General features: G+C 35.6%; 3 protein-coding genes across 4 annotated transcripts; all 3 read left to right on the top strand.

Moving 5' to 3' along the window:
* The first annotated feature begins 6,580 nt into the window (after window positions 1-6,580).
* On the top strand, window positions 6,581-12,693 carry LOC132616559 (transcription factor bHLH18-like). The gene is made up of 3 exons (XM_060331057.1): window positions 6,581-6,985; window positions 7,712-8,101; window positions 12,580-12,693. The coding sequence occupies exons 1-3, from the start codon at window positions 6,581-6,583 to the stop codon at window positions 12,691-12,693; spliced, it is 909 nt and encodes a 302-aa protein (XP_060187040.1).
* Window positions 12,694-21,181: 8,488 nt separating this feature from the next.
* On the top strand, window positions 21,182-24,375 carry LOC132644671 (transcription factor bHLH18-like). 2 transcript variants are annotated; one of them, XM_060361271.1, is made up of 4 exons: window positions 21,182-21,364; window positions 21,670-22,089; window positions 22,992-23,306; window positions 24,100-24,375. In XM_060361271.1, the coding sequence occupies exons 2-4, from the start codon at window positions 21,673-21,675 to the stop codon at window positions 24,172-24,174; spliced, it is 807 nt and encodes a 268-aa protein (XP_060217254.1). In that variant the 5' UTR covers window positions 21,182-21,364; window positions 21,670-21,672; the 3' UTR covers window positions 24,175-24,375. The 2 variants fall into 2 exon arrangements, with proteins under 2 accessions (XP_060217254.1, XP_060217258.1); XM_060361275.1 differs by lacking the exon at window positions 21,182-21,364 and having other exon boundaries at window positions 21,375-22,089.
* Window positions 24,376-25,470: 1,095 nt separating this feature from the next.
* On the top strand, window positions 25,471-60,297 carry LOC132616558 (uncharacterized). The gene is made up of 8 exons (XM_060331056.1): window positions 25,471-25,474; window positions 29,713-29,765; window positions 30,121-30,221; window positions 48,936-48,940; window positions 58,590-58,800; window positions 59,564-59,630; window positions 59,911-60,018; window positions 60,172-60,297. Exons 1-8 carry the CDS (start codon window positions 25,471-25,473, stop codon window positions 60,193-60,195), a joined length of 573 nt encoding a protein of 190 aa, XP_060187039.1. The 3' UTR covers window positions 60,196-60,297.
* The last annotated feature ends 790 nt before the right edge of the window (window positions 60,298-61,087 follow it).

Here is a 61,087-nt window from a genome sequence, read left to right as displayed (position 1 = left end):
CTTATAATATGGTAAGAAGGGAAGTTACAAACTGTAGCTTCTAATGGATGAGATTTAATTCAACTTGCAAAGACCAAATTTGTACTACAAGATAACGAATCAATTTCGATGGACTGCGAGTTTGGTCAACTTTCAATTTAGAAAGTAATGTCATTAAATTATCAATGGATGTACTTAAATTAGATGCAACTATGCAAGAACGCCATTTAAAATACTTGAAATATTGCAAAGATCAGATTCTCGAATTAGAAGAATGCAAATTTTGTATATCCTTTAATTTTTTCTAATGTTTAAAGTATAAAAAATTAATACGAAAATAGAAATAATTGCTGCGATGAACAAAATATAATTAAGGTTTGAGATTGAGTGTCTATCCTATATGTTGGTTAAGATTGTTTTCAACATGTTTTGAAGGCTTTACGTTTTACATACTAAAAGTGAAAAGATTATTATTGTTAACATAGTTCAACTTATTATAACATGTCATGCAGTTACTAATTTTATCAGGTCATGAATTAACGCTTATATTAGAGAATTATTAATGATTATCTTATAATATATTTTACATTGTCGGTATATGAAATTTAACCTCTTTTTGGAAAAATAATAAAAAGAACTTCATTTGGAATACAAGGAGGTTTACAGGAAATGAAGGGAAAAAAGAAAGAAGAATAATTGCTTAGCTCTTAACATCAACAAAGATATCAAAATTTTCAAGTCAAAAGAAGTTGGTACTCTTAATTAGAAGGATAATCAATGGACAAATGAAACGATAATCCACTAATTACATATAAATAAAGGTAGTTGTACAAAAACAACTTAATCATGTCTCAGTATGTTTATATCATTGTCATTCTCCGATTGCTGAAAAAAATGTAAATTAACTTCAAGTTCAAGGGGAAAAAAGAAGAAAAAGTTAAAATCAAACCAATGAAAATAGGAAACAATTGTCTGCCATGAAATCTCAAATATGATAGATTAGCGGGAAAAAACTAATAGTAGGCAACATACCACTTCCCCAACTTCTAAAATAGTGGTGCAAGAATGAATGTGCCATTTTGCATCTTCTGTGCATCGTTATCGTCCCTGATCAATATGAGATCTGTATTATTTGTTCTTTATCTTCATGTTTTAAATAAAGTATTTTCTAAGAAAAAGCATTAATGGATAAGTTACAATTGACAGAGTAAGTAATGAGAGTTAATTCTCAAAATGAAGGACAAAAAGTCGAGTAAGTAATGACAGTTGAAACTCAAAAAGAAGGTAAAACCTCATCGATTCATCCGATGTTGACTCAAACTGGAGTCTATAGGCACTCTTTTCTCCCCCATAAATAAGGATTATATATGAATGTAGGCATTCCGCACAAAGAGCGAACTAACATGAAGCAGAAGCAAAGCCGGAAGTGATGAAGAGAACCAATGAAAGAAGAAACGAAGAGGCAAATTGAACACAACTAATCATCAAAAAATCAGTTTGGGTAAAAGGAAAGTAAAATAGTTAGTGTTATTATTTACCGAAGGAAAATTAAGCACTAATGATTACCCAAAATATTATTGCAGTACAATCCCGCAAATGGGAGACAGTATTCGAATCAAAGCCAAATAAATTTACATCGATACTTATCTAAGTAAATGCATTGCACTTCACAAAGCCAAGTCCCGCAACATACAATCTGAGATCTGGAAAGACGGAGAAAATTCTGAACGATTATTCCTGACAGGTCAACCATACATGTCGTGTATAATAGCAGATCCTAAAGCATGATAAACATGAAAGACCATCAATGAAGAGTAAACATGCACATTATTACTTTATGTTTCATGAAAGATGAGAGTATGCCAATATTCATTAACGTGCCTTTATCTAATAGTAGTAAGTATTATCTAATACGTAAGTGTATTTTACAATTGAGTTACGTTATAGAAATATATAGGGTGTGTTCGGCATGGAGGAAAACATTTTCCAGAAAATGTTTTTCAATTTTCTCATGTTCGTTTGGTCAAAAATTTTGAAAAACATTGAGCACCCCACCCCACCCCGCACTCCTACCCCCGTCACCCCCTCCCCCCCCCCCCCCATAATATTTTTGAATTTTTTTTTTGACATTTCTTTTGATTTTTTGCACCCCCAACCCCCCACCCCACCCCGCACCCTATCCCCACCACAAAAAATATTTTTTTTGAATTTTTTTTTGACATTTGTTTTGATTTTTTGCACACCAACCCCCCCCCCCCCTCCCCCCTCAAAAAAAGAAAAGAAAAAAAAGTTGATAATTATAAAAATTAAATGTTTGCGTGGTTAAAAATTAAAATTTTTGAAAGGGGTGATGGGGTATTTTGGGTGGAGCGTGTCTGGGGGTGTAGAAACCCGCAAAAGACAATAAAAAATGTTGGGGTTGAGGTTGGGGAGGGAGTTGTTAGTGTGGAATGGGTTCCACACAAGGGGGAGGGGGTGATGGGCGATGTGATCTTGTAGAAAATTTAGAAAAAAAATTAAAAACTTCAAAGGTGGATGGGGGTAGGGTGCGGGGGGAAGGGGTGTATGGGTTAAAGGAGTGGTTGGGAGTGGGAATGCAAAAAATAAAAAAAATAAAAATGGAGGGAGGGGGTGAGGGTAGGGGTGGGTGAGCGGGAGTGGGGTGTGGGTGGGGTGGGAGGTATGGGGTTGAATTGGAATTGGTGAGGGTTGGGGTGGGAGTGCAAAAAACAAAAAAAAATAAAAAGAAATTTTTTTTTGGAGGGAGTGGGGGTATGGAGTTGGTGAGGCTTGCCTGAGTATTTTTTGAAAAATATTTTTATCAGTTAAAGGAACATGAAAAAATAAATAAGAAATTCACTTATACATTTTCCAGGAAGTACCGAACACACCCGTAATGTAATTTACCCATTGTAAAATAGAGGTAAAACAGAAAAAAGTCAGAAATCGAGAAAAATACCAAAAGCCTATACTTTTCCTCCTCCGACCACGGGCTTCTGTCCGGTGGCATAGCTTTATTCGAGTAGAACACTTCAGCCGAAGTGTTTTAGCCAGGATATTTTTTTAACTGGATCTAAGTACAATCATTGTCAAGAATAACAGACAAACATACCGATGAATGAAAATGGCTAAAAGTCGGCGTAAGATTAGACTTTGAAACAAAGAAAGGACTGAAATTGACAGAAGGAGAAACACGGAAGAACCGCTGAAGCCCAAGGGCACGACACTAACCAAACAAATTTGAAAGGAAGAAAGAGATATTTACCTTGGTGAGTACCTATAACGAAAGAGAAGATGAGAAACGTCTGGGAAAAAGAGGAAGAAGCGTCCTTTTAATTTGCAGGGAATAGAGGCTACAGTTGAATACCCTATTTTCCTTAATTAATGACGTTTTAAAATTGTTTTAATTAGGGAAAAAGCCAAAAAAAAATTGATAAAAAAGATAAATGCAAATGCTAGCTTTTGAGGCATGCCACATTAGCGGACTTACGTCCTGCTTTATATAGATATAGATAGATAGATAGACTAGAAAATTTACCAGCGCTTCGCGAGGCCATAGATTATCTCATTACACTTGCAATTAATTTTTCTTTCTAATATTTGAACATTAATATTTTTTTTTTAAAAAAATATCGTAAAAAAATTTAAAATGTTGAGAATATTTTTCCTTGATATATTTTTGTGTACATTAACAGTATGAATTCTTCGACTTCCCGGCATAATATACACTGAATGCCTTCAGCAAAATGAAATTAAATGTTCATAATGCTTAACATAAAACAAAAACAAATAATTATATAATGTAAGGCATATATAAAAAAAATATAAAACAAATTTAATAACGAATCATTGTTGTAGTTATACAACGGGGTCTCTTCGAACAGTAAATATCCCTGCTTTGACGATTAGTCGTTCAAGGCAGGGAAAGGGATCACCGATTAGTCGTCAAATGCACTGATCAATGCGGTACAATTAAATTATAAAATAATAATCAAGACATTAAATATGCATATAAGCTTTTCTATCTCTCTTTTGAATTTGTAATTAACTTCTCTTTATTAAAAAGATTTTATCAAACAAAATGCGTAAAAGAGCATACAAGTTTTCTAAATAAAAAAATGTAAGTTGGGTTAAAGTAACACAAAGCTTATTCACGGAGAAGCCAACTACATATGTTGCAAGACCTATTTTATAGCTAATTGTTGGTAATGTGTGCAGCAATGATTATTAGTTTAGACATTAGCTAAGAACTACATGGAACAAATTATTTAATAAATATTTGAAGGAAAAAACTTTTAAATAAGAGAAATAATACTGCAAGAAAATGTTAAAGTTGAATTTGTTGATTCAAAATTTCAAATCTAGTCAAATATTCAACAATTTTGGAATTTTTTTACTATGGACCTCATTAGTATCATGTTAATGATCACCTTTAAGAATTTAAACCCAGTCGAATAACACCACCAAAAGAGAAAAACGAATCCAAAATAGAAAAGAAAAAAATTAGATAAGCTATATATATGATTAGATGATAGCGTGTATTCTTAAATTTATGATTGAACTCTACAGATTGCGTGAATCATCATCATCACATCTTATTCGCATATTTTCCACAGACACGATTATTATCACGTATTCTTATTTGCATAAATAATGTATCAATCACTACCATACAACTTTGATTTTTTGGATTTTTCAACTCTGTAATTTTTATCATGAGATTTTTAGATTATTGAACAAACAAATTCAAACGGAGCTTAAACAAAACAGAGCTACTAAAAATAACAAAATAATAATAAGGAAGCATACTAGTGGAATAGAAACCAGAACCAATATGACAAATATAAAGTTGTTAAAATAGGTGATGGTTATGTTATGGTTTAAATATTATTTTTTTATGTAAATGAAGCGATTCAATTTGCTTTTCCTTAATTCAATATGGTTTTTTTCTTTAGCAAAATTTCAGCCAAATAAAAAAAGTAAAGAACTTTTATCGTACTTTCTTGTCCATGCCAATTACAATTGTCAGTTTTCCTTCTTGAGTCTCCTTGCAAAATTGTCATTCTTTTGCAAAATCATGAAAATAATTATATAGTACTTTCTTTACGTTTGTTAGCTTCTCTTATCATTTCATTGCTATAAATAATTTAAAAATTTTGAAGAGCGAAAATTAATAATTGAGTGACACCATACATGCACAGTAGATGAAATTGTAGAAGATGCATAACTATATGCCCAAAAGTAGAAGCCAGGTTACTGTTAAACTTCAAAGCGTAAATTAGTGATAATAAGTAGGGTAAATAGAAAGGAATAAACTCTATGTTGATATCTAAGTAATGCACAACATAAAGAAACAACGGCAAAGTAATGGGCAGTTGAAACAGATAAATTTTGGCAGTTTACCATTGATTTTTAATACAGAAATGTGTGGGCATAGGAATAGGTGTGAGTTAATTCAGCAATTACCAAGGAGAGAGAAAAGTTGAATTTTACACTTTAAAAGGAAACGTCTTAGGAGAGAGGGAAGTTAGGTTTTTTTTTGTTTTGTTTTTTTTTTAAACGTTTCAGTAACAATGAAGGAGAGAGAACGTAAAATTTTGAGACCACTATTTGTAAAAGGCAACGTTTTGAAACATTGGAGACAACTATTTTGAGAGGTTATGTCTAATCATTATTTTTGTTAATTAATTTAAACAATTTTAAAATGAGATAAAAAGCAAAACTTTGAGAATAAAGATAAATAAATTTGCTGGTTTTAAAGGCATGCCACATCCGCGAGCTTATGCCTAGCTTTATATATTTATATAGATTCTCAAGAGTTTCTAGTTGAGACTGTGCATATGCAGGTAATTAATACAATATTTGTAATGCAACACAGCCATTTTCTTTGATATACTGAGTTAGGCCATCCCTGCTCAGGTGTTAGTCTAAGTGTTGGTATGAAAAGCCAGATGCTACTGGGAACTTTAAATAAATAAAAAAAAGAGTTTCTAGTTGTTCATGTCAGCATCATCATCAGTCTTCCATTAATTTATAATATGGGAATGGGAAATGTCAACAAAAATGATGCAACCAGTTTATTTCAACTCAAGATAGGTACACTGATGTTGGTATCCATGTAAAATTTATATTGTCTCCGTCCAAATTTTTGCATTGCTTAACCGGATACGTATCGGAATTTAAGGGGAAAAAAAATTAGACATTCGTATGACTATATATCATTTTATTAAGGGTAGAGTAAAAAAAAATTAGAGTTAAATTATTTTTAAATATAAAAAAATATCATTTTTGAGATCGATTAAAAAAAGTGTGTCACATAAACAAACAAACCAATAAAAAAAATGTCCTTGTCTTTCATCCCTCAACTCTCTCATCCAATCAGCAATATTCAGCATGTAGAGCAAGGAAATATTTCCTTGAACTTATAGTTGTTAAATTAATACCTCCACGCCTCCCATAAGAAAGACTACTGGTCACACGTGACTCACTTAGTCCATATAAGAAGAAGACCATTTATTAACATCTTTAATTGGAAAAAAGATTGTATAGCTCAAAAATTCAAAGTGTTCCTTTTCTTTTGACAATCTTGTGTAAACTAGCCATGGAAAATGCAAGGTTCAATAATAACATAGATGGTGAAGAAGCACCATTTGAATTTAAGAATTTACTCTCTGAAATGTTCACATCTTTCCCTAATCAAAATCCAAGCAGTTCTTCATTACTGGAAATTCCCAAAAGTACTGCTTTGTCTTCTCCTTCTTCTACTTCAACTAATTCTTCTTCTTCATCACAGAATATTATTTCTTTTGGAAGTCTAGACTCTAATTTTCTAGAGGATGAAGATTATGACAAAACCAGCAGCATATATTCATCAATATCAGTGACTAAGAGGATATGTAGAACTCCTTTGCAATCTCAAGATCATCTTTTGGCTGAAAGGAAAGGCAGAGAAAGGTTTTCCCAACTTTTTGCTGTCTTGGCCAAAACTATACCTGGCCTCAAGAAGGTAAATTTCTAATTTCAAATTTCTCTTTATAAATTGCTACAAGGTTTAAATAAAGTATTTCTATATGTGGTACTTCTTCAATGTATTTATTGGAATATATGTAAATTTATACTAAATAGATATCACATGAATCATAAAGCGAGAACTTATAGATTAATATTCTTGTAGCGGAAGATTGGAACTGATTGAACCACGGCTGGAATCACTTGTCAGCAGTAGTTCTAACATCATATTAGACAAACCCCTCTACCATGAGAAGAGAGCCTAGAAAATACTGAATTCTATCTTTGATAATAGATTTAATCATACATTGGCCGTAGGTGTAGTACTTATCTAGGAAAAAATAGGTTAAAAACAATTACTAAAATTGTTGTGTTTCATTTTAGAGCACCCCTATATATGAATGGACTGTAATTTCACTTGAATTTGGTGTCCATTGATATTGTTATGATGGTAATCAAATTGTGAATAATCATGGACTTCTGATAGTGTATATATCTTAGAACTCGTGATGATTTATGTTATTTCATGTTCTTAATTAGTATTAATATAAAATCTATGTTTTGATATTTGGGAAGTTGCTCCAAGCTTATAATTTTTGAGAAAATTATTGGAGAGATGAGCTGTTTCCTTTATTTTTCACTGCTTTGCCTCTTCTTTAATTTTCTTCAATGACATAATAATGAACACAAAAGTAACAACAAATTAAATTTATTGTTTGATCAGTTGGACAAAGCTTCAATTCTTGAAGATGCTATCAAGTACATAGGAGAACTTCAAGAACGTGTTAGGGGTTTAGAGGAAGGTGCAGCTGGGACAAACAGAAACAGAAATTCAATTGGCACAGCACAAAAACAATATTCTTTGGCAACTACATCACATGATGACAACTCTTTTCTCACTAAGAATGTTGATGAATCCAAACCTGGGATTAATGATATAAAGGTTCAAATTATGGACAAGAACGTACTCATAGGAATCCATTGCAGCAAGCAAATGAGGAGTAGCTTCTCAATAATTGCTGGAATAATGGAGAAGCTACATCTTACTATTCACCACATTAGAGTTACCCCAACCAGTCATACTTCTCTTCATTATATCTCCATTCTTGCCGAGGTAATTTCTAATTCTTTAACTTATTTTTGAAGCTAGATTATTTTTGAGTTCTTCAAACTGACAAGGTGAGCTTGTCATTATTTTGTGGTTACGCAAGGGAAGAAAATGGTTTTCTATTTACATTTTTTATTTCTAATAAAACTTCAAAGTTTTCATTTTTCTCAATTTTTCTTTTTATTTTTTGGGGGTCAAAGAGAAACTAGTTATTTCTTTTGTTTCAATTTATGTGGCACTTTCGCTTACCAAGAGTCAAGTTGACTAATTTTTTAAGTGAAATTGGATTATATCAACGTACCTCAATATTTTAAAATTAAATATAAATTCAAATACTATATGAAAAATACTATTATAAGTTGCAACTATTCTCATATCAATATGATGAAAAAAATTATCTTAAAATGTTGGTCAATGCTAATTTACATAGTTTGAATCTACATAAATTGGGACAGAGGGAGTAAATATATGTCACGACCCGGCTAGGGCCGCGACGGGTACCCGGGGCTAACCACCGTGCACCCCTTATTTCCTCGCTTATCCTAGTCATTTTACACTTCTTTATCAATTATAATCCCACTTAAAACAAAATCATCTTTAATGGAAAGCACAATTAATTTCTGTATGCATACGCCCTTTAGGCTATCAAAGTAATATATATATACATATACCATAGTAGTCTTGTGAGACCATCTAACCCACACTACGTATCTACGAGCCTCTACTGGAGAACTAGACATATACATATATACACAAAAGCATAGCCCGACTGGCACCTCCGAAATAGTGGAGTGCTCCTGTAAATCTGCTGATAGCTCCTAGAGGTCTACGCCGTCTCCCCGTCTACCTGTGAGCATGAACACATCGTCCAAAGAAAACGGACGTCAGTACGAATATTGTACTGAGTATGTAAGACAGGAATGAAATAAACACGATAAAGAGTCATAAGTCATAAGGTGAGAGTCAAACCTGCGCGACCCCTAAGGATGTATACATCTCATACATATATCATATATCATACATACACACTCGTCGTACACGTATCATCATAGCATATACATCAACATGTCCTATAATTCATCACCATAGTACTGCATCTGCTCAGACATGTCAAACATAGTCATGATGCAACACAACCACATACTCGGCCATATAGGCTCGATACCAGTCGTACTCGGCCCTCTCGGGGCTCGATAACATGCGTACTCGGCCCTTCCGGCTCGATCATATGCGTACTCGGCCCTTTCAGGGCTCGATACTATGCCCAACTGATCAGTGGGATGCAATGCATACATACATACATACATACATATACATGAATATACATGAATGAAATCAACGTCATCTTACATTCACCCTAACACATACATATACATCTCATAGTACCGTATCTGTTTATACCTCTCTATCCATTATCTGTATTCGGCCACGTAGTGGCTCAACAATATCACATACATGTCTTCCATACCCGGCCATGACAAGGCTCGGTATATTTCTTATCATTACATACATATCTTCCGTATTCGGCCACGTAGTGGCTCGACCATATCACATACATCATGATAAGGATCATTTTATTTCATCATCATCACTTTCATCACATACATCTTATAAGCCTATCGTAACCTTTCAGTAATGCACACATTTAAATTTAAAGACAATTTATGAAAATCACATCATAGTTGTAGCATGGGCTTCGTACGAATATCGTAGGATAGACTTCATAATCTCTAGGTTTGAGCTCAACATTACCACTATCGTTTATATAGCATATCTCTTACCTTTTGTCTCATATGAAATCCTCTATAAACATAGACTCGCAACTTTGCGGAACATTAGTCATAAGACGTGCATTAAGGCTTGTGGACAATCTATAACAGTGTCGAGGTGACATAAGGTCGAGAACCCCCGAGTCCATTATGGAGCATTCATAAGCATTATGCCTCACCTTGAAGGAACTAGCATATAAGGTGAGTGTAGTCAATGAACAATATCAATGGATCGTAATATGGATCATTAGCCTTGTAGAACCATGATATTATAGGCCTTAGTATCTTTAGACGTAGACTCATCATCGTCATTACTACATTCGTAACATACCTTTTATCTTATCCCATATGGCTATTCATGAACATAGGCTCTTAGTTTTCCGGAAAATAGGAAAGTCACGGAGAGGTAAGGGGAATACTATCATAGGAATCATATAAGGATCATTAACTTCGTAGGAATATCATATCATGAGCTTTATGACTTCTAGACTTAGATTCATCATCAACCTCGTTATGCTCGTAACGTGTCTCTTTTCTTTATCTTGTGATGCTCTTTATAATCGTAGACTCATCATAGTTTTTGATAGTAGGAAAATCATGAAGAAAGAAGGAATATCATATCATGGGATGCATGCCTTAGAAAGAAGGGACTAGCCGTACATACCTTTGTCGTTTACTATCCTTATCGCTTGCTTGTCCTTCTTCAATGCCACGTCGTCACCTTCACGATTAATTCATATTATATTAGCCAAGCAATCATAAGAACGTACTTCTTGAAGCTAGGGAAAATTGGGCAGTGTTTCCTTCGTTTATACTGCTCTCCGCCATGTTCCATATCAACTTCCCACATTCATAATGACACTCACAAGATCGTATCAATAATCTTCATCCAGCTACATTTGGCAAAATCTAACATTTTCCCCAATTTCTTCATATTTATGATTATGGCTCATCACCGCGTTTTCGCATATCTAATACTTATTTCGTGGTCTAAATATCATTTATAACGTGTTTGTAATCTCAACATATCCATTTTCATGATTTCATTCAACTACCCTCCAATTGTGACACTATTCATCCATTCAAGAACCATTTCTCATGCTTTTCTACAATTCAAGTATACTAGCTTTCCAATACCTTAAATAATATGTTAAAGTCATGAAATTTACCTCAAATGATAGTGGAACAAGCTTGGAGTAGAATTCCCCCTTTTGCACCAAAACCCTTCTTCACCTTCCTTGGGATTTCTTGAAAGAGATGAACTTTCAATCAAGTTTTATACACCTTGTTCCATGAATTTTGTGTTGTTGATCTTGATTTCCCTTTGGTTTTTCTTGTGGATGAAAAGTGGAGAGAGTATTCTAGAGTTTCTTGATAAAAAATGGTGAAAAAATGAGTTAGAAACGAAATTGGGTATATATATAATGGTCCAGAAGATTCTGGACTGACACAACATGCGGCACACTTTGCGGGACGCAAAGCATGCTTTGCTAAATGCATGTTGTGTCGCAAACCATGCAGGGAAACCAAAAACTTCACTGGCACACTTTGCGGTGGAACTGCGGAGCCACATGTCGTACTTGCGGGCCGCATGTTGCGCCGCAAAGTGCGCCAGAATGTGACTTTGCCCGAACAGTCTGTCGTAAAATGGCCATAACCTTTGTTCCCGATATGATGTGAGGGCCCACGACCTATGGTTGGAAAGCTATTTCAATTATCTACAACTTTTATTTCTAGAGATTTTTCCAAATTCCAAACATATAATGGAGTTTTGGCCTCTCCAAATCAGATCATCCGGAAATGTTTCCTTAAATCGCCCTTTTGGGATGGCTTATGCCCATATTTGGCTTATGGTTCCTTCTTGAAACTTACTTAACACTTCATTACCAATATAAGGGAAATTATAACTCTTCTCCAAATTGTCATTAAGACATCATTAATTCGACACTCGAAATTCTTGCCCGACGCACCACATATACCTTGCTTTCCTTAACAACTTTCGTCTCCTTCCTCAAATGTCAATCTCATTTAGAATCATTAAACATTACTTATTACTTATCAAAACATTGTATCTATCATGCCCTTCGTTAGTCAATTCACTGTGCATGAACGAAAAAAATTTCCGATGTGTAACAATATAGGTGCTCTAGTGAAACCCTAATGTCACAGTAATGGGCCAAAACTTTACAGGTACTAGTAGATATACTGTCTATACTAAAGTAGTTCCTGTAAATATGTTAAAAGTAAAAGGAGAAGGAACTAGTACATTAAAAAAAGCTACGAGTATTAAAATTAATCTTCTTGAATCCTCCTTTAGCTTCTTGAATCCTTCTTAAAAAAAAAAAAAAAAACTACGAGCATTAAAAAATCAATTTCTTAGACTATGCCTAATCATCGGATTCTCCAACTGACGCATCAACAACCTGCAGTCATGTAGAATAACAGCATCAGTAGGATTTTCATATTTTAATAAATTGAAAATCTCTGTGGAATCCATCTCAATTTCTAGAGGGACAAGTTGTTTTTGAAGGGTCAGTGTTTAATTTGTAAAATCCTTTTTTTTGTGGAGGATGCCATTTGATTGTCATCCTAGTGAACCCGGAAACTCATAAGACGTGTAAATGGTATATAAGTTATCATTAATACTCAAATGTCTTTGCTAATGTCTTGTCAAGCATCAAATGAATCTTCTAATACTCACGCTCATTGTTGCAGATAGATCAGAATGTTGATACTAAAGTGCAGGATGTTGAAACGGCATTCGAGTTAGCTCTTCTAAGTACAGCAAATATGACAGACCAGGCAGACGAAGTTAGAAGAACCCTTTGATAGAATTCATGCTTTGTACTATCAATATGGACAACTTCTTCAAAAATATTCTCTTTTTGAGCCAAGAATCGTTGATCTATTGACATATTATTTAGCAATAAAACTCATTTGAGCCATTATTTGTTCATCGAGCTTTTGAGACCAATATTATTTGCAAGAATTAATTAATACATGTTAAAGGAAAATATTTTATCGATAGAGTATTAATACATGCCTTTTATACTGCTTTAAGTTGCTTGTTCTTGTCGCTAGTACTATTTGATTGCTTCTTTTACTATGTTAGTTATCATATTCTCTTGTTGCTATTACTGCTTATGTCGGGGTCTATCAGAAACAACCTCTCTACCCGTCAAAAGGTTGAGATAAGGTCTGCGTACACTCTACCCTCCCAGACCCCACCTGGTGGGATTATACCGGGCATGTTGTTGTTGTTGTAGACTCTATGAATCTTGATAATATCTCTTGTTCTTTCTTGTTTTCTCTTATTATGAAAATAGCTAGTAACACCCCTATTTATGATAGTAAGAAACCTACTTTAACTCAAAACAAGAAAACATATTACTACACTAATTTGACTATAAATCCTAACTGGACATGGATTAAAATATCAAATCCAAACCAATTTTAGTTACAATTTTGAATTATTATTTCCAACACGTAACGTTCCAAGTTCAACTGTCAAGGTATTATTCGTTTCAGCCTCCTTTGAGTCATGTCAAGACTTTTGGATCTCACATTTTATGTTCCTTTGGAAAAGAAGCGGAAGTCTGCGGAACTAGAATTTTGAATTTATGAGTTCTAGATTCTAGAAACAAAAAGTTAATGAATTTTGATCAATTATTTGGTACATATTAAGTGAATTTTTAATACAAATACACGATTTGCGCTCAAACTACTATGTTCTGCTGATATCCATAAGCGGAATGCTCCGCCCTTGCCTTGGGCTTTAACCCAAAAAACGTCTCTATAGTTTAATCCTAGACTCGTTATATGGTCTTTAATTTTCCTCAATTTATTAAGGCAAGCTTCACACATAACTTCCTTTCGAGTTCAACTGCCAACTAAGTGTGAGCATGCAGTTAAAACACACTCGAAGGATTGAGCTAGATAAGATTTGAAATTTGTGTTTGGTTAGCAAATGGTTTTTGCTTTTGCTTTTATGTTTCCCTGAACCAGAACTCAGGTGCAAAATGCATAAATTAAACAAAGTTACGGTAATAGAATCCAAACATATAAAGGAATAGATTCACCTAGCTAAAACAATCTAAAGCCTCATCCTTTTTTTTTCCATTGAAGAAACACAATCTAGTTTACATCCCTTCAGAATCTCCGTCTTTGTTGTCTAGTTTCACCAAGCACAATGAATATTATATTAATTTAATCTACTGCATTTTTCGAAACTGTATCGGGCATGTTTCTTCTATTTATCCACGTGCTCAATGAATTGCTCTAGTGGGCCGCAACCTCAATGATATTGTTTACCAATTACAAAAATATACTACTCCCTCTCTTTCAATTTATTTGAACTTATTTTCTTTTTAATTCGTGCCAAAATGAATGATCTCTTTCCTAATTTAAAAAAAAATTCACTTTATGAATGATTTACAGCCATACAAATTTTCAAGGCTTATTTTGAACCACAAGTTTCAAAAGTCTTCCCTCTTTCTTAAATGTCGTGCCCAGTCAAATGGGTTCATATAAATTGAAACGGAGGGAGTATTAGTTACTAAATAATTTCTCGGAAAAAGCATTATATTACTCCCTTCATCCCAAAAGTTAATTTACTATTTCATACTTATTTTACCCTTATTATTAACTATTGGGTTGGAAAGTTCTAGAAATTTTTATTGGTTGCAAAACTTTTAAAAGTATATATTTTATTGATTTCAATCGTTAGATTACTAAGCAATAATTAGGAATGATATAGTAGTAAAATTGTCATTCTATTTTTGACTCATTAATAAGTGTGATATGTCAATATATGACAAATAAAAATGGACGGAGGAGTATTACGTAGTGTATTACTATTAAATAACCCTAGAACAAAACTTGGTTTCATGGAGATCCACATTAGTCAAAACGGACAGAACTAACAATAACAGATAAGTTAATCCCTACTTATGGCTTTTTGTCAGACCCGCATTATGTTGTGCCCAACAGACTAGTTTGAATTGTCTAATTATGAAAAGGTTGGAGAGAAAGTCATATGTATTTCAGAAGAATGAAAAAAGCAATTAAGATTAGAATTCTTTTCTTTTCAGTTTTTAATTATGTTGTTCTAAACTGAGTATTTAAAAGACAAAATTATGTTTTTCTAAACTTTTTCAAGTCCACCGACCAGACAAATATTTGATCTTCAAGATGCAACGACGACTTAGGTAACCTTTGATTTCCTTTAAAATGTGATATCAAGTTCTTGAGCTTTGTCGTCTTCTTCTTCTTCTTTCCAATTTGGATGATTATGACAATGAATAAGAGAAACTATAGCTTCAATATTTTGAACAAGTTCTACGAAGCTTCTAACTCTAAGAGCCCGTTTGGATTGACTTATAAGTTGCTTATAAACTGTTTTCAGCTTTTTTGAGCGTTTGGTTGGCCAGCTTAAAGTCATTTTGTGCTTAAAATAAGCTCAAAAAAATAATTGGACTCATTTGACTTAGCTTATCTAAAACAGCTTATAAGCTGAAAACAGCTTATAAGCCAAAAAAAAAAAAAAAGTTAGATTACCTCAACTTATTATTTTTAGCTTATAAGCTGTTTGCAGCTTATAGACATAAGCCCATTCAAACAGGCTCTAAATAATCATTGAGTAGTATAATGAACTCAATGCGTGTCAAATCAAAGATGGGGACCGAATTTATAATTTATGCAAGGACATTTTAAAGGATTTCCTTACACTGCCTTCTCGAATGTTTATTAATATGTCATATGTGCTCAAGCAGATATAGAATCCTTAATTTAAGATTCTCTCATTGTCCTTATTATGTTAATTGTAAATTTAATTTCAGACGAATCTTTATAAAGATATTTAATTACCTACTCAACCTTACCAATAAACACATCAACCTCATGATTATTATTTTAAAAAGAAAGGACATTTTACGTTGCAAAAGTACGAACAACTAAGACTTCAAATAAGAAACAGAATAAATAAATAAATGACACTTGGAGCTATTGATTTAGTATGTTACATTATCTGAGATAAGAAAAGATATGATCTTATTATTACGATTATATATAAGAGGGAATAGGCAAGTTTTGTCATCATCACATTTCAAATACAAAAAAAATTGGTTGGTTGATGATTACATGTGACTGCTACTGCCCTTTCCTTACCTATCTCACTTTTAACCCTCAATTCCTTTTCTTCAGTCTATTCACGTGGGGCTTGTATTTTTTTGGTGAATTTTTGTTAGCCCCTTTCTCCCTCTAATTTACATTGTACGGTATTTTTAACTTTTATATGTAGTCCAGAATAAATAGTTTTACATGATCAACAAGAATTAATAGCTATTTTTTTAATTCTTTCAAATTTATTAAAGATAATTTAGTGAAAACGCTTCCTACCCTCTAGGCGTAAGTAAATTTTTAAGGGGTGTGTCCGAGCTAAAAACACCATATTATATGAATCTGAGGGAGTGTTAGATTACCCTTGAAAATATTTCATTATTATTTTGGTAAAATTTAGGTAACTGTGGAGCCATATTTTCACTTCAAATGGGAGTATTTATTAGATATTACTAATTACTCTCTCTTCATTTCAATTTATGTGACATTTTTCATCAAGAGTTAATTTGACTAAACTTTGAAGCTAAATTAAATTATATTAACTTAATATTTTGAATTAAAATTAAGATATTTAAATATACAGAAAGTACTGCTCTCTAACTCACAGGGCTATTTTTGTCATTTACTAGCCCTTTATTTTCTACCTTGAAGGAGATACACGTGATATCCAAATTTTACATTGTGAATCCCTCTTTTATTAATTTGCCTCTTGTCTTAATAGAAACAAATCATTTCAAAATTTAGGGCACTTTATTTAAAGGAGAAAAACTTATGGAATGGAGTCATCTTTTGCAAAGAACGCTTTACTACTAAAGTGGGATTTCTCGGGGCGAAATCCGGATTAGTCGGTCCTCACCGTGGAAAAAAATAAAGAACAGTTTATGAATGAGTTAATCTTCCTTTTAAAAAAAAAAAAATTAAGGAAGGTAAATTATTCCTTTTTGTTTGCATAAGCAACATGAAAAGGGAACTTAGAGTAGTTTGCATTCCTCTATAAGAAAAGAAAAGGAAAAAGGGAAAATATTTTCTCCTTCTAGATTATCATTCCTTTTACACACCCGAAAGACAGAAAGAGCATTTTCAAGTGTGAATGAACTTGAAAATTTTGACGTGTGAAGGGGTATAAGTTAAAAATTAGTACCTGCGCATGACTCACGAGCATTTAATGTGAATAAGCTAAGGGTTCTGGAAGACGTTTAATTGGAGGAAATGTGAATAAGCTAAGGGTTCTGGAAGTATCATTTTATTTACAGAAAAGGCTTAAATATGCCAATGAACTATCGAAAATGATTCATTTATGTCACTCGTCAATAGTTTGGCTCATTTATGCAATAGCCGTTGCCAAAATGGCTCATCCATGCCATTTTTCATCGGGTTTTAGTTTAATTTAGGATTTAATTTGTGTTGGCTTAATCAAACGATGTGGACCTCTAATTGGAGGTCACGTGTCATATCTGGTATTGTAAAATTGGTGTTAATGAAAAACGGCATGAATGAGCCATTTTGGTAACTACGATAGCATAAATGAGTCAAACTATTGAGGCGATGGCATAAATGAGCCAAACTATCGACGAGTGACATAAATGAGTCATTTCCGATAGTTCGATGACATATTTGAGCCTTTTCTGTTTTATTTATCACACTAGATGGCCTATGCCCGAGCTGCGCACGGGCCCAACACTTCGAATTATAGTGTATCTATGTATATGTAGTTGTGTTTAGATAATGATAATATATATATATATATATATATATATATATATATATATATACATACATACTATGTTTAAAATACGATTAATATAACATTGTAGTTTGTGCTCCGTATCTAGAACTTTATTTTATTCGTGTTTGCTACGAAAATTTATTAATACTTTTTAAAAGAGAAGACTTGTTTAAAAGGAAACTATTTTCCTCTCTTTGAGATAAAATAATAGCAATATTTAAGCATCAGTTGATACTTTCAATTTTAATTTGATTAATTTAAAGGTGTAAAATACTTATTATTTTTTATCAAATTTTGATTTAGATAATTCAAATTCAAATTATTAAATTATTTTACATGTTTAAAACGAAACAAAGTAGAAACTGATTTTCTAAATTGATTTTCTATTTAAATGAAGAAATACTATTTTTTAATTTTTGGTAAATATTCTCGGTTTAGCTCATTTTACTTGTCATGTTGTCATTTGGATGATTTTTAAGAAAACGTCGATTAGAATTATAATTTGACTAATTTACCTTATTCATTATTTGATCTCCATTTGATATATTTTTTTTTACGATTTGTTTTTTAACATTGTTTGTTTTATTAATATGGGATTCACATTTTTTTTTAATATTGCTTGATTCTGTTAATATGGGGTCCACTTTTTTTTTTCCCGTGAGTTTGGATGTGGTGAGTTCCACTTTTTTTTCTTTTTTTTTTATTGCTCGGTGTTATTTAGTGTTGTCCCTTTTTTTTAAGGGACAACGGATGACGAAGCATGGGTCTAAACCCATGCTTTATATAGTTTTTTTTTTTTTTTTTATATTGCTTGGTGTTTTTTAAGTATGGAGCCCACCCTTTTGGACATTATTAGTTTGCACTATTTTTATTCATATAATATATATATATATATATATATATATATATATATATATATATATATATATATATATATATATATATCAAAACACGATTAATATAACATTGTAATTTGTGCTCCGTATCTAAAACTTTATTATATTAGTGTTTGCTAAGAATACAAAGTCTGCACTTTTTTTTTGACATTGTTTATTTTTTTAATATGGGATTCACTTTTTTTTTTTTTTATATTGCTTTATTTTGTAAATATTGGATATTATGTTCAAAACACGATTAATATAACATTGTAGTTTGTGCTCCGTATTTAAAACTTTATTATATTAGTGTTTGCTACGAATACGCATGGTGTTTAATATGGGGCCCACAATTATTTTCACATTTATTAGAGTAAGGAAAAAATGAAAAACTAATTAAATTCTATCTTATTTTAATATATAATTATTTTAAGTATGTTACTGTACAATAATTTCATTTGCTCCCACTAATCGGTTGATATGCATGTGGCAATGAGTCTATCATTATTGATTTAATTGTTTGATTTTCTAAGCATTTGTTTATTAACATTGTTTGTTTTATTAATATGGGATTCACTTTTTTTTTAATATTGCTTGATTCTGTTAATATGGAGTTCGCTTTTTTTCTTCCTTTTTTTTTATTGCTTGGTGCTATTTAGTATGGGGCCCACCCTTTTTTTTTTTGGACAACGGGCGATGAAGCATGGGTCTAAACCCATGCTTTATATAATTTTTTTTTTTTATATTTCTTGGTGTTGTTTAGTATGGGGCCCACCCTTTTGGACATTATTAGTTTGTACTATTTTTATGCATATAATATATATATATATATACATACTATGTTCAAAACTTTATTATATTAGTGTTTGCTAAGAATACAAAGTCTGCACTTTTTTTTTTTACATTTTTTTTTTTAATATGGGATTCATTTTTTTTTATATATTTCTTGATTTTGTCAATATGAGATAGTATGTTCAAAACACGATTAATATAACATTGTAATTTGTGCTCCGTATTTAAAACTTTATTATATTAGTTGCTACGAATATGCACGGTGTTTAATATGGGGCCCACAATTTTTTTTTAACATTGTTTGTTTTTTTAATATGGGATTCACTTTTTTTTAATATTGCTTGATTTTGTTAATATGGAGTTCACTTTTTTTTCCCATGAGTTTGGATGTGGTGGGTTCCTCTTTTTTTCTTTTTTTTTTTTTAATACTGGATGGTGTTTAATATGGGGTCCACAATTGTTTTTAATATTAGTTGTTTAATATATATGGGGCCCACAATATTTTTTTTACAATATTTTTTTATGGGCCTGTTTAATATGAGACCCAATTTTTTTATTTTGTTTTTATATATATTATGTTCAAAACACGATTGATATAACATTGTAATTTGTGCTCCGTATCTAAAACTTTATTATATTAGTATTTGCTAAGAATACAAAGTGTGCATTTTTTTTTTACATTGTTTATTTTTTTAATATAGGATTCATTTTTTTTTTTTTATATATATTGCTTGATTTTGTCAATATGGGATACTATGTTCAAAACACGATTAATATAATATTGTAGTTTGTGCTCCGTATTTAAAACTTTATTATATTAGTGTTTGCTACCAATACGCATGGTGTTTAATATGGGGCCCATATTTTTTTTTAACATTGTTTGTTTTTTAAATATGGGATTCATTTTTTTTCAATAATTCTTGATTTTGTTAATATGGGTTCCACTTTTTATGGGGTCCACTTTTTTTTTCCCGTGAGTTTGGATGTGGTGGGTTCCACTTTTTTTAATACTGGATGGTGTTTAATATGGGTCTCACAATTTTTTTTTTACAAATTGTTTTTTTTTATGGGCCTATTTAATATGGGGCCCAAAATTTTTTATTTTTTATGGGCCTATTTAATATGGGGCCCAATTTTTTTTTTAATGGGGGGTCCACAACGGTCGACGAAAAAGGAGCACCAACCGGTGCTTCTAATATAGTAGTAAAATATGGGATATTATGTTCAAAACACGATTAATATAACATTGTAGTTTGTGCTCCATATTTAAAACATTATTATATTAGTGTTTGCTACGAATACGCATGGTGCTTAATATGGGGCCCACATTTTATTTTTTTAACATTGTTTGTTTTTTAAATATGGGATTCACTTTTTTTTTTTCAATATTGCTTGATTTTGTTAATACGGGGTCCACTTTTTATGTGTTTCACTTTTTTTCCCGTGAGTTTGGATGTGATGGGTTCCACTTTTTTTTTTTTTTTTTTTTTAATACTGGATGGTGTTTAATATGAGGCTCAATTTTTTTTTATGGGCATGTTTAATATGAGGCCCAATTTTTTTTTATAGGCTTGTTTAATATGAGCCCATTTTTTTTTTTTTTTATGGGGGGACATTGGGGGTGGGGGGGTCCACAACGAACGACGAAAGGAGCACCAACCGGTGCTTCTAATATAGTAGAAATTAAGTATTGAACTAGTGAGGTTGAAAAGATGACAGCTTTTCACACGTGGCTGGGGTGTATTACTTTATAGTATACTTGGAAAAAGTAATCAATACTCGTTCAAGTTTTTTTTTTTTTTTTTGGGGTGGTTGGGGGAGTGGGGGACGAGGGGAAAGGAGGTTGGGTGGTGAGCTATTCAATGGAGACCTAATCCTTCTTTTGGGTTGCCTTTCTTGAGAAGTATACGTGTTCAATTCTTGAACATTTTTGTTTCTTGTCTTTAATTTATCGTGGAAGGCAATTAGAACTCAAAAATCTTCTTTTCAAGTAAGTTAATTTCCTGCTCTCTTCTTACAATATTGTACCGATCTGTACTTTCATTTGCAACTTGTTGAACCTTAATTTCTTCTGTTAATGTTAATCTCCTGAAAAATTAGAACACCATTTTAGACCCCAAAAATCTAGAAGAGAAAATTAATCCTTGGTTTCAAAGCATTATAAAGAGATACTCCATTAACTCTTTATGGTTAGGATAACTCAATAAAAACCTTGCCCAATATAGGCATTAATACTTGTCCTAATTAACAAGCTTTCTATTTTCTGGTCTTTATATCCTTTTGTTTCTGTCTTAGGGCATGGAATATACTGGTAATTTTAACTACGAAGATGACTTATTCTTCGACCTTAAGCCGAATGTTTCTCAAGATATATATTCATCAACTCCATCAGCTTACACCAATATTGAAGAGAATGCTCAAAAAGCTCTTTCTTCTCCCTTACTTTCCTCTAATTCTTCCTCTTCTGGATTTCTCATTTCGTTTTCGTCATCACCGATTAATCCTCAAGAAGAAGAAGAAGATATTCTAATGATAAGCTCTCATTTGGAAGAAAATGCATGTCAAGAATCATTAGGGGAAAAAAATAATAATAATATTATGTACAAGAGAAGTTCTGTACAAGCTCAAGAACATGTCATTGCGGAGAGGAAACGAAGACAAAAAATGGGCGAGCTTTTCATATCTTTGTCAAAGATTGTCCCTGGTCTAAAGAAGGTAAACATCCCTACTCAAAACTTTTTCTTTTCTATCTTCCATCTTCCTAAGCTTCAACAGAGCGACATGGACACCGAATATTCATATAACCGGTCCAATATGCTTGAATTAAGTTGAGGAGTAGTACTTTGCTATAATTTTTTTCATTAGTCGGTTTTAAGAAGAATGATTTTTTTCTGAATTTGGAAACAGTCTAAGTTAAACTTCTCAATTTACTCTTAATAATAAACGATACCCACACAAATATTATGACATGTAAAATCACACAAGTCTCAAAAGTCTTATACCACACAAATGTTATGGCATATTTAAGAACACAATTCCAAAAATCTTTATTTCTTTCTTAAACTCTACACTCACCCAAATAGGTTCATAAATTAGAACAGATGGAGTAATAGTTATTATTTCCATTGTTCTCCTGAAAAAAACACAGAGTAAAATAAAAAGGGAGCGAAAATAGTGAAAAGGCTACATTTTCTTAACTTGTACTTGGTACTTTTCTAGACTTTAATTTACAAACGGCAAGGTTTATAAAATTAACAAGAATATCGGTTTCTTGTAAAGTGAACTAAGTAGATCTTGTAAAACTTTCAATAAATGTTTGGGTTCTTAAAATACAGGTGGGTGTTTAGTGTTAATTAGTTTAGAAGTGAACTAATTAGTAGGTCATGCATTTTTTATTTATTTTTTACCTTTGTTCTTTAATTTACATGTTGTGAATTTGTGATGCTATTTATATTTGATTCGATCCCTTATAATAAATTGTTACTTAAAAGGCTTCAATATATATAGATCCTTTGATACACAAAACTAAATATTTGCGACTTGTTTCTTGGAGAATATCATAATTATTACATTAGACAAGATATATGATTGTATTTTTTCTGTTTGGTTATTTATAGTTAGACAAGTCTTCTATCCTTGGAGATACTATACAGTACATGAAAGAACTTCAAGAACAGGTAAAACTACTTGAAGAGGCAAAGAAAAACACCTGCGAAAATAATGATTCCTCTACCTCCAAGGACCAAGTTGAAGGATCAAAGATTAAGGCAAGGATTTTGGACAAAAGTGTACTTATTAACATCCATTGCAGCAAACAAGATGGAATGGTGGGAAGAGTGTTATTCCAAATGGAGCAATTGCATCTTTCAGTCCCTGACATTAGGATCATGCCTTTTGGTCGGACCAACCTTGAAATATCAATTCTTGCTGAGGTACTTTAATTTATTGACACTCTTAATCTTCAGCTAGGCATAAATTAGCTTAATTAGTTCGTACCTGCCATTGAACAACTGTGCTTAGGTTTTTGAGATCTCAACTTATCACTTGATACTTTATTAGACATCACACACAAACTAGATCTAGAGATATAAAACCAAAATGCATGAATTAATTTCAAGAGTGGTCATCAAACTTTTAATTTATTCCAAAAGTCACAATTTTTCTTTGTAACAGAAAAATAACTCAACTATGCTTCTATATACTATATCACAAAGAAAAATGGCCAAAACGACTTTGTAATTCATTGAACGAAAGTACACAAGTAATTAAGTTCTCGCTTCATCAACTCACTTTACATATTATCTGTGTGACACTACTTAAGATAAAATAAAAACATCATTTTCTGACCCACTTAATTATAAAAGACCCATGGTGTATCATAGGTGAAAACATCGGGTTAGCTTGGATTGGGAAATGAGTTTTCTTTTGTGTTATATATGGCATCACGTAGATATACGTAAGCTGAGCGGCTGACGCAACTATACTTATATGATGATTTTATGCATGTGACAACCTAATCGAATTTAGCATGTTTTGGCCTTTCTTATTTTATGTGATATATAAGCTTTGTTGAGTTATTTTTTGTTACGAATAATAACTTTTATCACTTTGGTACAATATAATAAAAGTTGAATGATCATCATTCGTAATATCTCGAATTAATGAGAGAAGGTATGCTTTATTGCAAAACAATTATGTTCATACGTTTGTTCGCACTTCTTGCAGATGGAAAATGGATGTTGTATAACTGTGGAGGATATTGTAAAGGACCTCCAAATCAACCTTCTGGAGCAAGTTTAGCATGAATGATCTCTCCTCCTGATCTTCTCTAGGTTACCTTTTCCCTTGTTGCCCCTAGACCTCGTAAATAATAAAAAGATACGTTTTTCATTACCTATGTGTATAATTAATTGAGAGCTCTTTTCGAGATTGTGATACTTACCTCTCTTTCAGTATGCATTTTTCTTTGTTGAAATTATATAGGAAAAAGGGTCAAATATACTCTTCTGCTTAAGTTTATTAGCTAACTTTTCCCTCCATTAGCCAAAGTAGTCAAATATCCTTCCGTTAGCTAAAGTATACATATATACCTCTTAATGGATGGAAATCCCCAAATCAACCAAAATTAACTCATTTATCTAAAATTATCAATGCCCCATAAGTTAGACCCGACCCGACCCAAAAAACAATTTCCTCCTGACCCTAAAAAAATAAATTAATTTTTGTAGCTCTTTTTTTTAAAAAAATAAAATAAAAATGCAAGTGATCGTATTTTCTTAAATTTAAGCAATATTTGCTATGTTATTTAAGAAGAAGAATACTATCGTAGTGTTATGTGTTGTTTAATTTTAGCTTTACTTATTTTTCTTAATTTCTAAGCACAAATTTGCAGCGCATATATATATATATATATATATATATATATATATATATATATATATATTTTTTTTTTTTAAACTAAAAAAAAAAAAAAACTATTTATCAGTAAAACTATTTTCTCTGTCGAAGCTAATTTCATCATCACGTTGAATGTTTTTTAGTTGCAGATAATTTATCAGTTTTAATTGTCGTTTCATTTTTGTAGAATCAATACATCACACCAGTAGTCATAACCACAAACATACTCAATTAATCGCACTATTACTCGATAATATTTTCTTCTTCTTGACATCACAAATTTCTGCTAAACCATTAGAATAAATACACACACTTGCAAATCTCCCCCCCCCCCCCCCCCCCCCCCTCTCTCTCATATTTATATATATATATATATAGCAGAAATTTGCTATGTTAAGAAGAAGAAAATATTATCGAGTAATAGTGCGATTAATTGAGTATGTTTGTGGTTATTACTACTGGTGTGATGTGTTTTTTAATTTTAGCGTTACTTGTTTTTCTTAATTTCTAAGCATAAATTTTCATAGTATTATGTTAAGAAGAAACGAGAGAAGAAATTGTTTGTCTTATAATAGGAGATTAATCGAGCATCCTTGCAGTTTTACAAGTTAATTTCTGTAGCTTTTTTTTTTTTTTTTTGGGTATATTAGGGTGTAGGGAAATTATTTTTTGGGTCGGGTTGAGTCTAATTTATGAAGCATGGGTAATTTTAGTTAAATGAGTAATTTTGACTGATTTGGGAATTTCTATCCATTCAAGGGTATATGTGTATACTTTGGCTAACAGAGGGTATATTTGACTACTTTAGCTAACGGAGGATAAAGTTAGCCAATAAACTAAAGTAGAGGGATATATTTGACCTTTTTCCCAATTATATACTAGAGGAAAATTAATATTTTTCCTGAGTTTGGGATTCCTTTAATTTCCTTTTCTCCTTTTCTATATATTCCCCATTTTGTGTTAGAGCTTGATTAATCCGGATTTGCATCGAAATTGGAGATAAGCTCTTTCTATTACATTTACGGGATTTGAACGTGACACCTCTAATTAATGTTGGAGCGGTACCATTACTATCACACCGCAACTTTTGGTAACAAGTATCGTTTTCTATTTTGTTCTATTTGGGACTCTTTCTTCCCATTATATTGGGACTTAAATAATCTACATATATATTAAGAGTTTTAGTTATATATATAGTTAGTGTATAAAAATATTATACTATCAGGTCACTTTCACCTATCATAATAGCCTAGTAGGTAATTAATATAATTTTATTTTTAAGATTATTAATTTCACATTTTAAGAAAATTCCTGTAAATTAACAGTGTGATATGTAACTTAAACCCATATATTATTAACTCCTTCAAGATTGATGTAATTTGCTAAACGAAATATCTATGGCTAATTTTTCATTTTAGGACTATAGTGTGAGAACATCATTTAAAGAAACATTAAAATATTAAACATGAATGGAACCAAGTGCTTTAGTTGGTCATGTTAAAACTTCTTTCTCCTTCCCACCTTAATTAAAGCGACCACAGGAAAAATCCCAGCGTGTTGTGCTCCATGGTCGGTGAAATTGTTTTTTAATTGTCATTAGACAACAAAATAGACCTGCTTTTATATAATGGCAATATAAAAACGAACAAACAAATTCCACGCCTTAGGATCGGTGGAAACTTCAGTTAGTAGTTCTTGAAACGATTACTAATTAAATAATTAAACTTCCATTAATTTTAATTTTTGTTTGTTTGTTTACAATCTCCCATGCTTCTAGGGTTCATTTACAGCACGTGGGTGAAAACGCGGTCAAACAGTGGAATTGTTGAAAAATGGAATAAAAAAGTTGACGCAGGAGAATCTACCGGAACAAATTAAACAAAGATAACAATTACGTATAGAGACACAGAATTAACTATTCATATCTTTAGTTCAGATATGCTTGCGTATTGAAATTCACTAATTTTTAGATGAAAAAAATGGATATGGGGAATATAAGATACTAAAAGTTGGGTTTCTATTAATCTTTTAGTGGCCATTCCTTTCAACTGCTACTAAAAGAGTTATTATTTCTTGCAATTAATTTAATTTAATTTAATGTCCGTCATATTTGAGTATAGGAAATGACTTAGCAGCAATTAACTTACTATCACTAAATAATTGCCGCTAAAAGTAATTTTGTGGTAGGGTAATATTGTAAGTCTTCGTCTTGTGTTCTTTATTCATATTTTATAATAATATTAACTAAAATAAGATATGCCAGTAAAGCATATTGCTCTTTTAGTGAAGATTTGTTCTGACCTGAAGATAAGATTTCCTTAATGAAGAATCAAATAAAAAAAGGGGGTCCATTTCATTATGAAAGATTCATTAGTTGGATTTTCTTTGTTTAGTCCAATACTAGAGGTATAACATTCTTTTGAGAGCTCAAATATATATATAAAATATAGGGGAACCAGAGTTCAATGGCACCAGCCAGCACGAACTACAAATACCCATCTGCTATTTCCATCCCAAAACTAAGAAAAACCACAGTGATTTTTCTGAGAGAAAATTATAGAACACACAAAAGCTCAAACACAAGCCAAGAAAAGAAAAAATAACTGGGTGTAAGCTGATTAGAAGTAACCTATTCGATTTCTTAAGATTGATTTGCCCAGCAAATTATGTGGTTGCTTTTGCTGGTGAATAGTGCTGATAAGAAAGCAGATGATGCCATTGAGCTAAAACTTAACCATTAGATCACCAGCTGAAACAATGGGAGGAGAAGAATGACATTTTCTCGTTGATCCATTTCAAGCAAATAGTATGTGTTTTGGGGAAGAGAGGAAAGTAGCTGTAGATGTTCTCTAGATGTGGTGAACCACTAAAAGGACAAATGCCCTTTCTTTTACTTTTAGATAGGTGCTTTGAATGGAACGACAGAAAAATTTGTTTGATTGATCTCTTTTACTTTTATGTCATTTTTTTTTTTAAGGGAAATGTGAAAATATACCCATCAACTTTGCAAGGTGAAGCAGATATATTCTCATTAAAAAAGTAATGTATATATATCATTATCGTTATAAAATGATATAATTATATCTTGACCTTACACAAGTAGTGCAAATATACCTTTTTAGCTAACGAGATTTTTTTTTGAAATTATTTAACTTATTTTTTAATTAAAAAAAAATGTCATGTGGCTTTGAAAGAAAGTCTGTTCATTTTTTTAGTAGACATATTTTTCTAACGCCATATGGTAAATTATTTTTTAGTGGATCGGGTCTGGTTCATTAAAAAAATCTCTGTGGCTTTAAAAAAATAAATAAGTCTACCCATTTTTTTAAACAAACCAGACCCGACCCAGCAAAAAAAATTATCATGTGACTTTAGAAAAATATGTTTACTAAAAAAAATGTGTAGACTTTTTTTTAATTAAAAAATAAACTAATATGATTTTAAAAAAAAAATCCGTCAGCAAAAAATGTATATTTGCACCATTTTATAACGGCAGAGGTATATTTACACCACTTTTATAACGGAGGGAATATTTGCTCTAAATCAAATGTTCAGGGGTATATTTACACCATTGCCCCTTTTTTAATTATATAATATTTGTATTCCTATTTTGCCCTGCTCGTGGTAATTTCATGAAAATGATGGTTTTATTGTTTTGCAAGGAAATAATGAGATTGCGATTTAAATCATTAAAAAAAAAAAAAGAATAGGGTTCAAAGTTGAAAAAAAGAGCACACATTAAGAATGTAAAATGGCAAGGACTCATATAGTACACACATAGGTGACGGGAAAAAAAAAACACATAGGTTATTTAGGAAACCATTCAAAAAGTTTACTTTGAAATTTGAATTGTGAATCTCCATCCTATTGCGATGTTTCAGCATCGATCAACACAATCACATTAAATTACGTATCCCAATGCGGTAGCTATGTTGATTTCGAATTTTTTATCAAAATGTGTCCTTGAGGGATAAATCCAACAAATGAGTTTGTAAAAAATTTGTTAACCAAAATGGTGCAAACGCACCTCGGTGGAGCACCTTCAATGTTCTGTTTTCACGTCTAGGAGGAAAGCAGATGATGCCATTGAGCTAAAACTTAACCATTAGATCACTAGCTGAAACAATGGGAGGAGAAGCATGACATTTTCTTGTTGATCCATTTCAAGCAAATAGTATGTGTTTTGGGTAAGACAGGAAAGTAGCTGTAGACGTTCTTTAGATGTGGTGAACCGCTAAAACAAATGCCCTTTCTTTTACTTTTAGCTAGGTGCTTTGAATGGAACGACAGAAAATTTGTTTGATTGAGCTCTTTTACTTTTATGTCATTTTTTTTAAGGGTAAAGGTACAAATATTCCCAACTTTGAGATATAGAGCAGATATACCCTGTTAAAAAAGTTATATATATATATACTCTTGCCGTTATAAAATGATGCAAATATACCCCTTTTCTTACACAAGTAGTGTAAATATACCCCTTTTGCTAACAAGATTTAAAAAAAAAATCATTTAACTTATTTTTTAATTAAAAAATGTCATGTGTCTTTTTAAAAAAAAGTCTACTAATTTTTTTGAGTAAGACATATTTTTCTAGCGCCACATGGTAATTTTTTTCTGATGGGCCGGGTCTATTCGTTTAAAAAAAATCTCGGTGGCCTTAAAAAAAAAAATAATTCTACTAATTTTTTTAAACCATTCAAAAAGTTTACTTTGAAATTTGAATTATGAAACTCACATCCTATTGCTCCCGATGTTTCAGCATCGATCAGCACAATCACATTAATTTACGTATCCCAATGCGGTAGAAAATGCTATGTTGATTTTAACAAAACAGAGAAACTTGGGAGCCAATTGAATAAAGAATGCAATGACTTTCAACAAATTTATCATGTGAATATATTTTTATGAATTCATTTTGACTGAGGTTCCTCATATTGGCAGGTTATGGGCCTGCTGGATATGCTCTTTTTGTTGCAGTTTATGCTGGACTAGAAGTAAGAATTACACTCTATTTCCTTGGTTTAAAATGTTGCAAGAAGCTGCAGAAATGTACTAGTTAATGGTAAAATGTTGTCTACTGGGAAAAGCTGACAGTTTTATGGACATAAACATGGTGTATGGTCCGGTCCTTTTCCATAATACTAGGTTGTGCATGCCTAAGTTTTGTACTTCAGAAGATATTCATAGAGGGCTTATACTAATATATTTTCAGTTAAGTTTCTTGCGCTTTTGCTTGACCAGTGTTCTAGTTCTAATTCAGAGAATATTTTAATGTGCCTAGCTCAATAAGTGAACTTTTTTTGGAGTTCCTAAATGGAACTGACTTTCACTGTTACACTTCTCATATAGATCCTTGCAATACCTGCCATTCCATTGACCATGTCAGCTGGTCTTCTATTCGGCTCTATCACTGGGACCATCATCGTCTCCATTAGTGGAACGGTAAGCTGGTGATTTGGTTCAATAGAGTCATGATGATGTACAATGTGTTCTCAATAATGTGATATGAACTCAGGTGGCGGCAAGTGTTGCTGTAACATCCATTTGTCTCTTTTTCGCTAAAATACACTTTCATACTTCAAAAAAAAAAAAAAGGATTTGCGGGAGTGGGTGACACGGTAATTTAAGTGATGGATAAAATTTCGGAATATATTTACTTAAAGTGTACGAATAGTTTAGTCATAGGAATTTTATTTCGCTTAATTGAGGTATAAGTTGGTAAATGGTGTAATTTAGAGCCTGTTTGGATGGGCTTAAAAAAAGCAGCTTATAAGTTGAAAACAACTTATAAGTAAAAAAAAAAAAAAGTTGGGGTAGGCCAACTTATTTTTTTTTTGGCTTATAAGCCGTTTTCAGCTTATAAGCTACTTTAGATAAGCTAAGCCAAACGGACCCAATTATTTTTTTGGGCTTATTTTAATCACAAAATGACTTTAAGCTGGCCAGTCAAACACTCAAACAAGCTGAAAACAACTTATAAGCTGTTTTCAGCAACTTATAAGCCAATCCAAACAGGCTCTTACTGAATGGGACAATTATTTTAGTTGGAGAGTAATATTACCAGCCCAAAATTAATTTAAGACCCTATAACACAGGGCCCATAAATAGGAGTGAAATTAGTGGAGTTGGGTTCACATAACAAAAGGGAAAAAAAAACTGTTGTATTCGGATAGGCAGCCGTTTCCGTGGAAGGAATTGAACACCATCAGGTATGTTTTTTCTTTTATGTGGTTTGTCACGTTTTGGTTAGGTTGGAGTAAGGATTTCTAAAATCATTAGTTAACACTAGTGCTGTCCGTCTAGTCCTTGTTCCTTTTGCCTAGAATTATCAATTTGTGCATTGGTCAACATAATGAATAGGACAAATAGGGGACAAATAGTATAACATTGAGTGGCAGCCAAAAGACGAGTGGATGGGGAAAAAATGGCTTCACACGTTTTCTTGCTTTTCCTTGTATGCTACTGTAGCAAATTTTCAGCTTTCTTTTGCTTTGAAAAGTGTCCCATGATTTGTTTATTATAATATTGGTTTGTGAAGAGGGCTTTTCCAATACAATGGTCAATTGAATAAAGGACAATAAAATTGGCTTTTGTTAGTTGTTACGTGGCTTGTCGCCATGTGTGTTATTTCTGTTTTTATTACTTATTTGTACCTCTGCCACATACTAGCTCATCGTAATTGCACAGTTGACAGTGATATGACTCGTATATGTGGATTTTATATTGGTGGTATTATTGAGACTGATATTGTTATATCCCGTACTTTTGTACATTTGATTTGTCGTAAGTTAATCGACATAAGTTCAAGGGCAAGGTTAATTTTTGAGGCTATAAGTATTATGCGACGCTTAACGAGTGATAAGTAAGTGTCGTCAAAGGTTAAAGGTTAAATAAATTTGGGCTATAGTTCGAACCGCTCGCACCGGAGAATTTTTGTTATACTCAAGTATGCAAATAAAGAGGTAGGTGTAAAAAAAGATGAGATTCTTAAATAATTTAGGACTTAAAAAGTATGACGGCAGTGATTAAGAATAATATTTGGTTTATGTATAAAAAGGCTAGGGACTAGAGTTTTACCACATGATTATAAAATAAAATGTGTTAGAAGTGAAAAATACTGAGTGAACTGACAAAAAAAAAAAAAAAATTAAATTAATGATGTTATGTTGGTTTATAAGGAGACGAGAAATAAATTGTGAAACAGCTGTAACGAACTTCATGTGGAGTCAACTACGTGGCCTTATGATAATGAAGCAAAGTAGTGACTAATACAATTAGATAAAGATGAAAGTTGTATTTAAAATGATAAATGCTTTAGGTGGTGGAACCCATATTTAAAAGAAAGGAAAAGGTGAAGGTTTATGCCTACAGATTTCACTTCTAATATAAATATACACGTTCAGCAACCTTCATTTGGAGGAAATTGGATATTCACTTAAGCATGGCATTAGCAACATATTACATCCCGTATTTTTTTGGATTAGAAAATTTAATCGTCCAATATGAGCAAATTTACCCGAGCCCAGAAAATTCAATCATATCCAAGCATGAAAATCAAGAACTCAGTGTATACGAGGAATGAAGTCCCGAAATGATTTAAGATGGAAGAGTGTGACGACGGTAATTGGGAATAATATTTTGTGTGTGCCAAAAGAGATTATGGGCTAATGCTATATCTCATGATTATGATAATAAGTATATAAAGTGTGTTAAAAAGTGATCCATATTTAAATGGATTGAGATCAAGAAATTAATTATACGGATAAACTGCTTAAGTGTTGGATTGTAAGTGAAGTACTAGTTAATCTTCGGACAAAAAGATAGGTATTATCTTTACATGTCTACGTGGGGCCTTGCCAAGGAATGGAAAAGATGACTAATGGCCTATATATGACACATGTGCTGAAAATAACTTGGGATAAGTTTGTGATATGGTAAAATATTGAAAAGGTGGGTGGACCCCACGGCTAATGAAATATGAAATGCTTTGGATTGTCATTTTCTTTAGATCCAAAACGTGTTGCAACCACATGTGAGACCTTTTCACTTAGTGGAATATTGGTCCTTAAATACAAGCATGGCAGCAACGTTTTTTCTCCTCAGAAAAACACCAACAACACTTTCCACTCCAAAAGAAACATAATAGTAACGTTGTTTCCCAAAACATAGCAGCAAGTTATCCTTCCAAAAGAGAACAACAATGTTTCCATTTACGTTGGGGAGATCGAAGGTTATTTTGTAGTAAAGTAAGGAGGAAGAAGATTATTTCTTGGCATATAAGGTAACGACGTGACATTGGGGGAGAGCAAGTGAACGATAACATAGCTAAACGACAGAGGTATGTGAGGCTAGTCTTTTCTTTCTATGGCATGAATCTTATAGCTTGACTCTCTTCTTATCAATGAGTTTCCTTAAGTTCCGGAAAATATGAGTCTATGTCCCTAATTAGCCACACAAGGTAATGAGTAAAGTATAGAAATCCCAATACTCATGTTGTGATGATCCTATGATGTTAATGATGCTATTTATTGCTTACACTCACCTTATATGCTAATTCCTTCAAGGTGAGGCAGGATGCCAATGAATGTTCCATAATGACGTCGGAAGCTACCGACCTTACGTCACTCCGATATAGTTATGGCTTTTGATTGGGCTCTTATGCATGCTTTATATATATATGTGTGTATTTTCTCACACCGCGCCGCGCTATAGTCGGTCGGGCAGGCACGTAGATGTGCACACCACTATAGTGGGCAGCTTATACCCCGGACGCGGGAGGCCTGGACGCCGGCTATGATTATCACACCGCTCCTACATGGACGGGCAGCTTATACATTATCACGCCGTACCTGCATGGACGGGAAGCTTATATATGTACAGATACATGACATGATAATGATTATGAGTAAGTCAGCATACATTATTTCAGTTATATTTGATAGCCAGTACAGATTGCTCTTTCTTGATGCCTCCTTATTTCATTGATGCCTTCCTATTTCATTGATATATTGTTATTGTTTATGCCTCTCATACTCAGTACAATATTCGTACTGACGTCCGTTTTCTTTGGACGCTGTGTTCATGCCCACAGGTAGACAGGGAGGTGAGCTTGACCCAGATTCCTAGTAGCTGTCAGCTGATTGAGAGCACTCCATCTTCCGGAGGTGCTTATGATTGTTCTTTTGGTATATATGTATATTTCGAGCACGACGGAGTCTTGTTCCGTCTCTATGTATAGTATGTCAGTAGAGGCTCGTAGATGCGCAGTGTGGGTTAGATGGTCTCGCAAGATTGCCACAGTACATTTGTATATATTATTTTTCTAGCGTAAAAAGGAATATGTATATAAAACCAATTGTGTTTTCAAATGAAAGATGACTGTTTTACGATTATGATACTGTGGAAGATAAAGAAGTACAAAATGACTACGACGAGTGAGGAAACGAGTGGTGCTCATTGGTTAGCCCCGGGTACCCGTCGCGGCCCCTAGCTGGGTCGTGACAGATATCATGCATGACATGCCTTCCATATTTTCTTGTGACGATGGTGAGGTGAGTGACAGAGAGACTCCGAGGACATTCCGGAGATGGAGAGTGATAGAGAGACTACAGGGTCTTTGCCGGAGATTGAGAGTGATTGATAGCCTCCGAGGTTTTTTCGGAGAGCACGAGTGGTACATGGACTTCGCGGGTCCCCCATAGGTCATGGATTTGACTCACTGCCCTTAGCATATGTGTACGAGAGTGGAGTGAGAGAGGTGACTGTTGCATTGCATTGCATTCATCCACTCATATATTTGACTGATCATTTGGTGAGCTATATCTGTCTTGGTTGATTTCATGATTCCGCTACACTTTACTTGTATATGATACGTGACCATACCCGTGTACTCTATGTGCTACTTGTTAGTTTCCACTTCTTCATACGTTATCTAATCATTGTCGGCCAATGATGTGTTATACCCCGCGTTTTCAGAGCATGAGTGTGACACGTGCTTCCTCAAAATTGAAAAACATGTTGTTGCTACATAATTTAAACTCACGTTGATAGTATTATATCCCGTATTTTTGTATGTCGGATTATTCGTAAGCCGAGGTGGGGTCCACACATCGAGATTTTTTTTGGGACATGTGAAGTTATATGAATCACATATGTGAAGTTAAACACAACTCAAGAAAGACCCTTGAGCCAAATCAAAGTGGAGGCCCTCCAAACAAATAATTTTAAGTTATGTTATTGGGTGATTTGACTTCGGGAGGCCATAACCTCATCGGTATTTGGGAATTTGGGAAAACTCCCAGAATGAAAGTTGTAGATAATTGAATTAGCTTTCCAACCATAGGCGTGGGTCCATAGGTGACGTCGGGATAATGAGGTACGGACGTTTTAAGGCAGAAATGTCAGTGGGCTAGGCCCAATCCGGGTCCAACCGGGTTAGGCCCATGATCCATGCCTATTTAAGTGACATTTCAGCCCTTTCTCCTTATTTTTCAGACCAAGAACACCATAAAATTCTGAAAAGAGGGAGAGAAGAGCCTTGGAGAGAAGAAAAACCAATTTTGACCAAAATTTGAGCCCAGAATCTCGAAGCCCATGAAGAGAAAAGTATTGTACGCTGCGTTGTCTTCAATTTGAGCTAAAAATCAACCACGGAGAAGAGTGATAACGTGGTGGATGCATGTTTAAGGTATGAATAAGGTTCCTTTTCATTGTTAACAAGTTTATTTAGAGTTTTAACGGATTAGAACGGAGAGAATAGCCTGGTAAATTCGTTTGTTGGTGCTGTGAATTATGGAACGAGATTTGAAGAAAACTTTGGATGAAAATAAATGTATTTAACTTGTAAAATGTGGAGGATGTGGTTATTGATGTTGTTAGTGTTAATTTCAGCTTCTTTATGGAAATAAAATTATTAAATAGTTATATCGCAAATTTGGTTGGTTGAGAAATTTAGAAAACAGTGCGCGGGCTGTTTTATGGCATACGTCGGTATTGGAAATGATGTTAATACTATTGGTATTGTTGTTGATGTTGTTGGTTGTTGAATTGGAATTTCGGGCTAGGCATATAAACAGGGGAAATGCTGCCCGAATTTCGGCAGAATTTAAAAGGGTTTTAATTAAAGTTTCGAGACGAACGTACGACGATGATCCTGATGATATTATGAATGATTCCATATGAAGAGTACGAGGCTACGAATAATTCTTACGCGAGTTGCATGACGGGAAGTAAGTTGAAAGTCGAGAATCATCTTCCAGGTATGTAAGGCTTACTCTTTATTTCCTTTGACATGTCCTAGAGCTAAGTAAGGTATGACACGCACCTTGGGGTAACTCTATTCTTTGATTCCGAGCTTGTTTACGATTCTTGTTCACTTCTTGACATGAGCATACTTAATATAGTCAAGTTTATTGTATGATGGAATAACGAGCAAAGCATAAAGAGTTTCTGTTCCTAAAAGGGTTCTATAAGGATTAATGCCTTTAAATTTCATAAGAGGTCTCGGATCGCTTTGATATGTTCATAGAGGTTTCTGTAATGAAAAACGTCCATAACTTTCTTGTGATAACTCGGATTGACTCGAAACGTGTTTATGATCCTTCAAGTGTCGATTAGTGTACTTATCTATCGAGTCTTAAAAATCGATTTATGTGCATATAGTTTCTCACTACTCTGCTCGTGCATACCTCAATATATCCTTCACTGCGTCCCGGGCCAGGGCACGTTCTCGTGCGTACTCCACTGCATTGTTCACCGCGTCCCTCACTAGAGGGCCGGGGCACGTTATATATATGTATATGATGATATGATGACATTATGATATGATGATATGGGGGTGGCGGCCAGGATGACATATGATGACTCTATTCACCGCGTCCCTCACTAGAGGGCCGGGGCACGTTACATGCATATATGATATATGATGTTGACATGCATGACTTTATTCACCGAGTCCCTCACTAGAGGGCCGGGACACGTTATATATATATATATGATATATGATGTTGATATGCATGATTTTCATTTCATAAGGCAAGTGTATTGATGTTTTTAAAAGTCATACTTGTTTCGGGCAAATCTCCCTTTTGGTTATGATCTTCTTTACTGTATTTCATGCCTTACATGCTCAGTACATATTCCGTACTGACCCCCTTTCTTTGGGGGGCTGTGTTTCATGCCACGCAGGTACACACAGATGAGTAGAGGACATTGCTAGGAGGTGTACCAGCTGGATTGGCGAGCTCCATTTCCTTCCGGAGTGTTGCCGAGTCAGAGTATCCATGTTATGGTAACTTGATTGATGTTAGAGACTTTGCAGACAGAGTCATGTACATAGCGTGTCAGTCTTGTAAGCGGCTCTGCAAGCCGACGTACCATTATGCATTATGTTACAATTCCATATGATTACAGATTTTACTTGATCTGAGAACGGCGAAAAGAATGGTTTGACAAGTTTTCATTATGCATTTCATTTCGTAACTTAAGGGTCCAGTGAGGTTATGAACATAACGAGAGTTATAGGGGTTCGCTTGGCTCTAAGTATGGGGTCGGGTGCCCATCATGCCCTATCAAGATTAGGGTGTGACAAAGTGGTATCAGAGTAGTTCGTCCTAGGGGTTGTCTGCAAAGTCGTGTCCAGTAGAGTCCTGTTTATGGTGTGAAGCGCGCCACATTTATAAACAGGAGGCTTCGGGGCATCTAGGGTGGTTACTCTTTTTTGACCTCTAAGATCGTGCGATAGAGCCAAGTCATAGGAGGTGAGTTTCCTTATACTAACCTTTGATTTCAGCAGAAGCACAGTATCGACGGGAGGAAGTGAGTGGTGATATGGGAAGTCACAGAGGTAAGTCACTTCGTTGAGGTTACGTTATCAGAATGTATATTTATGATAATGGATCGGTCGACATAGAGGTAAACCAGTGTAAGTATAAGTAGAGGAATTAATTAAATGTATCTCTTGATGATGAGTTCAGTCATAAGGTTGTGAATTGGACAATTGAATGAATCAGTACAAAGGTAAGCAATGGCACGAGGATGTATGTCGGGTAAGGTAAGAATATTGCATGTATGATTGAGGTGTAAAGATAAAGAATGAAAAGGAAAGGTAAACAAGAAGATATAATAGGGCAGATCGTTAAAGGATCAGGTACACCTCGAGGTATGATATATAAACCCTTATTGGAATTTTCTATGTTTGTGCATTTGCTGTAGATTATTATTTAATAAGGGCGAGCGGAAACTCAAAGAGGCCGAGTATTTATAAGTAATGGTGACCAAGGTGTGTTCGCTATCATTGGGAATCTAGAAGTCTAGGATAGAAAGTAGTCATATATACAGATGAAAGGTGGGTATTGAGAATTAAAAAGACCAAAATAGTAATTGTGTAATCGGAAGAGTAAGAGACCCTTTCTAATTCGGAGGGAGATACGTTACGAGAGTGTTTTGGAATCCATTAAGGCTTCAACCTGCTCCAGATTATGTTATGGAGATCAGGCGATGAGGTGGATGCGACTATACCAGCATTAAGGCAGCGGATTTCATCAGAGTTTCAAGGTTAAGCGTGCTGGGGCGAGAGAAATCTTAGGATGGGTGACCCCCCTGGGAAGTGTATTAAAAGTTCTGTAAATTTCAGACATAAGAGAAAAGTGAGAAGCTAAAGTAGTCTAAGGGTAATTAAAGTGTACCGAGTGATTGGAAACCTAAAAAGGTCGCGTACGACGAGGTGGATTAGACCGGTGAAGAAAAAGAAGGTGCACCACAGTTCTAGAATTAAGTGAGTTTGAGTACGTTTGGAAATACCTTGTAAGCGGGGCGTTAGAAAATGTGTATATATATATATATATATATATATATATATATATATATATATATATATATATATATATATATATATATGAATGCGTATGATATCCTATACATGGCTATATCAGCGGGTATATGTATCCAGGCCACCGGCGTTGCGGTATATTGAAGGCACTGATCGAACCGGGTGATAAAGTTCAAGCGACAAAAGAACGTTAACAGGTAGGTTGATGTTATCATCGTCACAAGCTAGAACTGCAAAGTCCTAAGGTAAAGAAAATTGGAAAAGAAAGAAAGCGAATAAATGGAAGGAAGAGGAGAGCATTTAGGAGTGGAGTAACTGGAAATCTCTAACCATGGGAGTAAGAAGGATACTTTAACAAAATGACAGTAGGAAACCGATTACTCATTGAGGAAAGAACGAGGATGGTGAGTTGACACAATTGATTAGAAAATTAGTGATATGAGGCAAGAACTTCTGTAAAGACCGAGAGGTTCGATTATAAAGGAAATAGAATGAAATGCAAGAAACGTGCGTGGAGGAGAAGACAAACTTGGCTGTGGCATCAAAAAGATAAATAAAGGATTGATTGGGATGGATAAATACAAGGGAAATGCGACGAGTCTATTAGTAAAACGAAGTAAGAGCGTGACGGGGATAGGGGCATAGAATACTAAGGTTTGTAATGAATGTGAATAACTTGGTAAAATAACTTGTGTGGTAAGTGTAATAGGGTCAATTAGAAAGAGTTACCGATTAAGTAAGCTTACTCCACGAGCTTTATTCTGTTTTATAAGCAGTGTTACGAATGAGATCAAGAAATGGTACTCTATAGAGTTGATTTTGATTGGGATATAATGAGCACGTAGCAAGAACTACAATACAAAGTAAGTAAAGTACAGCGAGGAAACGACTTAAGAGGTTTTGCAATGGCAGGACTGATAGCAAGCATGATGAAAGGGGAAGTCAACTAAAAAAAAAAGTGAAATTGGACTAAATTTAGGTATATTACGAAACAGACATGGGAAAGGAGGCATGACAAGATAATAAAGGTTTAGAAGAATCAAGGAAATAAGTTTTGTCAAGCAATACGTTGTGTCCCGGGCTATAATTCGAATCGCTCGTACCGGAGAAATTTGGTTGCAAATAAATAGGTAGCAGGCATACTCCAAAAAGGTAACGGAGGAAGTGAGAAACGCCTACGAGTAACCAAGGATAAGTATCAGGACAGGCGGGATTACTAAAGGAAAATCGCGACGTTGGAAGGAATAAGAGTTCTAAAAGAGGAATATTTATAGGAATCTCAACGCTTGTTAAAGGGAAGAAAGGCAATATGCCTATGGATAACACGACGGCAGTACTACCTGAGATTTGGAAAACACCTCCTGCATCATGAAATCATAGGTCACCGTTTATGTATCAAATCGTGGGAGTATATGTCATAGGACCATATAAATGATCGTCCTGACGAAATGACTAGTAAAATAGTGTGGAAACGACAATACATATTTGAAGAAGAACGGAATCTCGTTAAATCTCTATTAGCCTCCTACTTATGAGTTATTTTGTAATGACGTTCAGATCAGAGGAGAAGAGGTTGGAGGAAAGATTCATACAAGGATTTGAAAATATTTTGAATAGTGGAATAGTATGTTGTAAGTATACTCTTGTGTCCTGAGGGATAACAATGATGATGAGGAAATATTATATACAAGAGTATAAGAAATGGTGTTGAGGATCGTTGTATGGTTCGAATTGAGTCTCATTTGACTATAAATCCCTTAGCTACGGTATTTTCGACGCATTGGATGAGTAACCTGAGGTAAGGTAGTTAATGAAAATGATCCGTCATTAGCAAGGAAGTGCTATTGCAAGCCATCTGGGCGTTACCATCGGCGGAATTATGATGACATTGTAAGGAATTAAGAAGTACGACAAAAGTATTAAAAAGAAGATGAAATGATATGAACATAAAGTATCACTGGAGAAGCAAGCAATATGATGGATCTTATTGGAAAAGGGACAAATGGAGGATATAGACAAAAGCAAGAATGAAGAGATCTGAATTCGCCGCATGATTCAAGAATCTCGGTTATTTTTTGACAAACTTCTGAATTCACCCCTAAGTTATTAGCCAAAATAAGGATCAGAAACTTTCAGAGTAAATTGAAGGAAATAAATCATTAAAGAAGATGTTTGAAATATTTTCGACATAAGTGCAAAAATCACCGTTAGCTAGCCAGGTGTCGGGAGTCTGATTGAAGGGAAAAGTAATTAAATGGGACATTAGGCACCGCAAGGGTTAATTTGGCCGCTATAGAAAGCAGGGGACGCTAGATATGACCAGTCTTGAATTTATCTTTAAGGAAGTAAGAATAGGAATAAGTCAACTCCAAGGAGATAAAGGCTTGGGATGTCTGTGCAACATAAGAAAGATACGTGGAGATCGAAGAGAACAAGAATTTCTGAATAAAAAGAAAATGAGATCGAATTAGATAAAAGTATGTGGTAAGCACGGCATGAAAGGGGCATACAAGAATGTAAACAACGAAGACTGAAGAGATGATGAAAGCGATAAAGTGTAAAGAGTTAGTGGACAAACGAATAATAAGAAAAAGGGATGACCTTGAGTTTAGGCGTAAACTTTGGCCACAAAGGAAGAAGAATAGATTGCATCATTCAGATAAGTTCCGTTTTAACGAGAAAGTAAGACTGCAAGTAAGTAAAGTAGACACGGACAAATACAGGTAAGGACATCGATATCTACCTCGGAGCGAACTCTACCTCAATATTCGAGGACGAATGTTTTTAAAGGGGGGGAAAATGTTATACCCCGCGTTTTCAGAGTATGAGTGTGACACGTGTTTCCTCAAAATTGACAAACATGTTGTTGCTACATAATTTAAACTCACGTTGATAGTATTATATCCCGTATTTTTGTACGTCGGATTATTCGTAAGCCGAGGTGGGGTCCACACGTGGAGATTTTTTTTGGGAAGCATGAAAAGTTATATGAATCACATATGTGAAGTTAAACACAACTCAAGAAGGACTCTTGAGCCAAATCAAAGTGGAAACCCTCCAAACAAATAATTTTAAGTTACCTTATTGGGTGATCTGACTTCGGGAGGCCATAACCCCATCGGTATTTGGGAATTTGAGAAAACTCCAAGAATGAAAGTTGTAGATAATTGAATTATCTTTCCAATCATAGGTCTTGGGTCCATAAGTGACATCGGGATAATGAGATACGGATGTTTTAAGGCAGAAAGGTCAGTGGGCTAGGCCCAATCCGGGCCCAACCGGGTTAGGCCCATGACCCATGCCTATTTAAGTGACATTTCAGCCCTCTCTCCTCATTTTTCAGACCAATAACACCAGAAAATTCTAGAAATAGGGAGAGAAGAGCCTTGGAGAGAAGAAAAACCAATTTTGACCAAAATCTGAGCCCCGAATCCCGAAGCCCATGAAATGAAAAGTATTGTACGCTGAGTTGTCTTCAATTTGAGCTAAAAATAAACCACGGAGAATAGTGATAACGTGGTGGCTGCCTGTTTAAGGTATGAATAAGGTTCCTTTTCATTGTGAACGAGTTTATTTAGAGTTTTAACGGATTACAACAGAGAGAATAGCCTGATAAATTCGTTTGTTGGTGCTGTGAATTATGGAACGAGATTTGAAGAAAACTTTGGATGAAAATAAATGTATTTAACTTGTAAAATGTGGAGGATGTGGTTATTGATGTTGTTAGTGTTAATTTCAGCTTCGTTATGGAAATAAAATTATTAAATAGTTATATCGCAAATTTGGTTGGTTGAGAAATTTAGAAAACAGTGCGCGGGCTATTTTATGGCATACGTCGGTATTGGAAATGATGTTAATACTATTGGTATTATTTTTGATGTTGTTGGTTGTTGAATTGGAATTTCGGGCTAGGCATATAAACAGGGGAAATGCTGCCCGAATTTCGGCAGAATTTAAAATGATTTTAATTAAAGTTTCGAGACGAACGTACGACGATGATCCTGATGATATTATGAATGATTCCATATGTAGAGTACGAGGCTACGAATAATTCTTACGCAAGTTGCAAGACGGGAAGTAAGTTGAAAGTCGAGAATCATCTTCCAGGTATGTAAGGCTTATTCTTTCTTTCCTTTGGCATGTCCTAGAGCTAAGTAAGGTATGACACGCACCTTGGGGTAACTCTATTCTTTGATTCCGAGCTTGTTTACGATTCTTGTTCACTTCTTGACATGAGCATACTTAATATAGTCAAGTTTATTGTATGATGGAATAACGAGCAAAGCATAAAGAGTTTCTGTTCCTAAAAGGGTTCTATAAGGATTAATGCCTTTAACTTTCATAAGAGGTCTCGGATCGCTTTGATATGTTCATAGATGTTTCTGTAATGAAAAACATCCATAACTTTCTTGTGCTAACTCGGATTGACTCGAAACGTGTTTATGATCCTTCAAGTGTCGATTAGTGTACTTATCTATCAAGTCTTAAAAATCAATTTATGTGCATATATTTTCTCACTACTCTGCTTGTGTATGCCTCAATATATCCTTCACTGCATCCCGGGCCAAGGCACGTTCTCGTGCGTACTCCACTGCATTGTTCACCGCCTCCCTCACTAGAGGGCGGGGGCACGTTATGTATATGTATATGATGATATGATTACATGATGATATGGGGGTGGCGGCCAGGATGGCATATGATGACTCTATTCACCGCGTCTCTCACTAGAGGGTCGGGGCACGTTACATGCATATATGATATATGATGTTGACATGCATGACTTTATTCACTGAGTCCCTCACTAGAGGGCCGGGACACGTTATATATATATATATATATATATATATATATATATATATATATATATATAATATGATGTTGATATGCATGATTTTCATTTCATAAGGCAAGTGTATTGATGTTTTTAAAAGTCATACTTGTTTGGGGAAAATCTCCCTTTTGGTTATGATCTTCTTTACTGTATTTCATGCCTTAAATGCTCAGTACATATTCCGTACCGATCCCCTTTCTTCGGGGGGCTGCGTTTCATGCCACGCAGGTGCACACAGATGAGTAGAGGACATTGCTAGGAGGTGTACCAGCTGGATTGGCGAGCTCCATTTCCTTCCGGAGTGTTGCCGAGTCAGAGTATCCATGTTATGGTAACTTGATTGATGTTAGAGACTTTGTAGACAGAGTCATGTAGATAGCGTGTCAGTCTTATAAGCGGCTCTGCAAGCCGACGTACCATTATGCATTATGTTACAATTCCATATGATTACACATTTTACTTCATCTGAGAACGACGAAAAGAATGGTTTGACAAGTTTTCATTATGCATTTCATTTCGTAACTTAAGGGTCCAGTGAGGTTATGAACATAACGAGAGTTATAGGGGTTCGCTCGGCTCTAAGTATGTGGTCGGGTGCCCATCATGCCCTATCATGATTAGGGTGTGACATGATGCTTACCGGTACTAGTATTGTACTGATACTACTCTTGCTGCACTTTTTGTGAGTGCAGAGTACGATTCAGGCTCCAGTTCTACGCCCCGTGGCTGATACGTGAGAGTGATATCTTTTGGTCGTCCAAGGTGAGCTACTTGGTTATCCGTGGCCCCTGAAGGACCCTCTTATTTAATGTTGTGTTCTTTTATTTTGACAGACAGTATATAACCTCCGGATATTTTTGAACTTTTATTTCATATTATGTTTAGCGCTCTTATACCCTTTGACCAAATTTTTTGGGTTGTCGTGACATTCTTAGTTATGTTAAGTATTTAAGACTTGGTAACCTCCTCTTATTGAATTTTTTGCTTATTTAACTTATTATTGGGAATGTGGTTCGCCTACGCGGAAGGGATAGTGTAGGTGCCATCACGACTCGTAAATTGGGTCGTGACAAGTTGGTATCAGAGCTTTTAGGCTAATTGGTCTAATGAGTACAAGAGCAATGTCTAGTAGAGTCTTGCGGATTGGTACCTAGACGTCCGTACCCATCCCCGAGAGGCTATAGGACATTTAGGAAACACTCCACTTCGTTCTCTCTTTTCGTGCTAGTTCAATCCGATTGGTATCTGGTTCTTTCTTTTCGTGCAAGATTGTTCAGATTGGTATCTTAACCTCGTTTCTATATTCTCTCAAAGATGGTGAGGACACGATCGACCGCTACTGGAGGCCAGGAGCCTGCACCTGCATCCATACCCGTTGCCCGAGCAGCTATCCATGGGCGAGGCAGGGGACGTGGCAGGGGAAGAGGCCATGCAGCTATTCCAGGTAGGGACCAAGCACCAGCACCTGCTCAGGACCCTGACAGAGAGTTGAATCTGGAGCTTAAGGACATTCCGGATGAGGAGATTAGGGCTGCTGAGGCACAGCCTGGGGTCACTGCTACTCCTGATTTTCAGGAGGCTGTGTTTCAAGTGTTGGGGTACTTTGATAGTTTCCCTCAGGCAGGCATGATTCCAGTTGCTCCAGATGGCTCGCAGACTAGAGTGGTAGGTCATACTCCCGATGCTACGGTTGCTCCAGGATTTCGGACATCGAGGGTATTGTTAGAAGTAGCAGTGGCTCCCCGTATTGATGCTACTCCACCGCCTGATTTTGCTCTAAGGCCTGTTGACACCCAATTTTGCCCCTCCTTTATTCCAATTAATAAATCAATATATTATTTTACCCTTACTTTATATAATTTCTACTACTATATTAATATTGTTAAGTATCAATACGTCGTACATCGCTACTTACTTATTATGTATAACTTAGGTAATATTTTTACTCTATTATTATTTTGCTCATATCTTATAGATTAACGCTAATTATGGAATTTATTATTATCATTAATGTTATTGTTATTACTACATAATATATTTGATATAATTTAGAAGCCCATACTTTAAATTCATTAACTCCACTAGCCCACATTTTTGGACCAACAGACCAGCCCATATATTAAACAACCCAAACGACCAGCCCAACATTACCCGACCCGACCAGCCCACTACCTAAACTACCCGACCCGGCCTTGTGCGTCTTCTACAATGAAAAGGAAAAGAAAACCTAATCCCTTCAGCCGCACACACTCTCCCTCTCTCTACCCTACTCTCTCTTTCCCTTCCTCTATTTTTAGCCAAAACCTCAGCCCCTTTAACCTTATACAGACTTTGCCTCCCCATTTCCACATAAAAAACGTCCCTATATCTGCTTGCTCTATTGTTGACAGAGAAAGGACCTTCCATTTCCTCGCTTCAAACACAACAGATTCTTCAAGACCAGAAGAAATCGGTCCTTTTGAGAAAATCTGACCAAATCACGTGGATGGGCTACAAGCTCGTCCAAAACCCCTCCAACGTTCGAATTTCAAAACAAATTTGACTAGATTTCGAAACTTTAAGTTTCAACATCCCGCCCCCTAGTCTTAGTCTGATATAAAAAGGCATCGATATTTTACTACAAAGGGTGGATTTTTGGAGTTTTAATCGCCATTAAACAATCTGAAAATCCTTAGCGTTTCTTCTTCCTCTACTATTTTTCATCGTTGGATTATCACTCTAAACCTTAAAATTGTTTGAACTCTTTACTCTGCCTCGGTAGACTTTAACAGCGACAGAGATTTTCGAACTTATTTGTGAGGGTTCGGATCTATTAAAAACAAGAGAGTATATTCGAGGCCTGACGCCCCGTTCACTGCACCCACAAAAGGTCGGTGAACCTTAAACTTCAATATTTCCTCTGTTTTCTTTCACTGGTAATGCGAAATGAATCTGCCTATTTGAAATAAAAGCGTGAATTAGAGTTTCTCTTTTCTAGAGTAAAATCATGTCTTCGGAGCATATTACTGTTGTATGTTTGATGCTTGTGTTGATATTTTGACATCTGTTGTGTTGATGTCGAGCATTTCCCTTGTCGATACTTGTGTCGTGTTATGAAGTTCAAGAAAGGATTCCTCTGTTTGGTTGAGATGTAGCGAAACGATTATATAGTATGTCTATGTTGGTTATTGGCCTCATTTAGTCTCAAGTCCTTATTCTGTATTAAGTTGCTGTTAAAACAACTGACGCTGTTAAAATATCTGATTCCTTTTTATGATCATTTCTGAAAATGAAGTTGTTGATCCCTTATTTGTCTTCTATTCGAAAAATAAAGTTTGGTAGTATTTTAAGATTAATCTGTCCCTACAACTTGTCGAAATCTGATTTCTGAATTTGTTCAAATGGAAATGGAGAATCTCTGCTTTGAATAGATTATTACTCGAAGGTGTTTTCTGTTGCAAAATGTTAAATCAATCGTATTTCAAACACAAAATGTCATCCTCTATTCAAGTCCCATATTTCAGTGAATATGTTTTTTAGTCATGGGCTGCAATTGGTTTCTTTTAATCTCGGTTGGTATTTGAAGAGTTTGATTTGATGTTGCTAAATATTAGAACCTGCTCCAAGTGACTGCAATATGCTCATTGGTCATTTTCTCTTTACCCTTCTGTTCAAGGAAATAAATGATAGTTCGTGTGATCTCTTAAGGTCATCAGATGTTTCTTTTTGATATTTGTGATTAGTTAGTGTAGAGTATGATCCTTTCTTCCTACTTTATAGCCTAAATGTATTCTCGGATGTGCTCAATGATGAATTGTGTTTAAGCCTGCCATGTTTCCAACTTATAGTTTGATTCAAGATCTTATTCTCTTTGTTCTGTTGTGAAGCTAATGTGATACAATAGCATGTTTAAAGATTATTTAAGTTAGCTTCCATAGGGACCAGTAGGAGCTATCTGTAATTTTGTTGCTTGATTGTTACAGTTTTACCTTTAAATTCAAGACCGTATTGTACTCTCAAATTTCTGTCAACTTACGTGTTGCAATTGTTACTTGTACCTTGCCCTGCTTACTGCCCATTTTAATTAAGTTCAATATGTCATTAGTTCAGGCAGTGAGCTTTCGTTCGGGCTACCATTATTTACGTGATGTTTGTCTTGTTCTTTCTTTTTCGGCTGCTGCCCTTTCTATGTTCTTGTGTCTGAAGTATAGGTATCATAAATCCATTGTACTAATCCTTTTTTATTTTATTTTTATGCATGATCATCTCGCATACGAGTCCAAGGGACTCGTCATCCTTCACATTTGGTGTTGGGCAAAGTCCAACGTAATTTCTCTCGAGTCAGCTTCCTCAGCCTCACCCGCAGCAATGTATTAGATCTGTTGGGCCGAAGCCCAACAGCAGCAGACAACAGCAATTCTGAAATGGGTTGAGCCCATTTAAATCATTTTACTCCTCTATTTTATGTTTTATTTTGTGCATTAATTTGTATTGTGCAACTACTACTTTACTTTGTTTGTTTCGTCTTAGCTAGAATGAATCTTAGCGGAACTAGTGGGTTAGTTTAGTATGGTGGGTAGATAATCTAAAAGAGAAACTAACAATTATTCCCATAGGTTTCATTCCCCTTTTTTTGATAAATTATTTATAGCATCTAAAATATTTTTTATCAGAATGATTAATTTCCAAAACAGCATGACTCCACTTTTTGAGTTAAAAGAATCAAGATTCACTCTTCCTATCTTAAGAGTTTGAAACGTCATAAATTTTACATTAACATTAGTTTATTTTGAGAAATAAAAAGGCAAATTAGTTCTGTGGATAACTTCTTCACTTTAGCTCTCTTTCGACATTTGAAATATGTATTTGTTAAAACAACCTTTATATAATCTACATTGAACTAATAGTCTTTCCTAAGTCTTTAAACCAAAGTTCTACTTTAAAAGTCATATCGGTCTTTTGTTAAAACATCATGTTAACCAATTTACATTCTATACTATATTTATAAACAGATCTTCAACATACTTTCTTTCATAAAATTGTTCACATTTTACACTTAGCCTAATTAATTGTAAGTCCGGTTGGTTAACCATTATTAATGGAATTTAGAGGATGCCTAATACCTTCCCTATAGATTAGTTGAACCCTTACCTAGAATCTTAAGTTTCGTAGACCTTAAAACAGAGTTAACTTTAAAAATAACTTTAATGAACTTTAGGTGCCCTAGTTCACCATAAATAATTAGGTGGCGACTCCCTAACTTTAATTAACCACGGAATTACCGGAATGTTGTAAACTATTTTGACTCCGATTAAAATAGGGTAAAACAAGGCCTATGGATGGGCCAGTGAAGAGCGAAAATTATTCGAGGGATTTACCAAAATGTCTCCTCCTTGGTTCTATGGTACTCCCGAGGAGGATGCGTATGAGTTTATTGTTAGCTGCCATGAGATGCTTCATAAGTTGGGGGTAGTGGAATCTCACGGGGTCGATTATGTTTCTTTCTAGTTAGTTGGGGATGCCAAGCAGTGGTAGAGATCGTACATGGAATGTCGACCAGTTGGGTCGCCACCTTTGACTTGGACCCAGTTCTACCAGGTGTTCCTGGAGAAGTATGTCCCTCGTACCCTGAGAGACAACAGGAAGGATGATTTTTCGACATTGGAGCAGCGGGGTAGGTCGGTTGCGGAGTATGAGACCAAATTTCTCGCTTTGTCCCGTTATGCGACAGCATTACTTCCCACAGAGGCTGAGAGAGTGAGGAGATTTATGAAGGGTTTGGACCTTCCGCTGCGGCTGGCGACCTTACAGTTGGAGGCTTCTGGGGCCTCATTTCAGTTAGTAGTAGAGCATGCCAGGAGAGTTAAGTCAGAGATGGGTTGGGCACATAGTGGGGGTGGCGACAAGAAAGCTCGTAGATTTGACAGTTTTAGAGGTCCTATTAGAGGTGGGGGACACCATGACCGGGTTCGTGATCATCCCTACAGCCGCCCCATCCAGTCATCACTACAGGCTTTAGCAGGTGGTTCTTCAGGTTATATCGGGTATAGTTCTGAGCAGACTTCCTGAGGTTCTTACTCTCGACCTTCGGACCGCGAAAGATATTCTGGTTCTTCTATGACAGTCCAGCAGCCTATGGCCAGAGGAGCATGTTTTGAGTGTGGTGAGACAGGGCATTACGCGAGAGAGTGTCCTAGATCCAGGCAGGGTTGCAGAGTTCAAACATCTAGGCCTCCAGCACTGCCAGCTAGAGAAGGAGGATATTCTAGTAGAGGGGGTTTGCAGTCGGGCAGGGGTGGCCATTAGCCTAGCAGAGGTGGTCATCAGTCTGGTAGGGGCAGCGCTTAGTCAGTAAGAGGAGGATCTCAGGCAGGACATGGTGGTCATGGAGGCATACAGTCCGAGGGTGGACATGCCCATTTCTATGCTTTTTCGGGTAAACCAGAGGTCGAGGCCTCCGATGTGGTTATCACAGGTATTATTTCAGTTTGTCACCGATCAGCTTCTGTCTTATTTGATCCGGGTTCTACTTTCTCTTATGTGTCCACTTATTTCTCTACGGGTCTAGATATGCTTGATGTACCTATTCGTGGTCTCTACTCCTGTCGGAAGTTCTGTGATAGTAGATCGGGTCTATAGGTATTGTGTGGTTACGTTTATGGAGTTTGATACTTAGGTAGACTTGGTTATTTTGGATATGGCGGACTTTGATATTATTTTGGGCATGGACTGGTTATCTCCCTATCATGCCATTTTAGATTGTCATGCCAAGACAGTCACATTGGCCATGCCAGGTATTCCGCGGTTAGAGTGGAAAGGTACTCCTAGTCTAGCACCTAAGAAGATCATATCATTTCTTCGGGCAAAGAAGTTAGTGGATAAGGGATGTTTATCATATTTGGCTCATATTCGGGATACTAGTGTGGATACTCCTTCCCTAGAGTCAGTGCCAGTTGTTGGTGAGTTCTCAGAGGTTTTCCCTACATATTTTCCTGGTATGCCGCCTGATCGAGATATCGACTTTTGCATTGACTTGGAGCCAGGCACCCGACCTATTTCTATTCCACCCTATCAGATGGCTCCGGCAGAGTTGAGAGAGTTGAAGGAGCAGTTGCAAGACTTGTTGAGCAAAGGATTTATTAGACCTAGTATTTCTCCTTGGGATGCTCCCGTTTTGTTCGTGAAGAAGAAAGATGATACCATGCGGATGTGTATAGATTATCGACAATTAAACAAGGTTACAATCAGAAATAAGTATCCAATACCCCGCATTGATGACCTATTTGACCAGCTTCAGGGTGCGTCGATCTTTTATAAGATTGATTTAAGGTTAGGCTATCATTAGTTGAAGATTCGAGCGGAGGATGTTTCGAAGACCGCTTTTAGGACCCGTTATGGTCATTATGAGTTCTTGATGATATCTTTCGGACTTACTAATGCCCCAGCAGCCTTCATGGATTTAATGAATGGGATCTTTAAGCCTTACTTGGATTCCTTTGTGATCGTGTTTATTGATGACATCCTGGTGTACTCTCGGAGTAAGGAAGATCTTGAGAAGCATCTAAGGATTGTGTTTGGCTTGTTGAAGGAGAAGAAATTGTACACCAAGTTTTCCAAGTGTGAGTTCTGGCTCAGTTCCGTAGCATTTTTGGGACATGTTGTGTTCAAGGATGGGATTATGGTTGATCCCAAAAAGATTGAGGCGGTTAGAGATTGGGCCAGGCCTACGTCAGTGACTGAGATTCGTAGCTTCATAGGCTTTGCGAGTTATTATCGCCGATTTTTGAAGGAATTTTCATCTATTGCTTCCCATTTGACTAGGTTGACTCAGAAAAATGTGCCTTTCCAGTAGTCCGATGAATGTGAGGAGAGCTTTCAAAAGCTCAAGGGTTTATTGACTTCAGCCCCGATTTTGGCTTTACCTATAGAGGGAAAGGACTTTACTGTTTATTGTGATGCTTCTCGAATTAGCTTGGGTTGTGTGCTGATGCCAGAGGGTAGGGTGATCGTGTATGCTTTGATACATTTGAAGGGTCACGAGAAAAACTACCCCACTCATGACTTAGAGTTAGCTGCAGTAGTCTTCGCTTTGAAGATTTGGAGACATTAATTGTATGGAGTTCATTGTGAGGTCTTCACAGATTATCGTAGCCTTCAGCATGTGTTTAGTCATAAAGATCTGAACTCGAGGCAGTGTAGATGGATGGAGTTGCTCAAGGATTATGATATTACTATCCTTTATCATTCGGGAAAAGCTAATGTGGTAGCTGATGCGTTGAGCCGAAAGGCAGTGAGTATAGGCAGCTTGACGCGTTTGATTGTGGGAGAGCGTCCTTTAGCTCTGGAGGTTCAGTTTTTGGCTAATAGTATAGTGAGGCTCGACATTTCAGAACCTGGTAAGGTTCTAGCTTGTGTGGAGGCGAGGTCGTCTCTTTTGGAGCAAATTAGGGCCCAGCAGTTTGAGGATGTGAAATTGTGCAAGATTCGGAATAAAGTGCTAAGTGGAGAAGCGAAAGAGGCTATTCTTGATAATGAGGGTGTTTTGAGGATTAAGGGCCGCATTTGCGTTCCCAGAGTTGGTGATTTGATTCTGTTGATTTTGAAAGAGGCTCATAGTTCCAGATACTCCATTCATCCAGGAGAAACAAAGATGTATTGTGACTTGAGGCAACACTACTGGTGGGGTAGAATAAAAAGAGACATTGTGGAGTTTGTTGTTCAGTGTTCGAATTGCCAGCAGGTTAAGTATGAGCAGCAGAGACCAGGTGGTGTGCTTCAGAGGATCCCCATTCCCAATTGGAAATAGGAAAGGATCGCTTTGGATTCCGTGGTTGGTCTTCCGAAGACTCTGGGCAAGTTTGATTCGATTTGGGTCATCGTGGATAGGTTAACTAAGTCTGCGCACTTCATTCCTGTTCAGAATACTTATAACGCGGAGAAGTAGGTCAGGATCTACATCCGAGAGATAGTGCGATTACATGGGGTGCCTATTTCCGTCGTTTCAGACAAAGCCACTCAGTTTACTTTCCATTTCTGGAGGACCTTACAAAGGGAATTGGGAACGCAGTTGGATCTTAGCACCGCCTTTCACCCGCAGACAGATGGTCAGTCCGAGAGGACTATTCAAATGCTTGAGGATATGTTGAGGGCTTGTGTTATTGATTTTGGTGGTCATTGGGACCAGTTCTTACCCTTGGCGGAGTCCGCGTACAATAATAGCTATCACTCTAGTATTGATATGACGCCATTCGAGGCTTTATACGGTAGGAGGTGTCGTTCTCCTATTGGATGGTTTGATGCTTTTGAGGTGAGACCTTGAGGTACTGACTTATTGAGGGAGTCCTTGGCTAAGGTAAAGTTGATTCGGGAAAAGCTTATTGCAGCTCAGAGTAGACAAAAAGAGTGTGCGGATCGAAAGGTTCGTGATATGGAGTTCATGGTTGGGGATCAGGTCCTATTGAAGGTTTCACTCATGAAAGGGGTAATGCGATTCGAGAAGAAGGGTAAGTTGAGCTCGAGATTTATTACCCCTTTTGAGATTCTTCGTCGAGTTGGCGAGGTGGCCTATGAGTTGGCTTTGCCACCAGGTTTGGCAGGTGTTCATCCGGTATTCCATGTTTCCATGTTGAAGAAGTACCATTCAGACGGGTCTTATATCATTCAGTGGGATTCGGTATTATTTGACCAGAATTTGTCCTTCGAGGAAGAGCCAGTAGCAATCTTGGATCGGCAAGTGAGAAAGCTGAGGTCCAACGATATTGCATCAGTTAAGGTACAAGGGAAGCACCGTCCGGTTGAGGAGGCCACTTGGGAAACCGAGGCGGATATACGGAGTAGAGATCCGCAGTTGTTCGATAGTTCAGGTACGCCTTTTCTACATCTATCCCGCGTCGCTCGAGGACGAGCGATTATTTGACTGGTATCTGATGTAACGACCCATTTGGTCGTTTAGCACTTTTGGTCTCTTTTTTGCTAAAATACACTTTCATACTTTAAAAAAAAAATTTGGACTTGCGGGAGTGGGTGGCATGGTAATTTAAGTGATGGGTAAAATTTCGGAATATATTTACTTAAAGTATTACACCTCGGAAAATTTTCCGTTCATGCACAGTGAATTGACTGACGAAGGGCATGATGCATATGATGTTTTGATAAGTAAGAAATAATATTTAATGATTCTAAATGAGATTTCAAAGACATTGGAGGTAGGAGACGAAAGTTGTTAAAGAAAGCAAGGTATATGTTGTGTATCGGGAAAGAATTTCGAGTATCGAATTAATGATGGCTTAATGACATTTTGGAGAAGAGTTATAATGTCCCTTATATTGGTAATGAAGTGCTAAGTAAGTGTCAAGAAGGACCCATAAGCCAAATATGGGCATAAGCCATCCAAAAGGGCGAGTTAAGGAAAACATTTTCGGATGATCTGGTTTGGAGGGGCCACAACGCTATTATAAAGTTGGAATTTGGGCAAAACACCACAGGATAAAAGTTGTAGATAATTGAAATAGCTTTCCAACCATAGGTCGTGGGCCCTCACAGCATATCAGGATCAAAGGTTATGGCCATTTTACGACAGATAGTTCGGGGGCAGAATATCGTTCTGGCACAACATGCGACTCGCATGTTCGACATGCGACTCTCATGTTCGACATGCGACTCGCATGTTCGACATGCGACTCGCATAGAGTGTCGTATGTTGTGTCAGTCCAGAATCTTCTGGGCAATTATATATAGACCCAACTTCGTTTTTAACCCATTTTTTCCACCATTTTTGGTCTGAAAACCCTTTAGAACCCTCTCAACATTTCATCCACAAGAAAAATCAAAGGGAACCAAGATTAATAACATCAAATTCATGAACCCAAGTGTGTGAAACTCAAGTAGGATTCATCTTCTTCAAGAAAATCCTAAGGAAGGTGAAAAAGGGTTTTGGTGATAAAGGGAGGATTCAACTCTAAGCTTGTTCCACCATCATCTAAGGTATGTTTCATGGTTTTATTGTGCTATTTAAGGTATTGTAAAGCTAAGATGCTTGTATTGTAGAAAAGCATGGGAAGTGGGTCTTGAATGGATGAGATTACATGAAAATCATGAAAATGGATATGTTGAGATTACAAACACGTTATAAATGATATTTAGACCACGAAATAAGAATTAGATATGCGAAAACGCGATGATGAACCATAAACCATAAATGTGAGTTAATTGGAAGAAAATGGTGGATTTTGCTAAATGTACATAAATGACGATTGTGGATTGTGATATTGTGAGTAGTATTGTGAGTGTTGGGAGTTGAAATATGACATGGGAAAAGTAGTAGAAACAAAGGAAATGCTGCCCAATTTTCCCTAAAAATAGTAGTCCGTTCTTATAATTGCTTAGCTAACGACGACATAAATTCTCTTGAAGGTATACATGAGTGCATCAAAGGAGAACAAGCAAGCGATAGAATAGTTAAACGTAAAAGGTATGTGAGGCTAGTCCTTTCTTTCTATGGCATGAATCCGATGGTATGATTCTCCTTTCTTTACATGAATTCTTTATATATACCCCAGAAAGTCAAGAGTCTATGATCATGAATAGCTATATGAGATAAGAGATATACTATGAGTACAATAATGATAAGCTTGAGTCTAAAGATTCTAGAGTTCATGCTATGACGTTCCTATAACGCTAATGATGTCGTATGTTGTATACACTCACCTCATGCATTGTTCCCTCCGAGGTGAGGCAGAATACCATTAAGTTAAGTATGTCTTCTATTGTATACACTCACCTTATGTATTGTCCCTTCAAGGTGAGGTAGAACATTATTAAGTTACAGATGTCCGTTATGGCATACACTCACCTTATACACTACTTCCTTCATGGTGAGGTAGAATACTTATAGATGTCCATAATAAAGTCGGGGGATCACGACCCTACGTCACCCCTACAAAGTATAGTTGTCCTTGAGTTCTTACGCATGTATTATGATGAGTATATAATGATGAGCATATTATGATGATGATATTACACCGCTCCTATATGGGCGGGCAGACATACACACCACTATAGTGGGCAGCTTATACACCGGACGCGGGAGGCCTGGACGCAGGCTATGATTATCACACCGCTCCTACATGGACGGGCAGCTTATACATTATCACACCGTACCTATATGGACGGGCAGCTTATACACTATTGCAATATATGCTATAATGATGGATATGAAGTAAGTCAGCATGTGCTATTTCTTTTATAAGTGACAGTCATATACAGTTGCTCCTTATTGATGCTTCATTTATCTCATTGACGTATTTTCACTGTTAAGCCTTACATACTCAGTACAATATTCGTACTGACGTCCGTTTTCTTTGGACGTTGTGTTCATGCCCACAGGTAGACAGGGAGACGGTGCAGACTTATAGGAGCTATCAGCAAAATTTCAGGAGCACTCCATTATTCCGGAGGTGCTAATCGGGTTTATACTTTTGTGTATATATATATGTATATATATTTTGGGCATGACGGGGTCTTGTCCCGTCCTTATGTTTAGCACTCCAGTAGAGGCTCGTAGATACGCAGTGTGGGTTAGATGGTCTCACGAGATGCTATTTAGTATAAATGTTATTTTGATAGCCAAGAGGCATATATATAAGTATTTATGTTTTATATGAAATATGATTTTTCTACGATTTGAGTATAAAAGTAATAAAAGAGCATGAAATGAGTATGATGAGACATAGAACGAGTGATGCTCGGTGGTTAGCCCCGGGTACCCGTCGCGGCCCCTAGCTGGGTCGTGACATAAAGTGTGCGAATAGTTTAGTCATAGGAATTTTATTTCGCTTAATTGAGGTATAAGTTGGTGAATAGTATAATTTACTGAATGGAACAGTTATTTTAGTTGGAGAGTAATATGACCAGCCCAAAATGAATTTAAGACCCTATAACACAGGGCCCATAAATAGGAGTGAAATTAGTGGAGTAGGGTTCACATAACAAAAGGGGGAAAAAAACTGCTCCATTCGGATAGGCAGCCGTTTCCATGGAAGGAATTGAACACCATCAGGTATGTTTTTTCTTTTATGTGGTTTGTCACGTTTTGGTTAGGATGGAGTAAGGATTTCTAAAATCATTAGTTAACAGTAGTGTTGTCCGTCTAGTCCTTGTTCCTTTTGCCTAGAATTATCAATTTGTGCATTGGTCAACATAATGAATAGGACAAGTAGGGCACAAATAGTATAACATTGGGTGGCAGCAAAAGGACGAGTGGATGGGGAAAAAATGGCTTCACACGTTTTCTTGCTTTTCCTTGTAGGCTACTGTAGCAAATCTTCAGCTTTCTTTTGCTTTGGAAAGTGTCCCATGATTTGTTTATTATAATATTGGTTTGTGAAGAGGGTTTTTCCAATACAATGGTCAATTGAATAAAGGACAAAATAGGAGGCTAGGGTGTACAACTATTGTTGGACAATAGGGACGAATTGGGTGGGAAAATAATTCACATGTTCTTTTGCTCTTCCCTTGTATGCACTATGCGTTTTTTTCCAATTTGTAGGCACTGTGCGTTTCTTCCAATTTAAATGTCCTTTTATGTTTATCTTGCCCCAATTTAAATCCTTACATGTTAAGTCTATGTAACTGAATGTAAGGGTATTGGATTATATGCATATTTTCAAATTTATGGTATTTGAATTCTGGAAAGCTAGATTTTGTCTGAAGTTAAAATATTGGGGTAAATTAAAGGTTTCGAGTCCTAATCCTAAGAAAGGAGAATTAATGATTTGAGAGTCCATTTATGGATGAAATTGACCAATTTTAAAAATATATGATCCTTAGATAATGGGTGAAATTATTTTTCAATAAAATTTCAATCTTGCCCTTGTGGGCCCAAGGCAACTTTTTGGGGTGCGTTTTTGGGTTTCGAATATAAATATAGCAATACGGGTGTCCTTAGATTCGTATTCTAACGTAGATCGCATATTTTATAGATTTTGATCGTTGAGAGGCTTTACGCAAAGGGAAGACATTAGTTTGATTGTTCGTGGCACCCGCTCGACATTGAGGTAGGTTACGGGCTACTTTAGTTAGACTCTGATTAGAGAGTCGTATGTAGTCGTAGAAATTAACGGGATAGCATATGGGCCTTCGGGCATGGGGTGAAGGTGAATTCCAATTAAATTGGCTTTTGTTAGTTGTTACGTGGGCTTGTCGCCATGTGTGTTATATCTGTTTTTATTACCTATTTGTACCTCTGTCACATACTAGCTCATCATAATTGCACAGTTGACAGTGATATGACTCATATATGTGGATTTTATATTGGTGGTGTTATTGAGACTGATATCATGCATGGCATGCCTTCCATATTTTCTTGTGACGATGGTGAGGTGAGTGACAGAGAGACTCCGAGGACATTCCGGAGATGGAGAGTGACAGAGAGACTACGAGGTTTTTCCGGAGAGCACGAGTGGTACATGGACTTCGTGGGTCCCCCATAGGTCATGGCTTTGAGGCACTGCCCTTAGCATGTGTGTACTAGAGTGGAGTGAGAGAGGTGACTGTTGCATTGCATAGCATTCATCCACTCATATATTTGACTGATCATTTGGTGAGCTATATCTGTCTTGGTTGATTTCATGATTCTGCTACACTTTACTTGTATACGATACGTGACCATACCCGTGTGCTCTATGTGCTACTTGTTAGCTTTCACTTCTTGATACGTTATCTAATCATTGTCGGCCTATGATGTTTACCGGTACTAGTGTTGTACTGATACTACTCTTGCTGCACTTTTTGTGAGTGCAGAGTACAATCCAGGCTCCAGTTCTACGCCCCGTGGCTGATACGCGAGAGTGACATCTTTTGGTCATCCAGGGTGAGCTACTTGATCATCCGTGGCCCCTGAAGGACCCTCTTATTTAATGTTGTGTTCTTTTATTTTGACAGACAGTATATAGCCTCCGGATATTTTCGGACTTTTATTCCATATTATGTTTAGCGCTCTTGTACCCTTTGAGCAGATTTTTGGGGTTGTTGTGACATTCCTAGTTATGTTAAGTATTTAAGACTTGCTAACCTCCTCTTATTAATTTTTTCGCTTATTTAACTTATTATTGGGAATGTGGTTCGCCTACGCGGAGGGGATAGTGTAGGTGCCATCACGACTCATAAATTGGATCGTGATAGTTGCGTTCTTGATTGCCAGATATTTTGCGCGTGAACGTATTCTTAAGCTGGTTGAAGGGAACAAGAAATTTCTTGCAATAGACAAAGCAATTGGAGAAAATGGTTTCAAAGTTGTTACTCTTCTCCGTCTGAGCCCTTTACTTCCGTTTTCTCTTGGGAAATATCTATATGGACTTACTTCAGTCGAGTTTGTGCCATATGTTCTAGGAAGGTGAGTCTCATTTTCTATTTTCACTTCCTACTTAACCTTTGGGCTAATGTCCAGATGTCTAAATTTCTGTGCTTTGGATTCACTTAGAGGATGACGTTCATTTTCTTGGATTTGGAAGAATTCAGATTCTTTTCCAATCCCCTTTCACAAACTTCTTGGTGCACCTTTAATTTGAAAATATCTCTTAACATGTGCATATAAAAAGGAATACTTCAGTGCTAATCCTTGCTTGAATGCTACATGAATTGCTTAATTTGCTATCAGGCCTATCAGTCACTTAGGCTTTTATTTGTTGTCAGAGAGAGGAAACCGAGATGGAAGTTCCAAAGTACGCTATCCAATGATATGTGCTTTTTAGGGATAAAATAAGTTGTCCATTGCGTGATCAATTACAGACTCCAAGAAAAGAAAACCTAAATTGTGGGGAGAAGAACAGTTTCAAGTTGTTTACATGTCTATTTTCTCTTTTGTACAGTGACGTTGAAATCTAAATTTCTTACGGTCTTTGATCACCTTGGCTAATGTTTAGCATTAGCAAAGCTATTCTGTTGATGTTTGTGGTAAGGATTATTCTACATTTGTGGAAGTAGCCTCTTATACGGATTTCTTTCTGTTAGAATAGAGGGATTGTTTGAGGGTATTGTGACGCTATAGCTATTCAAGATTCATTTAGTGCAAAATGTACTTTTGCTTTTCGAGGACTTGTTTATTCACTTGTCAGGTATGCTCTTCGTCTTTATTAAATCTTATCTTCTGTATGCAGTTGGCTAGGAATGCTTCCTGGAACATGGGCTTACGTGAGTGCTGGTGCATTTGGCCGTGCAATTATTGTGAGTTTTGTGAAATCTTTGACCCTTCTTATAATCAGTCATCATTTCTAGGATTTTATTCTTCCAGTCCTGCAGAAATGATAATAGCATCTGTTGCAAATTTGTTCAAATTGAGATATTGTAGTTTGTGGCCTTTCCATCCTTGATATTGATACATTTAAAGTTCTGTTCATTTGGGAAGATTTGATATATCTTAGTCTGGAAAAGAAGTATAGTAAATTGAGAAATCACAAGAAATTCAGCAACCCCATCAATGTACTTATATTTCTTGATATTCCAGCAAGAAGAATCTCAAATTGGTCTAGGAGGAAACCAACAGCTATTGACCCTTGGAGTAGGTTTATTGTTTACAGCACTTGCTGCAGCTTATGTTACACGGCTCGCTGAGGTAACACTGATCATTTTCTATTACACTATGCTCATGCTGAACCTTCTGTATTCTGATACCTGTATATGTTTGAGCGATACTTTTTTCTATTTCTGTCATGAAAGGTCTGTACTTTATGGTTGGTTGTAACTTGCTTGATCTTCATCAATGCAGGATGCTGTAAAGGATATTGAGTAGGCAGAATTACTTGTGCCCAAACCCAGTAAAGTTTACATGCTCTTTTATCGACACGCACAACTGCCTCATGTAAATGAAAAAACTATAGTTGATAAAATCAGATAGGGAACGATAAAATGTATCAGCGAACACAGAGGATAAGGTATTCTATGAATGGTTCAGAGGGGGATAGGAGACGAAGACAAAGAGGTAAGGATGAATCAAATACTGCACATAAATTTTCAGATTGATCTCATTCTGGTTATGCTTAGCACAGGCGTTGCTCGCCCGACAAATTGAACACACTGTTTATTGAAACAACAACCTAAAAAATCTGGACTTAAAAAATCATGGCAGTGGAGGTTGCCATTAACTAAATACAAGCCTGCCCGGGAAACATGCCCCCAGGCCATTAACTCCACAACCTAGAAATTCTTGAGCAGTTTTTAGCTCTAGAGATAAAGTGCAATCTTTATTGGGAAAATTACGGCCAAATATCATTGGGCTATCTAGTTTAGAAAATATGTACACGGTGTATAGGTAGAGTATATGTTATACTAAATATACATAAATATACAATACCTATACACAACATATACGTCCGAAGTGTATATTTTATACTAAATAATCATATACTATACGCACCTATAAACAACATATACAACCAAAGTGTATATATAGTGTATACTTCGGCTGTATTAGTAAACTAGTTGGCCAAAGGGTATATAAGTTTCCCATCGTTATTTGTGGAGACTGCAAGTTAGATGGCTCCTGCTGAACTGGTCTCTTCTGTACGCTAGTATGGGTTAGGGGATCAAATGGGCAGGTTAAAACTTAAAACAAGCAGGAAATTTCCTCCAATGAATTTTTTACCCTCTCCTGCCCTATGGGCAAAATCTCCAAAGTCAAAAAT

Source organism: Lycium barbarum, chromosome 1, assembly GCF_019175385.1.
Source record: "Lycium barbarum isolate Lr01 chromosome 1, ASM1917538v2, whole genome shotgun sequence".
Taxonomy (NCBI): Eukaryota; Viridiplantae; Streptophyta; class Magnoliopsida; order Solanales; family Solanaceae; genus Lycium; species Lycium barbarum.
This window is presented reverse-complemented; position numbering and strand designations above follow the sequence as displayed.

What these genes read in the sequence shown, in the direction of transcription:
- LOC132616559 (XM_060331057.1), top strand. Translation starts at nt 6,581, where the DNA reads ATGGAAAATGCAAGGTTCAATAATAACATAGATGGTGAAGAAGCACCA. An exon ending in CTATACCTGGCCTCAAGAAG is followed by an intron (nt 6,986 to 7,711) that starts GTAAATTTCTAA and finishes TTGTTTGATCAG; the next exon opens with TTGGACAAAGCTTCAATTCT. An exon ending in ATATCTCCATTCTTGCCGAG is followed by an intron (nt 8,102 to 12,579) that starts GTAATTTCTAAT and finishes TCATTGTTGCAG; the next exon opens with ATAGATCAGAATGTTGATAC.
- LOC132644671 (XM_060361271.1), top strand. Translation starts at nt 21,673, where the DNA reads ATGGAATATACTGGTAATTTTAACTACGAAGATGACTTATTCTTCGAC. An exon ending in TTGTCCCTGGTCTAAAGAAG is followed by an intron (nt 22,090 to 22,991) that starts GTAAACATCCCT and finishes GGTTATTTATAG; the next exon opens with TTAGACAAGTCTTCTATCCT. An exon ending in AAATATCAATTCTTGCTGAG is followed by an intron (nt 23,307 to 24,099) that starts GTACTTTAATTT and finishes CACTTCTTGCAG; the next exon opens with ATGGAAAATGGATGTTGTAT.
- LOC132616558 (XM_060331056.1), top strand. An exon ending in CAGTTTATGCTGGACTAGAA is followed by an intron (nt 29,766 to 30,120) that starts GTAAGAATTACA and finishes CTTCTCATATAG; the next exon opens with ATCCTTGCAATACCTGCCAT. An exon ending in CATTTGGCCGTGCAATTATT is followed by an intron (nt 59,631 to 59,910) that starts GTGAGTTTTGTG and finishes TTGATATTCCAG; the next exon opens with CAAGAAGAATCTCAAATTGG.